Source organism: Polypterus senegalus, chromosome 2 (genome assembly GCF_016835505.1).
Source record: "Polypterus senegalus isolate Bchr_013 chromosome 2, ASM1683550v1, whole genome shotgun sequence".
NCBI classification, from domain to species: Eukaryota; Metazoa; Chordata; class Cladistia; order Polypteriformes; family Polypteridae; genus Polypterus; species Polypterus senegalus.
In genome coordinates this window covers 57,623,587-57,695,675 of record NC_053155.1, presented here as the reverse complement: position 1 = coordinate 57,695,675, position 72,089 = coordinate 57,623,587, and the positions used below count along the sequence as shown (strand labels likewise).

Genomic DNA, 72,089 nt, shown 5'->3' with positions numbered 1-72,089 from the left:
TGCACCTTGTGCTAGACTTGCACACCTTGTAGAGTTGATTTCTGACTCTCACACACTGCTGCCAAGATAGGCAAAGCCTTTCTGTGACCCTCAAATGGAACTAATTTTGATTGGTAAGCCGCTTTTCACTGAATAAAATGCTCTCAACAAAGAAATGTTATTCTGTAGGTTATTTTGTTCTTTTTAATTTCAACCATAACTTAAATAATTCATATGGGTTTACCTAAAAATGAGAGACCTTATTGTTAAGTAAAGAAGACATTGATTGCAATGTAGTCGAGCATGACCATGCTAATAAATTGAGTTACACAAGATAAGACCATCTTCTATTGTTTAACTTGATCATGATCTGCTGTACTGCTCACTGTGTTGCATACATTCATTGCCAGCTGGCAGAGTCCTTTTCTTTTTACTTTGCCCTCCTTTTCCCCCAGCTTTCATTGTAGACCCCACTGTCTTATAGTTAAAAGGCATGTTGAGTGCTCATCATGTGCAACTTCGGTCCCACAGGGTGCTAATGAGCCTCATTGCTTCTCTGCACATTGAAATCATTACCATATGCTGTCAAAAGCTATCTATACATTCAGCTCAAGATGAAAATGAATTGTTCTTTTAACTTTTCCAGTGCTGACACTGATACATTGTTGCTACTCTTTCCATGTTTTCCCCTGAACAGAAATGTCATAAACTTTGCCAGTGCATTCAGGAAGATTCTGCTGATCAGATATTTCATCTAAGCTTTGTGCAATTACAGATGTGGCAATACCCAAAAGCAATTGCAGGATGTCATTAAAAGAAAATCTGTCAATGCTGTTGTCAAATGAATGCGCTACATAAAAAATAAGACTTTAATTGTATCCCTAGGTTTCTTGCGACAGGATGAATGATAAGACTTGTTTATGATGCTTGCATTTTGGGGCTACAGCTACAAAAAATTGAAGCAGAAACTAAAGATAAATGATCTTCAACTTTATATTTCTGTGCTTTTATACCTGGAGATGCTATACGTTATCACATCAACTTAAATTAAAATGTAATTTTAGGGTTCCACACTTGGATAATTACATCCATAGAGCAATTTCAGATAACTTTTTCTTCATTTGAAAACTGTCAGAATGATTAAAGGAAAATGTATGACATGGTATTTCTCTGATTATCTAAAGAACGCTTTTTGAAATAGAGAAACAACTCAAGGACTTCTTCTGGTTGTACAGGAATAGTTGGCATTCGCAGTAGAGTGTCCATAAAAACACTTGGAAGGTAGATTTCAAATCCAAACCTTTAATTTGCAGATATAGCTGTACATATGATAGTGTGGGTGTGTGGTCTACAATTAAAAACAAAGTAGATCTATTCTTAGTTCTCAAATTACACATAAAGGAAAATCACGTTGCAGATCTTACACAAATATTAATCTTAAAGTTGCAATACTGAAGTTGAAAGTAAAGGCACTATTGAGAATGTTTTAGTGTTAATGAAATTGCAAGCGTAACTATTATAATACAAACAAAAAACAAATGAACAGAACTTACGTTGCTCCGTTTGACACACACTATTTCTAAGTAACTCTCTAACTTTGTGAAGTGCAAATACTTAAACAGACAATGAAAACAACTATGCTTTCTCTTTCTTCCTGCTACCCACAGTACTTCGCTCAGCGGAAGGCAGCATCTAAGTCCGTCCCCCTGCTGACTGAACTCCGCCTCTCAGACACTTTTACATTGCCTTTCCTGTTTTTTTGGCTAAGTTTACATCATTTCAGCTCTCTGGGCACATTTAGAATACTAAGATTTATATTTGAGATTATGTCATTTTCATGATAAAATGCATTATATCATTTAAAGGAAAACTGTTAAGTTCATTTAAATAATTTATGCTGTTATTAATTACAAATTTATAACTTGATATTTCTATATTCTTCAAAAGTTGTGAAGTCTCAGTGTTTTCTGTGTTGCAATTGGTTATGCGGAGAAGTGAGAAGAAAGAAAAGGGAAGAACGACAACTGGGAATGTGAAGCCTTTTGATAGTGAGAGTACGACTGCAATAATGAAATCCTAACCCAACACTTAAACATTATTTAGATTAAATTATTGGACTTTAGCTGATACCCATTCATACATCCAACCTATTGGAGCCTCGTTACACCTGCCAGAAAGGTTCTCTGCATTAACACTAGAATTCCTGAAGCCTACGAAAAAAGTCGTAATCCCAGGCCACATTAAGTTCCTTATCATTGCTCCATCATCGTCTTTTGTTTTGTAAATGTGTCAATCAGCATAAGCAGCAACAGACTGCTATCCCATTCCCCCCACTGCCACTGCTCAAGTTGGACAAGAAGCTCAAGTCTGTTTATCTGGGTGTGAGGTGTCTGGAGTTGTGTAGGGTAAATAATATATCATTATTTGAAACAAATGCATTTCATGTGTGTTCCATGTCTACAACAATCTGAGTAAATGTAGGATGACAGGAAATATGAGGCAAGAAATGTTGAACACATAGCTTAAGCAGAAACATTTTTCTTATTATAGTTCTAATGACAACATTTTGACATGAAGTGTATAATGTATGAAGACTGATGTAAACTTGATTTTGCATGGATGCTATACAGGACATTTTATGGATACTATGGGAAAGTAGTCTGGGCGTACCCATGATGCCTTCATCTGAGTCAGGTCAACAATGTGTTTATTAAAAAAAGAAATGACAAGAGTGTTGTTGGACAGCTACTGGGTGTTAGTGGGTATCCCCTTCCTCCACCTGTAACTAATCCTCAGGTAGCGGCCAAATAGTAATACAATACAACATAGCACGTCATTAGGTGGAATACAGGGCCTAGGCAAAGCTACTATATGTGGAAATTGCACTGCTCATGTTTTCACAAGCAGTAATTTTTTTTTGTGTTACATCATACTTGAGTCATTACCTATATGTTGGAGAAATGAGCACACTGTGCAACATACAAAGGAGTGTGGGAATTTTGAATGAATAATTGAATTTACTTACTTCACTTAATGACTGTGGAAACAAAAACAAATTATAGAAATTAAATACCTATACTTCTATCACATCTCCTCTTAGTCTTCTTTTGTTTACACTGAAATGGCTTCGCTCTTTTTATCTTTTTTTCCTAATTCATCCCCTGTAGCACTTGAATCAGCCTAGTCGCTCTTCTCTGTCTTTTTGTAGCCTGAAGACTAAAACTGCACACAGTACTCCACATGAGGCCTCAGCAGTGTGTTATAAAACTTGAGTATAATCTCCTTGAACTTGTGCTCTACACATAATGCTAACATTCTGTTAGTCTTCTTAAGACTTAAGGCTTCTGAACACTGTCTAGAACAGGGGTGGGCAAAGTCATTCTTGGAGGGCCGCAGTGGCTGCAGGTTTTTGTTCCAACCCAATTTCTTAATAAGAAGCACTTATTGCTCAAGTAACACTTCTGCTTCATTTTAGTTGTCTCCCTCATTAAGATTTTGAACCCTTATTGCTTATTTAATTCTTAAACAGCTGCATTCTCGGTTTTTAATTGCTCCTTATTAGCAATAAGATGCAAATGACAAAAGAAACCAGCAGTTATCCATTTTGCTTGTTACCCTTTACACCTGCATGTATTTACCGTGCACTATTTGGTTTAATTAAATACTTGGAAGGAAAGAGAAGAGAAAAAAGTGAAGGATTTATCCATCGGTTTTACACTTCAAAGTATTTGGATGATATCCTTAGAATGGAAAAAAAATCTAGGATATGAGAATGACTTGACATAGCAGAGTTAAAGCATTAACAAGTCATGAAATGTAATTATTGGCAAGGATTGTTTTCTAATTAAGCAACTGGGTTGGAACAAAAACTCGCAGCTACTACACCCTCCAGGAATGACTTTGCCCATCCCTGGTCTAGCACATGATAGTGTAGAGTCCACTACGACTCCTAAATCCTTCACATAAGGTATACTTTTGTTTTTCAGACCTCCTACTGTGTATTCAAACCTAACATTTTACAACATGTAATACTTTACATTTTCTGACATTAAATTTCATCTGCCACAAATCATTCCAAGGCTATATACTGTCCAAGTCCATCTGTAATAATTCACCGAATTCCAGATTATTTGCCAATCAACTGCTATCATCTGAAAACTTAACCAGCTTGTTACTTATATTCCTGTCCAAATCATTTATATATATTAAAAATGACAGCGGCCTTAGCCTTGGCTCATGTGGAAAAACACTCTTAACATCAGTCGATTCTGATAAGGTTTCTCACACCATCATCCTCTGCTTCCTGTGTCTGAGCTAATTTATGGCAATTTGAAGTCTTAATCTTACAGTAACACCTCTAGTATATGCCACAACTGCAAACTGGCCACAGTTTCCCTGTTTCTGTGCCACATTTTAAGATGTAATCTGCTGAGATCAAGAAGCAAGAACCTTAAGGAGATATAAACAAGGATAATCTACAGTATATTTATATCACAGATCCCTCTTATCACATCAAATTACGGCTTCCAGTCCAAACAGCTGCAGGTCCCTCTGAGTTTATATTTCGCAGTCAGAAATCTCAAACTGCTTCTCTCATGGTCAGGTGCATGTCACTTGCTCAGATGAGTATAAAGTAAAATTTACTGTGACATTTTGAAATAATACCCGGTCAACAGAGCATAGCTAGTGTATAAGAATATACACATATATATAAGAATATATCTAGAATTCACTGAATCATTACAGATGGACTTAGTCAGATGTCATACTTTGGCAAATTTATAATAGATGATATTTAACAGAAGTAAAAGTGAAATATTACAGATATGAAGTGTGGATTCACCTTGGAAAGTCATCGCCAAGCTCCATTACTGATAATATTAAATGTTTATGTCCAAATATTCTGTAGTGTTGAGGCGGCCTTCTGCTGCTATGCACCTAAAATCTGGAATAGCCTGCCAATAGGAATTTGCCGGGCTGATACGGTGGAGCACTTTAAAAAACTGCTGAAAACACATTATTTTAACATGGCTTTCTTATAATTTCACTGTAATCAAAATCCTGATACTCTATATCTCCAACTCATTATAATAACTATTCATGGTGGCTCTAAAATCTGTACTAACCCCTACTCTCTCTTCTGTTTCCTTTTTCGGTATGCTTTTGGTGGCATCTACTCAAAGCACCGTGATGTTCCAACAATGATGGATAGATTAAAAGCCAGAAGCCTGTATGACCATCAACATCAAGTGACTTCGTGAGAACCCTAACTACAAAAAGGACTATTTCATTTATGTTAGGTACAATGCCCAGAGGGGACTGGGCGGTCCCGTGGCCTGGAACCCCTGCAGATTTTTTTTTTTTTCTCCAGCCGTCTGGAGTTTTTTTTTCTGTTTTTTCTGTCCACCTTGGCCATTGGACCTTACTACTTTTCTATAAGTTAACTAATGTCTTATCTTAATTTCTTATTTTGTCTTTTATTATTCTTTTCTTCAGTATGTAAAGCACTTTGAGCTACTTTTTGCATGAAAATGTGCTATATAAATAAATGTTGTTGTTGTAGCAACACGTGATCCCAAATATTTTGTCCTTTTTCCAACTCAGATGAGCTGCTCTGCTCTTCTGAGGTCAGACACAGTCCATATGCCCTCTTGAACTGACCTAAAGCCAGGGCCACACCTGAGGCTCACTGGTGGCCAATGGCAGCTGGGAAATGCGTCCAAAGTGCTCTTTATGTCCCCCAATACATCCCCACCACCTCCATTATCTGAGTTTGTTTTATGTTGACTTTCCCACTAGCACAGAGCTGTTATTTCTGCCTTACAGCATCAGGGTCTGCATGAGTTTTACATATCCTCAGCAGAAGTGACTCAGTGTGTTTTTAAAAGAAGTCAATAATAGTCTTTTTAATATTTTCAGTTTTTTTTTGTTGAGCATGCACTGTTCAAAAATCTAAGGCTTTCATTAAAAACTAGCAGAATACCCGCGCTTCACAGCGGAGAAGTAGTGTGTTAAAGAAGTTATGAAAAAGAAAAGGAAAAATTTTTAAAATAAAGTAACATGATTGTTAATGTAATTGTTTTGTCATTTATATGAGTGTTGTTCTCATATCTATATATATATATATATATATATATATATACTGTATATATATATATATATATCTATATATATACATATTGTCCCGCATGCGCGAGTAGGAGACTGCGGATGGATCTTAAACCACATCGGAAGGCGTTAAGCGCAGGGAGTGGCGGGGTACTAACCTTTCTCCTTTGTTTTCCAGGACCAAAGACGCTCCGCCATAACTCTTTCCCGCAGTACGTCTACTTCCGCCCTTCCTCCGCCATCTTTAATGATGTCAACAGTCCCATCATCCCTCACGCCTCCTTCCCAGCATTCCTCCACTTCCGGCTCCTCCCTTCTAAAATGGCCACTGACGGCCAATATGGCGTCGCGCATATGAACTGTTTAGTTTATATTTTTTGACCTGCATATTTTTTTTGCTATTGTGGATTGTCTACAATATACGGGGCGGAAAACCCGAACACTTTATGATGCTTGTTGTTGCATCTTTTACATTGGCGTAGCCGGCAGGATACTAGTCCGAGGGAAGTGACGGAAGGACAGGATCTGAACACAGTGTTACAGGGGATGAATGCCCAAATCGTTGCTCTACAGCAAGCTCAAGCCGCTACCAACAGGGAGTTGGAGCAAACGAAGGCCCAGTTGGCAGAAGCCCGGAGGGTAAGACCTGATCCACCTCATCCTATGCCCCCACCTCTGGTGCCTATGACCGAGGCCGATGACATAGAGTCCTACCTTGGCATCTTTGGATGGACGGCCACCCGGAACGAGTGGCAGCGGTCCCTGTGGGTGTCCATTCTCGCGCCCTACCTGAAGGGACCCGCGCAGCGCGCTTATTATGACCTTCCCAAGGAGGAGGCCACAAAGTATGACCTCCTGAAACAGGAGATTCTCGCACGCTACGGCATTACACCGGGCCAGCAGGCGGCCGAATGGAGAACCTGGCAGTTTGACCCAGAAAAGCTGGCCCGAGCGCAGGCTTTCGACTTTTGGGGAAAGATGGGGCGATGGCTACGGCCCGAGGCTCCCCAAGCCAGGAAGGTAGTGGAGCAAGTGGCCTGTGAGGGCCTGGTTAACGCCCTACCTAGCTCCCTCGCCCAGCAGATCCGGCGCCACCCCTATAAAGATATGTCCGGACTCCTGGAGGTCCTGGAGCGTCAGCTAGCAGCCTACCAAGCCAGGGGGTCAGAAAGGCAAGCGCGTGGGAACCGACAGGGACGGGTGGCCCACCCCGAGCCCTCTCGACGCGCTGCAGAAGCGCCGCTGAAAACCAAAGAGAAGCCGGCCTCTCTGCGCTGTTACAAGTGCGGGGAGACCGGTCACCTACTACCGACCTGTCCCCTCAACACTACAACGGAGCCGATGGACTGCACCTGGGCCTCCACGGAAAGGTACTGTACTCCGTCGCACTAGCTGGCAAGTCCAAACAAGGAAGTGGTGTTGTTGAATGGGCACTCGGTGGTGGCTTTGTTTGAATACCATTGTTGCTCGCTGTTACATATTATCGCGACAGTGGCTTACGCAGCATTTGCAAGTCACCTGTGTGCATGGCGAGACCAAGTCTTACTGTTCCACCCGGTGCTACATTACCTGGAGGGGGCAGGTTTCCAATTTGATGGTTGCGGTATTGCCCGAACCTCCCTATCTGGTAATCTTGGGCCAAGACAAAACAAATTGCGGTAAGATGAACGCGTCTCCCGGAGCCTCCCTAGGTCTAGCTATGAGGGGACGAGGCACCCTTCCCGCGGTCTCCACGCCATGCTCGGGGCAAGCCAAAATGCCACAGGCACGACGAGGAAAGGTTCTCGGCGGCGGACTCTGACCTGGAAGTATCTGCGGGGAAGGGACAAGCCACGGAACACTTCCGCCAAGCCGCTCACCAGACCCACTGAGCCAGTTGGACCATCAATTTGGTCCACACCTGCCTCGTTTAAAGGGAGCAGTGGAATGACGATTCCCTGCGGTTTGCCCGGAATGCGATTGTTCTTCCAGGCAGCTCACAAGCTGACGGTTCCATGCCACGCGAGCCCTTCTTTGTCCTGGAGAATGATCTGTTGTATCGGGTAGCAACTCACGAGGGTGAGGTGCGGAAATTGCTGCTAGTGCCGCGTACCTTTCGGCGGGAGGTATGTGAACTAGCACACGCTCACCTCCTAGGCACCCACCTCGGGGCCGAGAAAACATTGGAGAGAGTCAAGCTCTGTTTTTACTGGCCCGGAATCAGCGAGGAGGTCCGGTGCTTCTGTCAGTCCTGCCAGTGTCAGATTCGCCAGATTCAAGGAGGGACCGCGCTCCTCTCGTCCCTATTCCCCTAATAGACATTCCATTTGACCGAATAGGGATCGACCTAGTAGGACCCCTGGAACCCTCAAACCGTGGTTACAAGTATATATTAGTCATGTTAGATTATGCAACCCGATACCCAGAGGCGGTTCCCCTGCGCTCCGCTAACACAAAAAATATCACACGGGAATTAGTCAATTTATTTTCCAGAGTGGGTATCCCCAAAGAAGTCCTTACGAACCAGGGTACTCCCTTCACCTCGGATACGTTCAGGAAGTTGCCAGATTACTCGGATAAAGCACCTGAAGGCGTCTGTCTACCACCCCAAACAGATGGGCTGGTAGAATGTTTTAATCAGGCGCTCTTAACATGCACACGCACGGTCCCGGTACATAACTATGATTGGGCGATGTCACAGCCATGTCACAGCCATGTGTGCATGACCCTCTGTCATGCACCTCGCCATACTACACATCAAATGAAAATTCAGAGTCTCGTCTTTCCGATGATATAAACCATTTTGACACACAACCACAGCACTGACACTAAATCCTTTTTACAGAGAAGTAAATACTTTTAAGAGTTGACTTTTCCTACCTTTGACTACCTTTGACTCTGCAAGTCAAACATCAATATTCGAGCAATATTGATCTCATTCTATCCGTAAGGCTCCAGGGAATATAATCCAGTAAAGCGATTAGGTCCAAAACACACGATAGATCCTCAAAGGGACAAAAACTCCAGAAAAAGTTTCTTAACTTGAGACTAGCTCCAACATTTTTTCACTTCTATTGGTCATATCAGGCGTAATTTGTTTCTGTCGGCAATAACCATGCTAAAGCATGTTACGGAAGTGTTAGCTTCTGATTTACACCTAAGTTGGCCAATTACGAGGGTCTGGGGGTGACTGGCCTCGTATAGCCAACGAGTGTCACAGACAGCTGAGCGATGACGCACAACTCCAAACCCTGGTAGAATCTACCAGTTTGATTGGGCGCTGTGAGTGACACTCCAAACTTACAGCCAATTAGCAGCTGAGCACGCCGATATGTAACTTGCCATGCCAACTTGTAAACAAAACCGATCGGAGCTGCTAGGAATTGCTACAATTAGTGGCACATGGAAAAACGCTGAGCTGTGTTGTAACAGTTTGTAAAAATGTATATAGTTTGTGTGCATTTTATTAAAAAAGTAAAAATAAAATATATATTTTTTTGGCCCATAAGACTTGTTTTGACTATTTTTATATTGAAATGTGTATTTTTATTGTTTTATTATGGAATATGAATTTCCATAACTAATAGAGTGACACTGTGTGTAGATATAGATTCCTTTAGGTGTAAGCTTTCAGTAGAGCCCTCATTGATATATGTGGGTTGGAAGCATTCAAAAGTTATTGCACTTTTTCCATACGTTCCAAAATGTGGATAATGGATAAACCATAGGTCCCTCTAAAAGCACCTGGACAAGCCCACATAAAAACTGGTGTAAAAATGTCATTTTACAGGTATTCTTTTCAAATTTGAAATGTGAGTAGTCAACAAGTTATTCTGTTGGTACATAGTGTGTTTCTGTCCCCACCTACCTACTGCAGCTATAGAGGCCTTTATTTTCACAAAAAACTTAGGCGAGAAGAAAAAATTCATTTTTTCTGTGAGTTCTAATGTGCATAACTTTGATCAGTCACACCTACAGTGATTCTGACTACTAAGGGTGAAACTAGAGAATGTTACCTTTACAAAGAGACCAAACATGTTTATACTCCAGATAGTTCAATAACAGCAATAATTCTAATTTGGAGAGGTCAAATTACAAGCGATTTAGCAAAAATTACCCTGCTTGATAAATTAAACAGATGCTCTGCAAGGTAGTCAGCGCCAATGGCAGGAATTGGGACCAGCTCCTAATGTTAGTGCTTTTCGCCTACCGGAAGGTACCCCAGGCCTCTACAGGTTTCTCCCCCTTTGAATTATTGTATGGGCGACAACCCAGGGGACTTTTAGACATACTAAAAGAGGGCTGGGAGGCTGAGGCCCTTCCCTCCTCCAATATATTGGAATATGTCGCGCAACTGCGCGACAGGCTCGCTAAAATCAGGCCTATCCTAAAAGACCACGTGACTCGTGCGCAGGCAGCGCAGGCTCGGTGTTACAACCGCAACTCCGTCCTCCGAGAGTTCCGCCCGGGGGATCAAGTGATGGTGCTTGTTCCTACCTCCCACTCTAAGCTGCTAGCTCATTGGCAGGGGCCATACGAGGTTAAGGAGAGAAAGGGGCTCGTCGACTATTTGGTTCTCCAACCTAATCATCGACCGAGCGAGAGGATCTACCACGTCAACTTGTTAAAACCTTGGAAGGACAGGGAAGAGTCTCCCGACACCAGTAGATCCCTCTCCCTATTCGCCGGCACATCTGCCCTTAACCTTGGAGACGAGCTGACACCCTTACAGCAGCGTGAGATAACCAAGGCTATTCACGCCATCCCTGAAGTAGTGAGCGAGTCACCGGGCCGGACCTCCCTGATTGCGCATGATATAGTCACGGACCCGGGGTGATCGTCCGGGAGAGGCCCTATAGACTCCCGGAGGCGAAACGCACCGAAGTGGAACTGGAGGTGCAACGAATGTTGGATATGGACATCATTGAGGAAAGCCATAGTCCCTGGTCCAGTCCTATCGTCCTCGTTTGCTAAGCCGGACAGCTCCTGGAGATTTTGTAATGACTTCAGGCGTCTAAACCAGGTCTCTAAGTTTGGCGCCTACCCGATGCCCGCATTGACGAGCTACTCGAGCGGCTGGGTGCAGCCCGATAATTGACTACCCTTGACATGACTAAAGGGTATTGGCAAATTCCTTTAACGGCATCTGCAAAAGAGAAAACGGCCTTTAGCACCCTAGTGGACATTGGCAGTACAAGGTCCTCCCATTTGGGCTGCACAGGGTCCCAGCGACCTTTCAGCGTCTGGTGGATATAGTGCTGAAGCTCCACCAGTCCTATAGTGCCGCCTACCTGGATGACGTCGTCATCTATTCCGGCACCTGGGAGGAGCATCTACTGCAGGTATCTGCTGTCCTCGCGACACTGGCTAAAGCCAGCATCCGTATTAACCCCTGTAAATGTTTCTTTGGCTTGAAGGAGGCCAAATATTTAGTCTACCTTGTGGGGCGAGGACAGGTGAGACCCCAATGTTCCAAAGTTAAAGACATCCTGGAATGGCTCCGTCCAGTACCAAAGAGACAGGTGCAGGCTTTCTTGGGGTTTCTCGAAGGGCAGCACCCTTGACTAACTTAACAAAGAAGGGCGCTACCCTACAAGTGGTATGGACGACAAGGTGGAACACGCATTCAGTGACTTGAAAAAGGCCCTAACGTCGGCACCGGTACTAAGGACCCCTGATTTTGGGTTACCTTTTGTCCTCCAGACCGATGCTTCGGACACAGGCCTGGGAGCCTTGTTGAGTCAAAGCATCGATGGTGTCGAGCACCCGTGATGTACCTGAGCGGAAACTGCTGGACGGAGACCAGTGGGCGGTGAAGAAGGAAGCCCTGGCCATTATGTGGGCCGTGACTTATCTCCTCTACTACCTGTTGGGCCGCGAATTCACTCTGGTGACAGATCACGCTGCGTTTCAGTTGATCTCCCTACATAAAGAGTCGAATCCGCGGGTCACCAGGTGGTTTCTGGATTTACAACCCTATAAGTTCACGGTCACTTATCACTGCGGCGGCCTTCAGGCCAACGCCGATGCCCTCTCCCATATCCACGACCTCTCCACGACCACGTCCTGACGGCTTCGGGCTAAGGGTGGGGTCGTGTCATGCATGCGCGAATAGGAGACCGCGGATGGATCTTAAACCACATCGGAAGACATTCGCCGGCAGGGAGTGGCGGGGTACTAACCTTTCTCCTTGTTTTTCCAGTATCAAAGACGCTCCGCCATAACTCTTTCCCGCAGTACGTCTACTTCCACCCTTCCTCCGCCATCTTCAATGACGTCAGCAGTCCCATCATCCCTCACGCCTCCTTCCCAGCATTCCTCCACTTCCGGCTCCTCCCTTCAAAAATGGCCGCCGATGCCCAATATGGCGTCGCGCATATGAACTGTTTAGTTTATATTTTTTGACCTGCATATTTTTTTGCTATTGTGGATCGTCTACAATATATGGGGCCGGAAAACCCCAAACCTTTATGCTGCTTGTTGTTGCATCTTTTACAATATATGTATCTATATATATATATATAAATATATATATATATATATATATATATATATATATATATATATATATATATATATACTGTATATCTATCTATATCTATATATATATATATATATATAACAAAATACCGTGGAAAAGTAAAAGAAAATGAAACATTTTAATAATAACGTAACATGATTGACAATGTAATTGTTTTGTCATTGTCATGAGTGTTGCTGGCATATATATATATATATATATATATATATATATATATATATATATATATATATATATATATATATATATATGTACATATATACACACACACATATACTATGGGGTGCCAAACAGGCAAATAAATTGATTTTGTGAATATATAAAGTCAAAACTTGAATATATAAAGTGAAAACTTGAATATATAAAGTCATCGCTGGAATATATAAAGTGAAAACTTGAATATAGAAATAGCGTCAGAATATATAAAGTCAGTGCTGGAATATATAAAGTCAAAACCTGAATATATAAAGTCAGCGTCGAATTTATAAAGTCATTCCTGATTATATAAAGTCAACATCGGAGTATATAAACTCATTCCTGAATATATAAAGTCAAAGTCAAAATCTATTGATTGAAACGACTCTGAACTGAATTAAGTGAACAAAAACGTATTCTTGAAAATAAATTAAAAAAACACTGTTCGGTTAATGTTTTGAAAATGATGCATGTGCCCTGCCCAGGATTGGTTCCTGCCTTGCGCCCAGTGTTGGCTGGGATTGCCTCCAGCAGACCCCGTGACCCTGTGGTCGGATTCAATGTGTTGGGAAATGGATGGATATTCCAGCTGACTGACTTTGTATATTCCGCGCTGACTTTATATATTCAAGATTTGACTTTATATATTCCAGCTAATATATTCTTTATATATTCCAACGCTGACTTTATATATTCAAGTTTTGACTTTATATATTCTAGCACTGACTTTATATATTCAAGTTCTGAATATATTCTTTATATATTTTGCATGCTGACTTTATATAATCAAGTTTTGACTTTATATAGTTAAATGTAGTCATCATTGCATAACTTTTCTTTACCATAGAAATTTAAAGACTAAATTCAACTTCCATTCCTAACAAAGATATTTCTGGCGACTAAATAGAACCTACTTATATCCAAATTCGAGCTATTGAGCTGTTGCCTGCCTGCCTGAATAAGTCACCCTCGCTTCGCTCTTACTTTTTTACCGTTCATTTAATCATGGCTAGTGGCGGAAAAATTATAAAATGGAAGGAGGATTACACTGAGTATGGCTTTACCAAAACAATTATTGATGGCGAATCGATTATTCATAAAGCTTCAATTGGTGATCTGTTTTTCTGTGTTAACCTCATATTTTTTCATACTTCTTCTCAAACCAAGGGGGTGCGAGGGTAAAATGAATCGGGAAGCGCTGATCAATGTAATCGGTGTACCAGGAAATCATGCATTGAGAGAAGTTCCCCTTTGCTTGGAATGCAAAGTGTGATTAAATGCGTGATTTTTTAACGCGTTATGGAGCACATGCATCGAAGCTTCTCAGCTGTGCTTGTGCTAAGAAAAGGAAACATTTTAAAAATAATGTAACACGATTGTCAATGTAACCTTTTGTAAGTAGTGCCTGGAGGATTCAGTGTGGAGAAACTGTAGAGACAGCGTGTGTATTAACTTGTGGATTTTTCTGTGAGTATTTGGTGGCAGCATCACAAAGTTGCTTCCGTAACACTGCGTCGTTAGCTGGGAGCTCAGCTCAGAGCGAAATGAGGTGAATGGGAGGGAGATGATGGCGTGACTCCCCACCCGCCTTAACTGTCAATCCCCCACAAACACAGTCTCTCGGAATTTGCATAAGCACAGCCCTTCACCTGCAATTTTAACTTAGTTACAAAGTGATCAAAACTCTCGTTTATATCCTCGTCCTCTCATTAAACTTGTTTGGGCATGACAAATGCCAGCGGCAGCCTGTCTATGAACTTAATTTAAACTTTAGGTTTACACCGTGCTTTGTTTCCGAAGTAGCAGCACTCATGAATATGGTTGTATATGTCATTTGCTCGCTTCTTATTGTTTCGCTGCCTTCTCAATTATATAATGCATGTTTTCTTCAGCGCTTTTTGGAGCTCTTCCTGGTTTTCTACACACTGCGTTGACAGTCACTTCACGTGATTACGTGGGAGGCGTGATGATGTCACATGAAACTCCGCCTCCCACGGCTTTCGAGCTCAACTCCATTACAGTAAATGGAGAAAAATAGCTTCCAGTTATGACCATTACGCACAGAATTTCAAAATGAAACCTGCACAATTTTTGTAAGGAAGCTGTAAGGAATGAGCCTGCCAAATTTCAGCCTTCTACCTACACGGGAACTTGGAGAATTAGTGATGAGTCAGTGAGTGATTGAGCCAGTCAGTCAGTCAGTCAGTGAGGGCTTTGCCTTTTATTAGTATAGATATAATGAAAAGTAATTGTTTAGCTCAGATTTATTGTTATATGTACAAAAGACAATGAAGCTATTGTGGTCTTTTCACTACACTACCACTTGGTGTGAATCTAACTCTGTATGCTATTTAAAATAACAACTCTTTATAAAAAGCAGAGCTCTTGTGGAAGTTAAAATAAAATGAGCATTACATACTTTAAAATGTCAAATGTGCAAGACCCCAAGGCAATGGGTTAGGATATTTTGCAAGTCCCTCACAAATCATTCTCAGTCTCTCCAGCAATCCCCAGTGGGTCCGCCCAGGTTCTGGAAACTCCGGCAGCTGTGGCCAACTTCTCCCGACTGCCGTCCTACCTGCCCACATCCTCATTGGCTGGGACACACCTAGCTGGCCCTCCATCTTCCCATGAGCTCTCATAGTACTCCATGAATACTTGAAAGGGTCCATCCAAATCCCCACTAAAACCCAACAAGTCATCGGGGACACCCCTCAGAGTGCTGTCAGCTATGCTCCCTACAAGGACCTTACCGCACGGCCTCCTCTTCTCTTCCATTCACCCTAGCTCTACCAATTTTGCCTTGGCATTACACTTCCAATACTTGTCCTTCCAATCAATCGTATTCTCCTCTGATCTACCACTCTCCTCTTTAAATTATCAGGGGACATAGGCACCTAATAACACACACCGGGGCACACGAGGTAATCCGCTGGACTGTGAGGATTCATACACAAAGGCACAATCAGCCGATCATGTCATCAAACTTTGGAGGCATTCCACTACAATGCCACTCAATGTGCTCTGAGCTTAAATGCACTGTCTGTCTTTTTTTTCTACTAAAATATGCACTGCCAAGGACCTCACTTTGTGGCACAAACAGAAAATGTATTCTTAACTCAAGAAAAATAGTTCCAACAAACTGTGATGAAGTAATTACACCTATTTTCCTTACGTTATCTCTAGGATGCCCCATAAACTCAAAAGACATGTTTACTTAAATCAGAACCCTTGCTGCTTCAAAGTGGGCCTATTGTGGTAATCTTTAAAGATTTTTCTTTCACCTATGGAACTTTCATTCCCATTGTAAGCTGTGGAATATTTTTACAATTTTTAAAAAAATGGCAAACTTTAAAATACAATTTTCAGTGACAAATTAACATATGCAATGATTGCGAAGAAATAGCTATGAGTTATAACTTACCCTTTAAAAGTATTTACTCGAGGGACATAGGAGTTGTAGTGGACTGGTCATTATCTACTTTTGTTCTTATGAGATATGCCAGTCATATAGTCTGAAGTGTGCCATTCCAAAATCTGCACCATAAATATTACATTAAATTAATGAATAAGGTTTTCATCAATTCACCCGGTCAAGGATTTGTTCCCGATTTGTGCTTGATGCTATTGCAACATTATTCAGCCCATATTAAGCAGCATGATAATGGATGAAATTATATTTCTTAGCTGGATTTTGCTTTCACCTATTATAATGACTTACAAATCACACAGTTACAACTTCCCCTTTATACCTAAGATACTGAAAGCAAATGTGACTTTCTCGGGACCATACCATGAAACAGAAATTGCGAATGAACCACTAGATTTAGCCAATAGGTCATTCTGCCTTTACATTTTCATCCAGAAGAAATTCAGAAAAAAAATATTTTGGATGTCAGAAAGAATTTAAGCAAAGCTACAAATTTCCTTTTTTTACATCCTAGTCTGGAGCCAGTATCATATATTGATTTTCTTTCATCTTTTCATGGAAAAAAGTGGTAAATGAGCGTGAATGAATGATTTGTGAAGCTCCTGCTATTACCCTTCTTTACTCAGCAGGTTCACTAAGTAAAGCATGACAAGCCATTGGAACGCTTAGAATTAAATTCAGAAATCATTTTCTTATCCCATTTCCTCCACCGTGCTGTGAGGAAAAAATATATTTCAAGGACATTATAAGTTGTTGTTTTCTTGAAAACATTGAGGTTTTGGGAGTTGGGTGACTGCTTGTCCCTGCTTAATTTTGTCAGTGCTTTAGAAATTTAAGTAATTGATAAGTGATTTACTCAAAACTGGGCCCTCTGTTAACTCAGTACCTGCGCTGAGAAGTCTGGCCTTTCTATTTCTAGGGTCATCAAACTGCCATTATGGATGCATGAATGGCTTTTAAAGATACATAAACATGAAGTAAGCAGAAAGTGGGCACAGCTCTGCTAGCTAACTGCAACAAAAACAAACAGGAACCACAAAATATATGATGTAGAGTTGCAGGAGCTGTAGCTGTGTGTGTTGAAAAGCAAGTGGTGGGAAGAAGCAGCATATATTAGTTACATGAGTTATGATGTACAGGCATTTGCATTTTTTCCTATTTTTCTGCTAGGTTTTGAATGTATTTTTTCTTCCTTTTGTTGGTATTTTAATTTAATGATGAACTAATTTCTTGAGCTATGATGTGTATCTTATATAGTATGTTTTTTGTGTTGATCTTTTTCTATGCCAGCTTGATGTTCTGTGGGTGCTGCCGAGTTATGTATGGTTGATCTATCTATTACTATGCTTGGATGGCTGGAGACGTGCAACCTGTAATATCATCGATCCTATGGGATAAAGGGTGTCATAATCTGGCTTATGAATTTTTTTTTAAATGTTTCTTGAGCTCTAAAAAATAATATGGCATTTTTGGGTTTCTGTGACCAAGGAATTTAATGTTTATATAAATTTTTTGGTTCCTCGTGTTTCTAATGTTGTTAAAAATGATTCTCATTCTTCTGCAGCACTTATGCACTTAGCACTTGATTTCTTAATTCTGGTCACGTGTCTGGACTGTCAAGAACATAAAGCACAGGCTTTTAAAATGTCATCACGCATGACATTCACATCCCAAAAACAGGGCACTGTGACGATGAGGGTTGGCTCCACTCCCCTGTTGCACCCAGAGGCCTCTAGAACCCGCCACCATCGATAGTCATGAAATCGAGATGAGCCGGGCAGATGAAGAGACTTGCATCCAGACAAGGGGTAGGTTCAAAAGTGAACAAGTGCTTTTATTAAAATCAATCAAATAAATAGTGCTCTATGGTACAGTACTCAAAAGTCTTCCATAAATAAATAAATAAGCCTTAAAAGTCAGCGAACATGTGGAGGTTAAAAACAGTCAAATAAATAAATCCATAAAAAGGAGCTGAAAACAAGCAGGAAACTATCCTTTTAAAAATCACCAAACTCTGATGCATCCCTTTAATCCTGCCGTCTCCCCCCATTAACCTGTCTGGACTTTGCAGAAGGAGGAGATGCCCAAACGGCAGTCACAGTCAACCATCATCTACAGGTCTGGGTCCCTGCTGTTCCACAGCTCCCAGCAGGACTTCCAACCTCATCCCTGCCATCAGTGACCCCCACTAGGCTCCCAATCTGAGCCTCCCTGAATCCCGCTAGCTTCCCAGACTTAAGCAGGAGTAATTGCGAACCATGGAAAGCCAATGGAGCAATCAAGACAGACCACACCTGTCCACAGACCGTGCTCCATCTCAATCATCCCACCAACCATCCGCAGCCATGCAAGCACACCCACCTAAAGGAGACCGAGTCGGCTATTCAATTATTTATTTATTTCAAAATTGACCTTGTGCTGCTTAGCTGCGGAGCCACTATTCCACAAGCACTGCCACCTAGGAACCAGTCTATAACATAAGGAAAATAAGATGACACTTCAGAAGAACATTCATCATTTCTAACAATTAAAAACAGTTAAATCCTGAGCGCAACAACAGTGTCTGACAAAAGCATTCACATGGAGAGGTGAGAGGACCGTAGGCATGGGCCATTAACCAGAAATGGTTGAGAGGAGGACGGGACTTGATAAAATCTCTTGGCAATAGTCTCGTCTTGTCTCAAGATTTTCTTTTTTAATAGAGAGATATCTGAAATAGTAGACATTATCATAAAATATCTGATATGAATTGTATGACATTTACTTTTTAACACACATACAGATGTGACTGAAAATATTGGCATCTTTGAATTTTATTCAACAAATGCAACATTCTTCCTGAAATTCAGTAAAATAAAAGATCTGTTTTCTTGCATACATGCCTTTATTTATTCTACTAAAACATTTCAAAATGGCCTCAACAAAATTTTTGAAAACCTTTAGAAGTTAAATAAATAATTGTATTGTTGTGATACCTAATTTAGACTAAGATCTTTTAATGATTATCGCAAGTTTCTTCAGTCGCAATCACTCATTTAACCGATTTAAAAAGAGAAAAGACTGTTTTGTGTCATAATAAACATGGGAAAGAAAAGGAAAAGAAAGAAAGTTGTCTAAGAAGTCAAAACAGACATTAACAGGCAAGGGTGGTTGACATAAAGGTGACAACACCATCTGCAATGAGCTTAATGTTCCCATGGCTACTGTTGCCAATAATATCAAGACATTTAAGGCCCATGCCAGATGGGGATGGGGCCACAAGAAGAAAACTAACCCAACTAACTAACTAACTAACTAACTAACTAACTAACTAACTAACTAACTAACTAACTAATCCAAGATCGTTCAAATCTTGCTGGAGAAAGAACCAAGCTGACCTTCAAGCTGAAGGTGCAACAGATTCAAATTGTGTCGTCCTTCAATGTGTGAGTGAAAATGGGCTTCTGGGTAGATGAACCATAAAGAACCCTTTTCCAAATCAGGAACACAAAAATGCCTTACTGGAGTTTGCCAAAATGCAAACTGACAAGCTACAGCCCTTCTGGGAGAATGTCCTTTGGATAGACTAAACAAAATAGGAGATTTTTTGGTAAATATTACCAACTTTGAGAAAATAAAGTGTTTAAAGTAAATAACACCTGGGGTTGCTGTGCTGTCTTAAGGCACTGGGTGCCCTGACTCTGTGAGGGGCACAAATAAATCCAAAGATTATCAAAGCATTATGGGGTGACACAAGTCCCAGTGTCAGAAAGCTGTGTCTCAGTTCAAGGTCATAGGTCAAGATAATGACCCAAGACATACCCCAAACAGCAACCAAAAAATGAATGAAAAGAAAATATTGAACTATTCTAAAGCACCTACTGTGTGTCATGATCCAAATCCTATTGCACAACTGTGGAAAGAGCTGAAACATTCAGTAGAGGGAAGGCACCCACCAAACTTAATAAAAATGGAGCAGTTTACCAAAGAAGAGTGGGACTGACTACCAGCTGGGGAGATCAGAAATCAATCTCAAAACTACAGAAAGAGCCTTATGACAGTTATTGTCTCCAAAGGCCATGGTTCAAAATATAAACTTAACGGAACTAAAAGGCACTATATAAGTAAAATGTGTTATTATTATTATTATTAGACATTAAGCCCGTTACAATAATGGGCGCTAGAACAGTAGTGCATAAACATTAGTAGGAACAGTCTATATTAAATGGCAAGGGACCTTGTATGTGGCTGTAATATGCATCACTGTATTGTGTGCGTTTAATTTTCTCTCGCAGTAATACTGGTTTGTATTTCCATAAAATGCCTGTAATTTTCTCTGACAGTAATACGGTGGAACCTCGGTTCACGACCATAAGTCGTTCCAAAACTCTGAACTGAAGTAATTTCCCCCATAGGATTGTATGTAAATACAATTAATCCATTCCAGACCGTACAAACTGTATGTAAATATATATATTTTTAAGTTTTTAAGCACAAATATAGTTAATTACACCATAGAATGCACAGCGTAATAGTAAACTAAATGTAAAAACATTGAATAACACTAAGAAAACCTTGAACAACAGAGAAAACTAACACTGCAAGAGTTTGCGCTATAGTGGTACGAACTGCTCGCTAAAAACAGTTTTTTTTAATGAGTTTTAGGCACAGGGAAAAAAATGAACATTTGAAAAATCCGTAATTTAATAAACAACCAAGAAAAGTAACATTGCAACAATGCACGCGCGCGCCTGTGTGTGTGTCTCTCTCTCTCTCGGGCCTGTGTGTGTGTGTGTGTGTGCGTCTCTTGCGTGTGCATGTGTGTGTGTGTGTGTGTGTGTGTATGTGCGTCTCTCTCTCTCTCTCTGCATAGGGAATGCACAGGGAGAGATTGAACACGTGCAGCCCCGCGCATGCGCACTTCACCTGAAGACCACACACACAGACACCTGGATGCACACTTGGGTTTTATTAAAGAGGATTATATAGTAGCTTAGTTAGTACTATTAGTAGTAGTAGTAGTAGTAGTGTTTGTCCATGCCATTTTCATTTTTTTTATTATTTAAAATGTGTTAAATCATAAATCAAAAACTTTCTGTTCTGTTAAATGTGAAATTAAGCAACTGTGCCTTTGTCAGTTTCAACTAAGAGAAACTTGAGCTGTTTTATAAGTGTGGAAGGGTACATGTATATAATTAGTGCTAAATCAGGATACCTGATTTGCCCAGAGTTACATAGTCAAGGTTTCTAATCCATCTCTTCCACCACTAAGTCTCACTTCCTACATAGGTTCCACACCTTGTTTTGAAATCAGTCTTAAACTTCTTCTGCACAATTTACTGGTACAGCTGCAGCCCATAGAAAGAATACCAGTCATATAACAAGAGCCTCAAGTCCGTTTTTTAATTGCTAATTAGCTCACCCTCACAGCTCTGAAAGATTGTAGGTAAACATTTATCTCCAGAAGAAACTTTTGAACGTTGTTCTACAACGCTGCTCACCGTCTCTGAGTTTCCTACCAACGGTATCACCCTCTGTGATATCATAGTGCCTTGTAAGTCAGAAGGATTAATTCAAGTTTGCCTCTAAAGGTACTTAAAAAGTTAACTGTGAAAAAGAATTTGATTTTTCCTTTTTTCTAAATGCTCAAGGGTGCACACATTTAAATCCCTGAGTAGCTTCTAATATATTCTGTCTGAGATCAAAGATACTTAATGGGATTCGTGGTTACAGTAATCACACAGGTTTGGGTATGTTACAGGAATTTAATACACTGTACATCTGAGAATAAAAACATCAAAAATAAAGTTTAAAGCTACTGTCACAGTTGACTCACATTACCTGCAGGACTATTAAAAGTAGATAAGATGAACGATGTGTTAGGCTTTAGTACAGTACTTGGTTAATGTTTGTCTGAGGTGTCAGAGAGATAGAAGGGTGCATATCTCCTGGCAATAAAGGTGACATTTTCTTCTATAAAACCATAGAATTCCATTATCAGTCAGAGCTTTCTTCTTCCTTTAATATTTTTGAAGTAGAAGTATTGAAACCACTTGATTTATTTGTAAAATTAATATTTTAGGTATTCAACTGCATCTGCAAGAAGCTAACCTACCCATCCATTACCTATAGCCTGTTAATCCAGTTCACAGTTACAGGGAACCAGTGCCCAGCATCCACACTTGCTCATAAGGGCCAAGTTAAGAGATGCCAGTTAACGTAACATGCATTTCTTTAGGTCTTGAAGGGGGTTACAGTTCTTAGACGTAGAGACAATGTCTAAAGTTCACACTGGCAAGTGACAGGACTAAAATTTGAATCCAGAATCTTAGAGCTGTCAGGCTCATTTATACACTTTCATGTTTAAAATATTATATAAAACAGCATCTAAATGCATCTGTCCATAAACATAAAGATTTCTACATATTATATGCATATTAGTGTTCTCTGTTTTATTACTGTTAATTTTAAGGATTTAATTACAATGAATACATTACAAATCAGAAAGACATACGATATCTGTTCGTCAACTCAAGCTGAAGCGATCTTGGTGCTGCAACAGATGACCCAAAACACACCAGCAAATCCACCTCTGATAGATAGATACCTGAATCCAATTGATAGATAGATAGAAAACCCTCAAATAAAGATAGATAGTGGGCCAAAATTCCTCCAGATAGATAGATAGATTGATTGCAGTTATTGCTGCTAAGGGTAGCCCAACCAGTTATTAGGTTCAGGGGCAATTACTTTTCACACAGGGCCATGTAGGTTTGGATTTTTTTCTCCCTAAATAATAAAAACATCATTTAAAACTGCATTTTGTGTTTACTTGTGTTATATTTGATAGATAGATGTAAAGGATGTCATTGACCACATGGAAGGAACACATTTAGCTAAGAAAAAAAGAGTATGCTCTGCCCTTTGTTATATAGCTAACTTGTGTTATGAAACCATTCTAGCCTATTGTTAATGTGGACCCCCAGGTACTTGTAGAAGTGGACCACCTCCTTCTCCACTCCATGTATAGTGACTGGACAAAATTCAGTAAGCAGTTCCTTGGTTTTACTGATGTTAAGTTATATACAATTCTCTCTTTGCACCAAAAACAAAGTTCTCTTGAGCATGATAAGTGCAGATTCATCTGAGAATTTCTGCAATTGACATGACCTGGTGTTAAATTTATAGTTAGAGGTGTAGAGAGAGAAGAGAAAAGGAGACAGGGCTGTTTCATGTGGTGCTCCAGTGTTGCTCACATACACATCAGAGACACAGTCTTTGAGTTTCACAAACAGTGGTCTGCCTGACAGATAGTCCATTATCCAGGACACCATAGACTCATCCACCTGCATATCCTTGAGATGAAATCTTAATAGGGATGCCTGGATGATACTAAGGTACTGGAGAAATCAAAAAACATAATCTTCCCATTAGAGTTATTCCACTTAGGAGAAACAGTTTAATGAGACAGATCAGGGTAAGCGATGAAGATAAAATGTAGCAAAAGTCAAAACTGGGAGAGCAGAATGCCTAGATGTGAAATCTAAGTCAAAAATTCAGAGCAAAGGTCAATACCAAAAGAATACTTGAAAAAAGATTACTGTAACTAGTAGCAAAAGTAGCATGTAAAAAGTTTTATTTTTCTTATCTACAAACTCACATGAGGAACATTCTGATTGTTGATCTTTTAAGCCTTTAAGTGATTAACTTTGGTGTCCTGACTCCCATAATCCTACCTCTAACAAAAACCATAAACACCTAGCAATGAATGGACAAAATGGCTCTGACCATTGTAGACAAAATGGTGTTGGAAACAATTCATAATAAATGTTCATAAACTAAATGATACAATAAATCCAAATTTTGATACTAGAAATAGATTAGAATATAAATAGAATTGAATTTGAATATAAAAACCCCAACTGGGAGTTTTCACTCTGAGTGAAAGACACAAAAAATATAGAGAAAATGAATGAGCAGGCATTTCACCATAGCTACAATAAGCCTTGTGGAGAAGATATACAGAAACAAAGACCTACAAAGAAATAACAGCAGTGGAGCAGCCCCTCTAAAAGTAAAAGTGGGAGCATAAGGACTACAGTGGAGTTGAACTGAAGAATAAAGAATGAATGTAACATATATAATGTAACGGAGAATGTACTTACACTGCAAAAAATGCATATGCAAAAACTAGACAAAAGTTTTTTTAAATGAGAGTTGTTTTGCTTTTATTTAGCAAAAAAATCTGCCAATGGGGTAAGCAAAATTTACTTGACAAGATTTCTCAAAAAATGCTAAATAATTGTAAATACAAGTTTTTTGACAAGTCAATAATTCTTACAATAAGAAAAAAAAGATTTAACATCATGAAGTAAGCACTTTTCACTTGCTTAGATTTCATTTTTTGCAGTGTAAAACTGCATGCTTGTTCAACTTCACTCTTAAAAAGAAAGGTGCCGTAGTGGTTCTTTAGAGCAATGCCATAGGGGAACCATTTTGGGTCCAGGTGTTCTTTCACTAGTAGACTCAAGGTCAAGGACCATCCTCTCAAAGATCTTCATGATGTGGGACATAAGTGTAACATGTAGTCATAGGGTTAAGAGGCAGTAGCTTTCTTTGGAACTTGGAACATCACATGGTGTTTTCCACAACATCACCAAAGACTGAACAAGTAACTGAGGATACCAAAAAGTTGGTAAGTACAGGCCTTAAAAACTTGAGGACTGACTGTCCTGTGGCTTTTCTTGTGTATAGCCTCCTCTGTTGTATCCTCAATTGATCATCTGTTATAGACAGCCCACATTGATGGTCAGAGGTGAACTCATCACTGATCATACCAGTTGAAATGGCAGGAGTTTCTGATGATGTAGAGATGATGCAAAATTACAATATTGGTTTAGGATGTTAGCTTTCACCAATGTACCTTCTAGCCTTAGATTGCCCCTGTAATTATTCCCAGAATATTCTAAACAACTTATCCAAATCAAATTAGAAAGAAAACCCCCACCACCACCAATTTAATGAGAAAGAAATACATGTTTTATGAAGTAATCATTCAAAGATACTAAAATATCCAAAACATTAGCAACGGTTAAGCCAGCCTAATTAATTAAGGTCAACATGCCTGCCAGATTCCAAAATATCTCATCATAAAGTGAATGAATTATTTTCTAATGTTGAGCAGAAAAGGACACACTTTTCCCATTCTGTTATAGTAGATGGGTATGAATTTTTCCAGTTGAGAAGAATAAAACGGTGTGTCAGAAGCTTACTATAAGATGTCACAATAGATTGTTCACTGAACAATAATGTCCCTTCAGGTGTCACCTGAAATAGAACTCTTAGGGGATTCAGGATTATTGTGATCCCAAGACTGTATCAAAAAATAAGCTAAGATTTTATTTCAAGAAAGTTTGTGAGATCTTCATCATGAGACATTCCCAACACAACATCTGTTACATTTTAAACGGCACAATTTTAAGCTAAAGCAGAGATTGCCACATAAAAATCATTATACAGTATGTAAAAATTCTATGTGTTAAAAAGGTACATTCAATTATTGGACGCACTCTGGACCCCTTGCAGGTAGTAGCTGTGATGGAACCAGAGACATCAGCGAGCCCCAACCCCCCCAAACACGAACACACAGTGAGTCCCGGGTTCAACTAATGAAACGTTTATTAAACCACTTCTTCCAAAAAGGTGAAAAAGGCACAAAGACACAAGTTTTCTCTCTCCACAATACCTTTCTCTCAATGACACTTCTACCACACTGCCCTCCTACACCCAAGTGTTGCTCCATGCCCTCTTTTTAGCTCCGATTCGTCTGGAAAAGGGAGTGTGGTCCCTTTTATTATAAACCTGAGAGTACTTTCAGTGCCAGGGCGATTACACAATGGAAGCACTTCCGGGTCATGTGAAAGTCCATTATAACAGGGAGCTTGACCCCATGCAACACCCTCTTGTAGCACCCAGTGACCCTGGCAGGGTTGCTCTACTGGACTACATCTCTGGCATGCCCTGCTGGTTTCCCACTGGGCACTGATATCCAGGGCCGCTGCCATCTAGCATGCTAGGGGAGTGAAAAATCCCCAGCGACATCTTCTCTTTTCAGTGGGCTGTCCTTCCAGGTCTGATCCCTTTCTCCACCCTGGCCGGGATGCCTATCTGCCTGTCAGGAACCTCCAGTACGGGTAAGGAACCATCCTCTCTTCTGGCCGGGATGCCCGTCCAGCCCATGTGGCATCTACATAGCAAAGGAGAGAATTAAAACAAAAACTGAGTGTCATTATGGATAATGCTGCAGAAATAAGTCAAGAAACACTGCTTGGGGCTCCTTTATACCAACAGCAATATGTCTGCATAATGCCTGACTGTGACAGTGACTGTTCAGCTCACTGTTAATAACAGCAGACGTGCTGAAGTTACCAACACCTACAGGATTTTCTAAGAGGCCAGTTTCATACTCCCTAATTTCCAGCATGCTATCTTAAACATCCATTTTGTTTTATTTCATTGTTTTCTATTTCTGTGATTGCATGGTACACAACGGTAGTGTACTTGTCAGATATAGATCTGAATTCCTATGCACCCAATAAGGAAGATTAAAAAAAATGCCTGGGGGGAGCCCAACTTGAGGCAAGTGGTAGCTATGCACTGAATTTTGGAAGCTGCCACTGGTGTTTTCCTCTACGCCAATCAAGCACTAATGGTTATAATCAGTAAGCTGCTGCTGTATATGGGAATGTGAATGTCTAAAACCCATTCAAGGGCCGTGACCTGCCCCTACCCTAATGACAGACGAACTCGTAGGACACTCACCCTATTCTTATTAAGTAGAAAAGGAGGATTTTAATGTACAGTAAGTATTAAATGGAGCCTTCAATATAGAACAGTGTCTGGCGTGATATTTTGCATGCTAAAGAATATGTTGAACCTATTATAATGATGACTTTGTGGATTACAGGGGATTTAAAATACCGTATCATCCCTCGGCTGACAAAAGTATTTTGGCGCTCATTATTTTTAATATTACGTTTTAAATATACCATATTAGGATGCACTCCAAGCTCATACTGCTTTCATCTGAGCCCACTGTACACAATACCAATTTTTTTTTTATAAAATATAATTAAAATGACCTGTAGTACAGAAACACCACTTGTTTCATAAAAAAAACTGGAAATTAATAAAACAAGACAATGCATAATAGAAATTTATGTAAGAAAAGGTCAGATGCAGGACAGCAGTGGATTTTTCATTATGAAAATCAGCTCTTTCTTTGGCCTCAAGCCTTCAATCGAAATAATAATAATTATAATAATAATAAAAAAACAAGAAAGGCTGCTGCCGTACTACACAGATAATTAAGCTTTCTAATCTAAAATGTGAGGATGAAACCAAACACTAAATATTCAAAAACAGTCACTGTAGCTACAGCCCCTGCCTAATTCCCAGAAAAATAATGATGCATTTGGGCCACTGCCATTTCCTCAGAAACAAAGACCTACAAAGAAATAACAGCAGTGGAGCAGCCCCTCTAAAAGTAAAAGTGGGAGCATAAGGACTACAGTGGAGATGAACTGAGAATAAAGAATGAATGTAACATATATAATGTAACGGAGAATGTACTTAAAACTGCATGCAAGTTCAACTTCACTCTACAAAGGAAAGGTGCTGTAGTGATTCTTTATAGCAATGCCATAGGGGAACCATTTTTGGTTCCCAAATACCCATCCACATCAAGGTTCCAGAACCTTAATTTATTTAGATCTGTGGCAGGCTCTATACAATAAATAACCATTCATAGGTAGTAACAAATTTACGAAATAATAATGGCTCATGCTTTTAAAAGAACCCCCACTGCATATAATATCACAGGTTAAGTCCATGGTTTTCTTGATCTTCTAGTGTCCTGCTAGGCAGCCTACTATACATTAACTTTTTCTCTACATATTAAGAAGGTTTACAAAGCACAAAGAACCAACTTCATATGCAAAGAGCCCTTCCCAGAATTAAATGGTGCTTTGTCAAGCAGTAGTTGTACAAGGAACTACACAACTCAGTAAAGATCCATAGAATGCCATTATTTATTGAAAGTGCAGGACATTTGCACCGGCACGTTCATATCAGAAAATGAGATGATATATATAACATTTTACTATTGTAAACTGTACAAATGTAAAAATTTAAAGTTAGTCTTATTTCTTTGAACCAGATATCTACCCAAGACTTTTAACATGTTTAACTAATTTGAGACATTAGATAATACTTACTGCGGTGGGCTGGTGCCCTGCCTGGGGTTTGTTTCCTGCCTTGTGCCCTGTGTTGGCTGGGATTGGCTCCAGCAGACCCCCGTGACCCTGTAGTTAGGATATAGTGGGTTGGATAATGGATGAATGGATGGATAATACTTAAGTCTGGCTATTAAATGTAAATGAACCCCCATCAATAGCTGGCTGTTGGCCCACGGTGGAATTTTTTGTTAAATGAAAAAAAATAACACTTTTTACAATATTTCACATATGGAGGATCCAAGACGCAAACTCATGATCTCCCTATCGGTCAGACATCTGCACTGCCATTGTCGACTGCTAACACACTAACTAAACTAAACCAAACCACTACTGTTCCTAGCAGAGCAGAGGTGTATAATGTATTCCCGTTACAATGGTTGTATTGATATGAGAGTTTCATTGTTGTATTTTCCTATTACAGATGAAAAAAATTATATATGACATACGGTTTTGAAGAAAAATGAGCATTGCATGAAAACGTTGCACAATTTAGCTAACCTTTTTATATATATATATAATAGATATAGTAAGAAGTCTGTAAGAAAACAAATCCTTCTCTGACCTCCAAGAACAAAAACAAAAGCCCACAAGGGCTGAAATGAGGTTACTGATAAAATAGCTTTGAAAAAGGAATAATGAAAGAAAATAAAAGTTCAAAGTAAAGGTGAATTTTGCACACTTCTATAACATCCTGCACCTTACATACAATCACTGAGGAAAAATTTAGGAAACTCATGGACACCTGCTTTCTCATGCAATTATTGAATCAGCCAATCATGTGGCAGCACCACAATACACAAAATCACACATGTCAAGAGTTTCAGTTAAAGTTCACATCAAACACCAGAATGAGAAGAAAATGTGATCTCAATAATTTTGACCATGGTGTGATTGTTGGTGCCACATTGGCTGGTTTGAGAATTTCTGTATCTGCAGATCTCCTGGGATTTTCATGGACAACAGTCTGAAAAGTTTACTCAGAATTTTGCACAAAAAATCCAGTGAGCATCAAGTTAGCTCACAGGTGGGATTCATGAGTTTTGAGGATTGTCAGACACCTCTGTAGTGATGGAGTACAAATGAATTCATATACTTTCTGAACATGGAGGAACCTGCTCAAGCAAATGTATAACTGTTGCAACCGCCTGTTCTCGGAGGAAGATGAAAAGGGATATACATGAGTGGCAGTGGTATGAGGGCAAAACAGCAAAAAAGAAGAGGCAGAAGAGTGCAGTGAGCTCTTTCAGATGAAATACAGGCCACACTTGTGGACCATATCATTAACCATTGCCATGCATTTATAGTTTGCTTCAGCAGCAGTCTGAACAGTAAAACCTGCTATTGTTGAAATTGGTATTGAGATAATAATTTAATTTTGAAGCATGAGTTAAGAGTTTTGGGTGGAAAAAACTTCTTTGTCTGGCAGACTATGCTGTTCTGCCATAATATATACACTGTTTTCAGAATTGCGCCTGGAGCTAAGAGAATCATTCATGTTTCAATAAATGAGTCCAAGCAACTGAGAAAAACTGTAAATTTCATAATGTGTGAGTCTGATGAATGGTACAGGAAAATTATTTCATTTGAGAGATCTGATAACATTTGCATTTCCTCCTTGGTGACTTTCACTTTAAAGTGGACATTAAATTTTGCATTTAAGATAGTAGTGCTAGCATGAATAAGAGGGGTTCTTCCTATAAAATATGCACAACCACCATAATAGCGTTTGCTTGGGGATTCTACACCACGCTTAGCACCCCTCTTAACGTTCTCTTTCATGACCACAAACTCTCCTTTAGATTTCCATTTAATGAAGACAAACTGGGGACTTTGTGAGTCCATGAAGGTTCCCTAGACCATGATAATGCTACCATATTGCTTGCCAGTGTATATCACTAGACATAATACAGCTAAAGTAGTACAAAATTTTCCACTATTTGATTAGTCTTTGAATAGAAAATGTTTCTAAATATAAAAAAAAATCCAGTTTCATTGACCTGAGTTTGATTCCCCACCCTGTCACTCTTAATATAAAGTTTATACTTTCATGTCTGTGTGTGAGATTTCACTGCATGCTCTATTTTGATCTTAAAGATCTGAAATTTAGATTGTTTAGTTTATATGCATGTGCCATATATAGATATGTGTAGGAGTGTGCAATGTGATGGACTGGCATCCAGTTTAGGTTAGGCATCTGTTTACTTGCCTTTTTCTAAATTCATAGTCTCTGACTCACTGCAATACTGAACTGGAAAAAGAAGAAAGATAGATAGATAGATAGATAGATAGATAGATAGATAGATAGATAGATAGATAGATAGATAGATAGATAGATAGATAGATAGATAGATGTCTCAAATTTCACTTATTTTAATAATATAATAAACCTCCTTCATAGTATTATAATTATGTCAAAATATGTCTAGTTCTTTTTCTTTACCTTTAAGACACTTCAACAATTATCACTGGAAGGAGGTTGGAGGAATAGTTGGGAGGCTTGGCAAGAACGAGGGGTACTCTTAGTAAGATTTATGCACACAATTTTTATATTATTCATATTTTTAAATCTTCTCCTATAATGTATTATTATATTATATATTAGTACACAAACAAATCTTTCATTTACATTAGCACTACTCCCACACCTCATCTCCACAGAAATATAAGGAGGTCTCATTCGGTCATTCCTATTATATAAGCTATGCTAAGAGTGCATATTCATCAGACATAGGAGATGTTATGAATATCAAACCAACAATGAGAAGTAAAAAAAAAACAAGAAATAAAGCACTTTATAGAACAAACATTTCTAACCAAAACCTCATGCATATATCACTAACAGCTGTTCTATAATTTACAAAAAAAGAAATGAAGTATGATTTTTCTTAATATAGAGGTGATATGAGAAATGCACTAGTATTTACTCTTCATATTTTTCATTTTACTAGGATGTGTTATTCTTTTTTATCTTGTCTTTGTGATTAAATATCTTTGTTTTTTTAATGTTCATTACTATTTAGTGACCCCTGAAATAGCACATTGCTGGACACAGGAATGTTGAGCAAAACATGCAAAATTGTCACACACCAAGGAAAATCCCCATGAGAGCCTAATACTTGCACAAGCAATACAGGAAAGGTTTCTGGTTTTGATCTAGTTCTGTCTGACTTCCATTTTGGTTTTGTCTTTAAAAAGGCTAATAATAGTGTCATGACTTGGGTATTTTGGCAGTTGCTTATGACAATAATAATGCCCTGTTTACCCCAAAAATACAGACTCACCAAGACAAGATTTAGTAGCATCGCCTAGGACATAAGAGAAGAATCATAGCAAGAATGTCAGAAATCAAAGATAATGAAGTCAGCCAAAGCCAAAATATTAGCTGTAAATCTTACCTTTTTGGCAGAATTTTTTTTAACCTCCTTTGCATTAATTTCTGATCGTAACATGGGCATAGAATTCTATGTAATTATGGTTAAGCACGAGTCAGACTCAGGAGAAAGTGTAATTGTACAGTGTTAAGCATGAGTTAACATTTCGGGACCGTATTCTGCTGTCATCTAGCAGATAAAACAATATCATGCTACGAAAATCATGGAAATGTCTATGCGTTTTTGCCATTCCAAGGTAAGCATTAATATTCATGAGTGGAGTGGTGCCTTCAACCAAAACATAATGGTGTGTAAACAAGAAGCTGTAAAGCCAGCTTTAGAACAAACTGAAACTGAAACATTAGTTGAATCAAGCAACAGTAATGACAATGTGAATTGAACATCAGACCTTGACATGGATAGCGCAACTGATGCATACAGCACTGTATGACCAAACTGCTGTGATATGACTGGTGAATTTGGTCGTCTGAAGGTTCACTGTGGTGCAAGTAGGTTTATGGCAAAATGAATTCAATCATGTCGAAAGACAAAAAAAGACTTTAGTCCTCTAAGCACTGTTCATAATATAGTAGCTGTTGTTCATGTCAGGGGACATGTGGAAGTCACTAAGCCTTAGACAACAATAACACAACATGTGGATCAGGCAGTGACATTCTACCCACTTATGTGCAAGTAACAGAAAAAATATTATAAGAAAAGTGCGTAAAGAAATACACTTCTACTGTCCTGAGTGTGAAGTCAGTCTGTGCGTTGGTGACTGTTTCAAAACATATCACGTGAAGGATGTGTACTAAATCTGCAGACACTAGACATACCTTTCCTACTGGATTTATGTTGACGTTTTGATATTTTCTGTTTTCTTGTTGAGAAAACTGTTAAACGCTCAAAGAAAAACCACTAGCTATTAGGTTGTATCCACAAATTTGGACAATGAATGCTCCATGCTGACTGATGATTTCACTCAGTATGACTTCTGGGTTTCATTGCAGCAACCATTAAACACATCCCTAACTTTGCGTAATCAGGAAATCGGTGCCTATAACAAAAATAAGATGGTGCCATGGAAGGATGTATTTACTTTTTAAATACCATTAGAAATATGTATGTGTATGTCAGAGCATACACTGGTTTTACAGTGTGTTGCCACACCCACCACATGACAAACCTCCGCAGGATCATCGGATTAATAAAAAGCAATGTGATGACCAAATTCCTTGGCCTCTAAAACACCCGCAAAGAAGTGGAAATTAACTTTATATACCATTATTACAGACCAAAACTTTTTAAAAATCCAAGGTTATGACACTTGGAAGAAACTCACATGAGGAAAACATGCAAAATCCATAAAAATGGTAACTCATTCACGATTCCAAAAAATGCTCAAGGTCTTGCATCTTTGCCGGCTGCATTACTTAAAAAAATAAATTAGAATTTTGCTTGGTTAATTTCAAATATACAGTTCCAAATACACAATACATGTTTCATTTTGATAGACTTAAATCTGTTCTTAACTCAGTTATTATAATTTAAAGTAATTTAATTAAGTAAGCATATTGCAGCCATCTACATAAAATGCTGCTCTCTGCTTATCTATTGCTTCATTTTTCATTGAAGAAGAAAATGTCGCCTGCTGAATTAATTGTGCTTTAATTTTGACTGTAAAAAACTGCTTGGATGAAGATTTATCACCTGGTGGTTAAATACAGCAATAGATCTCCCTGCCTATGATTTAGACAGCTCCACGGGAAATAAATGTATCTTTAAAGTGGAAAAAGAGAGGCATAATTTGAGTTTAATCCTACTACTGTTAATTGACCAGATTATTTCTGAACTCTAATTATTTAAATGATTCCCATATCCAGACCATTGGTTTTGCTAATGAACTTATTTTGCAAAAGCTTTCATTAAAACATAGTAATTTACAAAATGTATCAACAGAAAACACAGTTCACTGCCTTAATTATACTCTTATTGTACTAACACAATAAAAACTGGCAATGAAAAACTGCAGAAAATAAGTGCATTTCAATTTACTTTATAGAAGACAGGCATCACTGCAGCCATCATATGCAGTACTTCTTCTCAATTCAGGTCACGCAAACTCAGCCAATGTGGCTTTTTGTTGCAGTTAAATATTTAGTGCAGACACACAGTTTTTCTGCAGGATTATGGGACCTAATGTCCATTCAAGGGAGACTGGCTGCTCCCCACCCACATGAGAACTGGTTGATCATAAATAGTACTGAACTAACTGCTGTAGGAAAAGCTACACTCTGTCAGTGTTTCTTAATATGATAATCCACAATATTGGAAATATTTTCCACTATAAAAATATAATAACATGTAAAAGTTGATCCCATGTGGTCTGAACATTCAGCTAGTAGGTATCTGGCTTTCAATTTGATATACTGCTAAACTCAACTTTGTGTTTATAAAGGCAATTATTGTTGCTTTTATTGCTACTATAGATAGTGTTGCTTCAGTTAGGTTAGAGGATTTTTCTTTCATAATTTCCTTTATAATGTTAGTTTCTGTCTACTTTGCTGTTATCCTTTTCTAGGGTTATTCCAGTGCATGGTCAAGTGGAGCCGGAAATAAAAATCCCAAAACACAACATGTTAATATAAAAAGGCAAGTAAACTAACTGGTGAATCTTTAGAATGTGTGCAAAATAATTAGAATAGTCAAACAGACACATGGATGATGTCTAAGCTCCATACTGGCATTCTCATGGAGCTGTGAGGCAACAGTACTAAGCAAAGTGCCTCCATAAGAAACATTAGAAATCAACAGACAAGAGGAAACCATTTAGTCCATCAAGCCCATTTGTTGAGCTAATAGCTAAGCTATCCTGGTATCTCATCCAGATTCTTTTTTAATCTGTCAGGGCTTCTGCTTCAGCTCCATGACTCGGTAGTTTATTCCAGAGTCCCACAACTCTTTGTGTAAAGAAGTTCTTCCTGGCTTCAATCTTAAATGCCCTTCCTCTTAATTTCCACTGAAGTCCTCAAATACTTAAAGTCTTCTCTTGCATGCACAGTAGCTATGACAGGTTACGCACTGTAGGTATGGGTTCCTATTGATTTATTTCGTGCATGCTATTTTATTTTACCATGGAACAAGTGAAGATCCTGACATAAGATTAAAAAAATATAATCAATGACTCAAGACCCCAAAGCTGCAAGGCATAATGGCTGATTATAAAGTAAGTAAGTAAGTAGATAAATTTCTCCTTACACTCTTACGCTGTCAGAACCCTGATGTAGAGGGTATTTTTCTGGATCATCATTGTTGGAAAGAGAAACAAGCTTTGCATGAAAAATCTCAAAATATTTGAAACTTATTTCTGATGATTTGAATGCAAAAAATGTTTTGAAAGAAGAAGAGCTTTGTGCGTCAAGTGTACGTTTTAATGAATAATTATAGAGATAGATTTTTGAAGGGCTGTATGATAAACCTGAAGTAGTATGAATCTTATCTTTAGGTTTAATTACTGTACCAGTAAAGATGGCCAGTGTACTATGAGTTAATATTTTTCTTTCTCTAGAAGCAGTCCCATTAACGGTAGGTTCAAAGCAGGCAACAATCCTGGGTGAAGTACACCTCAGAAGTTCTTGTATCTGCACATACTTACTTTATTTAGGCCACAGACTAAACAAATGAAAAGAAAGTCTTTACTTTTTGTCAGCTACTTTTTATCAGATAGCATTTTTCTACAATTATGTATATTTTAAGACCTTTTAGAGTAACTCAATATACAATTCTGTTATGTAATGCTCAATGTAAGCTCATTCTGTGTGATCTTGGTGGCTATTTCCCTTTCCTTCTCTAATCCATTTGACACTAATTACTGGCACAATTCTCCACATATCCTGAGGATTGCTTCTGCTTATCCTGTGACTATTACATTTCTTATTTGCTCTTCCATAACATTCTCTGCTTATCCTCAGCAACTATATATTCTAGGTAGTGTAATTTTTCAGAACTACAGTATAATAAGCTCTTCCCTTGATGTTTCACTGACTTTGTTAAAAAGATCAATATTTAAATTTTAACCAAAACTATACTATTAACTTAAAACAAAAGAGATGTGTTATTATTTGGATATCCAGAATCAAACCCTTATTTAACCATGTTTGTTATTCCAATCCCTTCCTTGACCATCATTAAAATAATCATAGGCAGTTGTCTAAAAGTTGAAATGCTCAATGCAACCTCTATCTTTGTAGTTTACAGTTTTAAGACAGCTCTGGATGCAAGCAGTAAGCCCAAAAGTATTTTATGGAATGGTACATAACCTTTATTTGTTGTGCCCAGTGTTCAGTCACCCACACATGCTTAATAAGGTTGAAAAAAACATGCATAGTGCATTTTCTAAGCAAAACTATAGGTTTAACAAATAAGAAATTAGCCATAGTCTTTACTGTGTTTGTATGGCACCGATAGGTTAAAGAAAATGTATCTTATATCTGGATTGTTGACAAATGATTAAGTTTAGCCCCAGATGAATCATCCATCCATCCATTGTCCAACCCGCTGTAGGTTAAGTGCCATATTAAATTCAGCCAGGCATTGTTATTAATTCATATTTTGAGATTCCCCAGCTCTGTTTGTAGTATTTATTTGGATTTTTTTGTATGCTTATTTCCTTATAGGATGGAGTGGTGGCTCTGAAGCCTAGGATTCTGTATCAGCAATCGGAAAGTTGCCTGATCAAACCCCGTAAAGGCCAGAAACGACTCTGCTCCATTGAGCCCTTGAGCAAGGCCTTTAATCTACAATTGCTTCATCTTGGGAAAGACGTTAATCTGCATCCAGCCCTGCAAGCAAGTCCTCCAACTTGCACGGAAAACTTGGGGAATGGTGGCAGAATTGGCACTCCAGCCACCACAAAAAAAACCTTACACTGCTCCAGTGTGGTGCTGAGGTGCCACCCGTTGCACAGCTGCACTAATTGCCCAATCTGGGTGGTTCGTTTTGTGGTATCAGCGCATGCACCCGACCTTATTCCCTACTTGACTCCACCCATTGTTATGTCTGTTTGGAGATGCTTTATCGGCAATTGACAGCAGGTCTGTTCCTTTCTGTCTTTATGTAAGTTCTGAGTGCTTCATTTTCTAGTATTAAGTGGTATTCATACAGGTTTTTGTGTGTATTTTATGGTGTTTCGAAATAAGAATTCTGTTTCTTGAGGTTTATGTTTCATTTGGACCTAAGTTGTCAAAGTTTAGTTTTATTCTTGTCGTGATTTTCTTTATTTACATCACACCATCAGAAAGTGTCATGTTACCACAAACATCACATTGATCTTGTCACAGAAGTGACACTATAAATATGAAACAGTTTTATTCCTCAGTGGATCCTCCATATTTTGAATCACTTTAGTATAGTTACTGACTCTATATTTTTTGCTGCCCTGGCAAAAGTGAAAAACTATGAAATCTTGAATGCAACTGCTATACATGTTGTTGCAAATCAAACAACAGGTTGGGTCCACCTTGGAGATTCACACGTTATTAAATGGAGGATTGAGGGTGGAGGGGCGGTTGAAGGTTCATACAAGTCATTAAAGAGTTTTGTGCGGAAGAATGGATGGCAAAATTCAGCGGATGCCTCCCATTCCCAATGCTGATGGGAAAGTCTAATATAGTTGACAAAATGCTGCCCTAGGCAATCACTTAGTTTGCCTATATCGGGGTTGCCAATTCCAGTCCTGGAGGGCCCCAGTGGCTGCAGGTTTTCATTCTAACCCTTTTCTTAATTAGTGATCTGTTTTTGCTATTAAAGGATACATTTGGCATTGTTCAAGACAAAGTTATTTATTGACAATCATATGTATTTGTATAGTTTGTATAGTTCTAAAGTTAAGCGTTTTCTATAAATTTAAAAAAATACATAGCCAGTCCATGCATGTTTTCCCATGGCACCCTACGCCCTACTCCGTAGGCTCCATTAAAAAAAGCTGTGATAGGTTATTATTTTTTCAAATTTATAGAAAATGCTTAAGTTTCAAACACAATTGCAAATGCATATATACCATGTTTATGAAGAAATAACATCAGCCTGAAAAACACCAAATTTATCCTTTAATCTTCTAAATAAGCTTTACTTTAATAAATGGATTGTTGAAGGTAATGTGACATGGAAGTCATGTGATAAGTTACATTATCTTACTCTACCTGTGTAAGATGGTGGGACCCAGAAGTTTGTTACCCAAGTATTAGATCAAAGACAAAAAGAACTAATGGAAAAAGTTAGTGTTAGGAATCTTGCTGTAATTCTGTTGGCTATGAATTTGGTTGTAGGTTTTGGTTTTAATGTTTGGGTCACTGGTTGTGACTTTGGCTAACTCCACAACTCTGTTTGTCTCTTTCACCTCCATGTATCTGCTGATTTTCCAATGAGCAACTGCTACTCTACAGGTCAGCATTACAGTTAGCAAGGGTGGACATGTGAACAAGTGTGTGGTTCCTGTTTTGCCCCGATCTTTGATTTCACAAGCAACTTAAGAAACCAATGAATGCTTATATTTAGTTTCCTACATGTTTTTTTTTTTATTATTTGACTTCATTCAGTATGTGTTCGTGAGGGAGAATTTGGACTTTCATTAAAATTTAGAGCACCTGGGCCAAAATGCTGTCTCCACAATTATGGCACACAGTCTTCTTTTGGCCATCTGAAATATTGTGAGGAAGCTTCCTTTTTAGTTATCTTTTGACATTATCATTTATTTAATCATAATCTTTTACTTTGTTTGTACTTTCTGTGTGCTGGGGTTCAGCAGTTAATGTCTTCCTTTTGATATTATTGTTTGTGAATGTGTTTGTTGTTTTCTTATCACTGCCACTATTTTACTGCTGTGTTGCTGTGTGCTGCTAGGCTTATGTAGTCGGCTATTGAAACATCAACCATGTGATAAGTGGTGTCTGAACCTTACATAAATTAAGGAAAGACCTTCAAAGAAAATTCAAGTGTCAAGTGACTTGAATTTAAAGTAACTAAATAAGAAAGTAACACAAAAATGCATCTATGAATTATATACTGTTATGTAACAGAACCTTAAACAAAGCCTTTTTTGCTCTTAAAACACACAAAGCAGCAGTAAAGTGGTGATTCATCTTTGTGCAGTGGAACATATTAAGAGCCTTTGATATGCTTGTAAAATGACTTGGGAATATACTGTATGAAGGATTCTTAGGTTTTATACTTAAATATGTAATATCAGGTCTCACTTAAGCTACCTGTGATCACACCAAAGTGAATTTATTTAAGTAGACCAAATCCTGAGTGGGCATCCTTGGTTAACACATTTCCCTATGCCTAAGAGACATGATATCTCAATTGTCAAATGTTTGTGATCATCATGAGACCTGCAATGGCAGTACCCTTTCTAGGTTCTGCTTTAAACCTTTTCATACCTCAACTAAGATTTTACCTAAATAGACTCCAACACTCTGTAGAAAACAAATGAATAAATATTTTTGTGTGCTACTTATAATTTTAAGCAACGGTCAAACTGAAATTTGTAGGTTTCTATTTGTAGTTGGAGTACAAGAAAAACAAGAAGAAGGGTTGGGGCACCAGAGAGTAGCCACGTTTAATAGCCAGAATGATTGGAAGGGTCTGAAAGAAAATTAAGAATACATCTCCTCTTGAAGGCTTGGTCCAGAGTGATGAGGATGCAGAAGGGGTGGAAGGATTGTTACCTCTGACATTGTGGCTCCTCCAGGTCATACTTCTACATTCTGTCACAAATGGAACCCAGGCTCATCACAGCCACCCCAAATTCTTCCCCATAATATTACATAACCTGAGACAGAGCCCCAACCTCTTGTGCTTGACACATTACAATGTTGTTACATTTGGCATATTATATACTGTAGTAGTGTCACAGAGAGTAGGACTTTAGGGACCTTCAAAAATCAAATTGGTGTTATTTCGGAGAAATTAGGTGAATAGGATTGGATGGCTTTATTGGGCTGAATGGCCTGTTCTCATCAACATTTTTTCAATGTTTTATTATGTCTAGCTAATTAGAATGTATTGCAATGAACAAAGAGATCAGAGAAATATAGTGTCAGAAGTTTAGCTCCATTGTGATGGGTTATATGTTGTTTAATCAAGGCAGGCACATATGCAGTATTAAAGAACAGCTCCAGAACAACAAATATTCACAACATTCCTGTCTCCTGTCCTTTTCATTAGTGCAGGATGATTGCAGCACGTTGCACCATACCAGTTTTATCATTTACTACCTGAGGTCCCCTCTACGATACGCAGTCTCTCATTTCGCAATGCTGACTCTTCCTTCCTCTGTGTCTTGACTCCTTAAAATCTCCCACGGTTGCTGACATATCCCCATAACGAACTCCCAGAGGCTGTGGAGAATAAGAAGAGGACATTTATATAGTGTTTTTCACACTACCCAAGGTGCTTTACATACAGTAGAGAAGGGAGAGTCACTTCAACAACCACCAATGTGCAGCATGCACTTGGATGAAGTGAAGACAGCCATTTTGCACCGGTACGCTCAGCTGACATCATTGAAAGAGACAGTTAACCAGTTAGGGACCACTGGATGGCCAGAATTAGCAGGTCATGGTGCACAACTTAGCCAGGACATCAGGAAACACTCCTTACAAAGGATGCCCAGGGATCTTTTATGACCACAGAGAGTCAGGACCTCTGTGTTACATCTCATCCAAAGGATGGAGCCATTTTTACAGTACAGTGTCTCTGTCACTGCATTGGGATCCATACACAGAGCCATAGAGTAAGTGTCCCTGTTTTGCCTCACCAGCAGCAGCCCATGCTTTTTGTAGACGGTCTCCCATTCAAGTACTGGCAGGGCCTAAACATGCTTAGCTTCACGTGAATTACCTGTTCTGAAGTACATGTGGTATTTCTTTTGGCATAACAGGCACAGTCTAGAATGTATGAGGTCACTCCAGGTAACTGGCTCCATCTCAGTACTCAGTCTGCCAAAAGCCACAGTATTAATAATTTAAAATACATTAGCTGGCACTTATGTACCTTTCCTTAAAATATGTCTGAATATGTCTTATTTTTAAATAAAATATTTTTCCTGCAGCTCCTATAGAACAAAGTTACCAAGATGAAACTGTCTGAAGAACAACTTTACAAAATTAGTTTTTTAGGCTTTCCGATTTCCTGAAGTCTTAGGGTTTGCTTTATTGAATAATCACAATAAATATTCTGCTCACAGCCCACATCTTTCTTAAGGGATTATATTAATGTTTTAATCATTACAGGCATTCCAATTCCCAAATTAATTTATTTTCTCATGCAAAAAATGACATTTCTAAAATAGTCACACTTTATCAAGGATAAACCCTTGATTAGCTTCAATCAAAACTGAACAACTCATTCTAATTTAAATTTCTGAAAAATGTTTATAAATTAAAATATAAAAACTGGGAAATGTTATCTAATGAGATAAAATGAATGAATGGTTTTGGATTAGTTAACAAGACAGTTTCATATAGAGCCATGTGTAAAAATACCATGCATTACACAGCAGTGCTTTTTGTAAAGATATTTTCTCTTGTAGTCCTCAGTCATCTCTTAAATTTTTGTTCAGATCCATTTTTTAGAAACAATAAAAAATTGCCATAATGACGTGCTAATTTAATAGTTAAAATTAATGTTCTTCCTAAAAACATACACGGTATTCATTACCCTCTGTCCATTGCTGACTTATTTATGTCCATATGTAAATTCCATGCATTCAAAACATCTCTTACATATATTTCTCTTCTGGTTCGTCCTGCTTCCTCTTCAAACCCGGTCCCACCCACAGGCAGCCCACACGGCATTTCTCAATTCCTATTCGTCCTCTTCCAAATCCTTCTCTACGCTGCCTGTGACCTCCCATACACCCCCACGCTGCTTTTCTCGAGTCCTATTCCTCCTTCAGACTACCGCGTTCCCCGCTTCTCTCTCATGACCCCATTGTTGTCATGTCACTGCCCGATATCTAGTCTGACTACGTGACCTTTCACTTTGACCATATCTGCGCCTGGGAGTCTTTTCTATAGCCTGCTACAGGAAGGTACTCTCTCGACCATTGCCATTGGTTTCACTCCTTGCTATTTCCGTTATACTGCAACGGTTGTTTCCTAAGCCTTTGTTATAAAATGAATGACAGTATCTTCTCTGTCGATGGGTTTTTGTACAATGTCATCTGTGTTCCAAGATCCGGCAACTGACTGTTCCTATCAGTGGGTTATTTCTTGACACAAACGGTTGTCGAAGGCAATGCTCTCTCACTATGACATAGGACAGTAGATTTCGTTGCATCAAATTGGGACAGATTTGGAGATGTTCTTCCTGTTATTCTTTCCAATGCAAGTCGAAATATCACAACAAGTCATGAGTACTGACAATACATGGCAACATCTACAGTTTATGGTGGTGAAGCTGAAATTCAAGCTCTTTCCGAGATTAGATCTTTTGACTCATTATCTGTTGTCTCCAGCAAAACACCTATTCACAACTATGTCTTTCAAGAAGCATTTCTTTCTTCTTGATATCTGAATTCCTTTCTCACCGTTTTCCGTTCCTATTCTTACACTGCCATATGCTACAGCGGGTGTCCACTAGTTTAATAGTATTACACTTAATGCCCACTTCCTTCTAGTTTGAATTTCTACATTTCTCTGATTTGTCTTAACTGATGAGAATTGTGAAAATGGAAAAAAAAAACATTACAATAGGGGACCATGGTAAGTACAGTATGTGATATTTCCAAATTCGTATATAGGATCAGAGGCAAGGGTAGAAAGAACTGTGTAGGGAAACATAAAAGATGGAAGCAGCCAAAAGAATTTAGTTAATGAAAAACCAGAGATTCCTGAAAAAGCCTGACTAGGGACTGAAAAAGCTTTCAGTGAAGCTTTTTTACAATTGTGAGCTCAATGTGCTGTTTAAAATCCCACAGAATGTCAGGAACATGGAGAGAACCTTAGGATAAAGTCCCAAAATCAGTAACCAAAAGCCCCACAAGGAGAAGGATCTGTCAGACTTTGGTTAATGAATATAAAAGGACAGATGAAGATTCATTATAAATTAAAATATTCATTGCAAAAAAATACACTTTTTTAAAAAACCTCTAGAGGTCTATAGAGAGCACAAAAGGCAAACCAAGAGGTGCCTGAAATAGGCAACCCCTAAGCAAACAAATCCCAAAACACAAATCCAGGAGAAAGGTTTGGAAACACCAAGGGTTCTATATCCACTTAATCCACACAAAAAAATCAATAATTCTTAAAACTCACCAAAACTGCCAAATACATTCAAATGAACCGCAAGGGACTACTTGTTTTGCCAGGGTTGAGAGCAGTCACTTGACCATGATAGGCAGGAGGGACCAACCACAAGAAACATGGAACTTAGCAGAAGATACGTAGGCACATAGAAAATAAATGATCAACAATAATAACAAAAGAGTCAAAAATGAACAATAAAGGACAGAAAAAAGAAGCCCTGGCTGAAACATAACATGAACCTATTTCAAAGGTAAAAATAGCATTGAATATATCTGACTACCGCTTCTGCACCAACAGTAGCAACCAGAACCGTAAACTGGGACAAGTCTGGCAACCTTCTTTCAGGAATTTCTCCATTATCAGTAGGAACTTTATAATAGGCATTGACATTGAGGATATGGAGAAATGAGTATGGTTCTATTTTTTCTTTAATTGATTTATTTTTATTTTGTTCAACATGTATTCACTCTTTTATGCTCTGTATGGTGCCTCTTTCAGCTACACCATATAATATTTAGTATTTTGAAGCTGAAATATTCAAGTCAGGTAGAACACAATAGAAAGAGATTGCTAATTCAAATGTTTTGAGAATGACTGAAGTGCATGGTCCATGTCAAGGCTTTTACACTGCATTTCAGTAAAATAATTTAATCATTGTTATGGCCAAGCTTAACCTCTACTTTGCAGTGCCGGTTATGAGTGATATTACTGTAATGGTGTGAAAAAAACATTTCTGATGGAGTTTTGTGTAAAATGATTAGGAGAATTTTGAAATGTTCATAATGATTAAATGCAAAAGGAACCGAGACAAGGACCAGAAAATTTGCATTCGTGCACTAGAAGCATTTCAGTGATGGCAGTACAAGAGTAAGGGATGGCATTTGATCTGATGAAGAGGTTAAAAAAGCTACAGTTGATGCCATAATGCTATCAATGAATCCATCACTGTCCGTCTTTGAGAAGCTTTTGCAGTGTTGCAAAACATTTATAGCATGTGGAGGAAGGTACTTTGAAAAAGAAATGCTCCACAAAACAGATAAATCTTCAGATCTGGAATGTCAGGTACAGTCTCAGAACTTTTCCAATAAATCCTGAAGGACAGTTGCAAGCAGTGCACACAGTACTGGCACCTCTTCCAATTTCCAGCTACAGTACCAGCAACCTTTCTTATTAATGCTATACCTGCAGTGCTTGAAGCTTCACTGAGAACACTCTCTCTCAATCTTCAATCCAATGTTACTGTATTTCACCACTCAAAGTTTCACGGGGACATCCCAGACACTCTTTGATTGAATATAATTGTATCCCAGAGTTAGAATTTACACGAGTACTCTACCTAGAGTAAACGTACCAGTGTATTACTGTGCTTGAAATTTCATGGGGGCACACCCCCTCCTCCCTTGCTCATTGATCAAATACTAGTGGTTCAAGGTTATCAGAGTGCCTCCAGTAATTTGGTTCCACTTGAAGCACTGAATTCAGATGTTTAAAAACAGCATGAAGCTCAGTAGTGTTATTTTGCTGCTGTCATGAAGTACATCTACAAAGGGCAATGTGTATAGAATTTGAATAGTATACAAAGCAATTCTTAGATTTTCAAACTTTCTGATGCCGGCCTAATGCAGGTACAATGAGGCCAAGGCAGGCACTTCCTAAACGAGCATGTCAATTCCTTTCAAGCTCTTTAAAGTCACAGGCACACAAAAACTGAAGGCAGTTTTTCAGAAATGAGACTTTGTCTGATTTGGAGTGTGACATTGTCATTAATGACCTTTCTGAGAGCCCCAGAATCCAGAGGTTTATTTTCCAAGGTTACTGTTAGCTAGAATGTTCCCTCATTCGTTGTCATACGGGTGCATCTCATTTTTAATCGACTTTATACTGTCATTATTTCCTTACATCAATCAAATTGAAGCTGTGCAGATATTTTGAGTGTTCATGTATGTCAGGTTTGTAAGTTTTAGCAACTGAATCTTATAGAATTGCATAATTGTATGGCCTTTCTGAGCCTGTACTTTGTGAAGAGCACTATATAAAAAACAAATCAGACTAATTAAATTAAAACACAAAACAATGGATAATGACCAAAATTGCAAAAAAATACTAAATATGAATGATGACCTGCCAGAGTGGAGTTGCTTTTCACACAATAATAAAGAAGGACTAATGTTGTCAGAGCAACAGGGTTTTACAGCTCAGTCCTAAGTCACCCGTGAGACTTTGATTTTCACTTGGATGGATTTGGGTCCAGTGCCTTATGTAATTGTCTGGATTTTTGATCCTCTTAGTGAGTAGTGTAGTGTAGTAGTAGTATTGAAAAACACAGCAGGTGTAAATGGGTTATACAGAGGACCCAGTCAGTTGTCCTGAAATTGTTTATCTTGGTATTATGTTATGTTAACTCAGAAACTAAATCTAAAGTATGGCTGCAGGTAAAAATTTCCTGGAGAATCATGTTTATGGAGTCAAGAAATCTGCAAAACAAGAATATCTGTCATGTATCGGCCATGGTTTTATGTCTTTTTTGTTTGCCTTAGATTATTTTATGTAAATTATGCACATATTCTTTATTGTTGACTTTGTCTATGGATATCAGTTGCCTTTGCTATGTTCCATGTGTTTTGTGGGTGGTCCCCCAAGAGGCAGGGCCACCTGCCAATCACTGCTGGGGACTGCCCTCTGCAGGGTCTTCCACAGTTCATGGCAGTGGTGAGTTTCATTGGTTTTTGTGTTGTGCTTGTGTTTTTAGAATTTTGACCTTCATCCTCAATGTTTAATTACATTTCTTAATTACTATGTTGTAGCTTGTTTGTGCGGGATTGCCTTAGTGTTTTTTGGACAATTCCTTTGATACTTGTGCTCCACAGAGCTTCATTGCTACTGAAGAGCATTTTGAGGATAATTTTTATTTTATAAAGATTTGGTGTTTACCATTATTACTAGCCAGGGTTTGATTGTGATATTTGGGCATTTTTTGGAAGTGGTTTTGCAACTTATTGGGACTTGTGTACTTTGGGAGTCCTCAACGAGTGATATGAATAAGGTCCCAAGGATTATTGTGAGCACCTAAACTGGGAGACACTAATGTGAGATTGCCTTAAACAGAAATCAATGGAACAAAAGTCAAAAACCCAAAGCATAACTCTAACTGCCTGGTGTTCACCCGAATTTCACCACTATAATAAGAAGAGAAAGAATCTTTTACTTGGCCTCCAAGAAATGCAGGACTTCAGCAGTGCGGCTATAGTTAAACCAGAGGTAATTGGACTGACTACCAGATTGACCCGTGAAGCCGAGGAACCTGACTAATCAGAAAACACAGTGCATTAAGATTCTGCTGATGCCATTGATCATATAACAGCTTGACCACAGATGACAGCCCTCATGATCATGTGACGAATAACACAACAACAAAAAAAAAACTAAAATCTACAATATACAACAAAGACAATACCTACATGCATTTTCACGTATTCCTGCACATTTATTGTATACCTATCTAATGGAGGTATTGCTCTTTTTTGTCTTTACCGTTTTGTAGCCTATTACTTTTTTCTGATCTGAGACGTGTAGATCTCATAATTATGGCAAAGTTTACTCTTCAGGGATAATCTATTTTAAAACTGACCAGCAATTTAACTCTACACCCAAATCACTTCTGGAATTAGGTGCAAAGGAACCATAATATCCAAGTACCCTATCACCGAGAGTCCCAGAGCTCTCAACACACCCTGAACTGAACAATGTCCCTTGACCTCCACTCTTTTGGAAACTGTTTAACAAAACTAAAGCGTCCACAATTAGCAATCAATGAATATTTCTTGTCTCACTTGCAACACCTTTGCAACTCTCCATCATTCTGGCCAGATGCTGTGGCCTCTGTTCCCTGTCCACACCTTTGTCTCTCACACTTCATGTTGGAATTTTTCTGATCACACCTATTTAGTGGGTCACCCTTGGATAATAAGGCACTTTTAGTAGTATTGAATATGTGGTTCTTATTTTCACTCTTTATCAACTATTTCAAATAAAAAAACAAAATACTGAAAATAAGAATATGGCAGTGTTCAACTATCTCCGAAATCTCATCTTTAAAAATTCCTTGGAAGAGTAGTACTTGTGATTCCATTGTTAAAATGTAAAGATTTATATTTGATTTTTTTTAGTAGCTACTGGTAATTGTCATAGCTGGAACTAAGAATCTCCGAAGTTTACGTAAGCCATATGCCTTAAAATAAATAGGCTGTGGATTTTTAAATTCATATTTTGATATATGTTTTGACATGAAAGCAAAAGTGATAGCCTTGAATATGTTAAAACATAAACACAGGCTTACTGTCAAGCGGATCACAAAAATTGTTGTTTTCAGCTGACAAGGAAGGCCAAGTGATGGCTTTTTCATAAATTCCTGACAATAACTGTCTGCATTCTGTTTTATTACTTCTTTCCATCTGCTTCAGACAAATTTAAATTAGAATTCTAGGCATATTAGCTTTACTTACAGTATACTTTTATTGATTTTTTATGATTTGGAAAGCAATTGTACTCACCTTTATTTTTACGCTAATCTCATTTGAGTATTGAACAAAAATAATAATGAAGTATAATTAAGTCATGGTATTTATTTATATAAAAATTACACTTTTTAAATTACAAAATACACAAAATATTTCAATATGTTGCAAAAATGACTACATGGCTAGATTCTGCAAATAGATGTGATAAAATGTTAGAAGCCATTCACAGTGTTTCTGCTGCACTTAAAACTTAAAACATTTGGAAAATAAACGCAGAGTTCCAAGTCATGGAACAAGACATTTACATTTTTTTACTCCAGCTCAGCAAAACTATTTCTTTCTTAATGGGTCAGTCGAAGGTATTTATATAAATCTTTATTTTAAAAAATTCAATCTATGATACAAAACGCTGTGGAGAGAATACACTGCACAGATCAATCACTAAATAATTTGATTCTTTAATTAATAATTATTTCCCATTTGAAACAAATTACTGTGATCCACTATTTGAGTAAGCTGTTGTGAACTATTTGATCTTTCATAAGAGAGGAACCAAAAAGTCAATATAGTTCCTAAAGCAAAGCAGAGGAATTTAATATGGAAAAGCATGAACAGTCTATACTGTATAGAGTGGTGTTTGATTCACCAAGTCTTCAAATCATTAAGTCGAAAACATCCTTAAGAACAATTTGCTAGAGAACCTAAACAAAAGGTATTTCCTTTCAAAATAACATTTAGGCATGTGGCTTTATCTTAATGCCTACAGTCAGTCAAACATGGAGTCATAACAACGGAGATTCACAAAAGCAGGAGCAATTAAGTAATCAACACACACAACAAGAATGAGAAAAATGAACAAACACAAAATGAAAATTAAGCAATAAGATTAGTGACTAAATTTCAACTTAAGAAAATTAAAACAAACCCAGCCCTAGAAACCTTATATTCCCAGACTAATTACACCTGAAATGGTACTTAAATAATTAAGGTCTGTTAAAAGAAAATGGCAAACCAAGAAGCAAAAGAAAAAAATGCAAGAAAACTAAAGAAAGAATCATAATGAAATGGTATATTTACAAAGAAAATCTCAAAATCTAATTAATCCTTAACTACTCACGCTTATGTATTTTGTACACTAATCTGTTATTTTTGTCCAGCATCATTTTACTTGAACCTATTGCCAGTATCCCCAATATATTGTCAGCTTGACTCACTACAAGTACAGTGTAGCAATGGTTTCCCTCCAATGTCTCTCCAGCCGTTTTTATGAGTGGATGCACAATGACGAGTTCTACCCCACGTGAGTACTTCCGTATGTATGACAACGGCGAGATGTTCTTCTTGCAATGACTTTGTCTGTGAAGAACATTCAACAGCTGAAGTGAAATGTGATCCATGTGCAAATCCTTCAGTGGATGAAAGTGTGACCGATGACGAATGAACACAGAAGAAGAGGACCAGATTTATTTTCAGATAGTCCTTGACTGTGTCATACTATTCAATAATATAGTATTACATTATTTTAAAAACATGTACAATTTAAAATTGTTGCAGTATTTTATATTACAGTCTCACAGTGTGTATATAAATAGCCATTTTAACACTGGTGCATAAAGTACCCTACGTGAGTACTTATGAAATGAGAAATAGTGCAAGTAGTTAAGGGTTAAAAAATCAATAAAAGGGAAAAACTAAACATTGAATATTGGAAATGAACTAAATGCTAATTAAATGATGTAGGGCTAAGATCCCAAAGAACTATGAAAAGTATGAAAGAAAACCAAAAGCCAATGACAGGAAAATGAAAAGCAAACCAGAAGATAAAGAAAAATACTCAAGAAAGGACTCCTCTTTTATGTATCCTCAGATGACTGTGCTAAATTAGCAGCCGCATTTTAGAATGAGTCAAACTTAGAAATCTGTTCTCTCTGGCTCTGATTTTATTTGAAAAGGCGTGGGGAAAGGGAGTAATAACCAGCTGTGAAAAATATAATGATTAAATTAAAAGGGAAAAAACAAAAGGAAGAAAAGATGGAGCTCCTGCAAAATAATGGCACCAGCACCGTATCGTTTTTTGTGTTCCTTGGATTATTGCTTGCCAATTTATGCACAGACTCAGGCCTGAAAATGTAGGGTTTGATGAGCAAAGTAGGTCCTCACAGGCTCCACAGCAATGGATTATTTTCTTTTTCAGGCTAGCAGTTGGGTTCTTTAGTGCTGCAGTATACTCCATGTGTTGCCCTGCATCAGTCAAAGCAACTCAATTTCACCATCTCTTTGTTATGAGTGATTCTGATTATTTTTCGAGTCCTTGCAATGTATTGTTTGGAGGCCTGTTAGTTATGAAGACTATATTTATGGACTTCATCACAAAAGAAAGTCAAAATGGGAGGAAAGTCCTTAAATAACCCTGGCCACAAATAAAACTTTTAGTTATTTAATTTATTGAATTAACTAAGAAGAAACAGACTGAAAAATAATAAAATCAAGAAAATAAAAAATACAAAGTACAAATGCTACATTTGGAAACATGCAAAACTATATTCAAAAGTAACAAAACACATGCAAAAAGACAAATTTTCAAACATTCAAAAAACACAAAAATACAAGAAGATGATATACCAAGTCTCAAATCCAAAATTCTACAGCACAAAGCAAAAGATCAAAACCCAGAGAGTGCCAAAACAAAACAAAAACTGAGGCCAGAAGTGAAGGAAACTAAGAAAACATTTGGGAACAAGAGGATTAGTAGACCATAACGCAAGATTAATGTCACTGCATTAAAAGGTGGCTGAAAATTCCATATGTTTTGCCCAGGAGATATGCAACAACAAATCTGAAGCAACTGGGGTCTTTTAACTAATGACGGATCCCTCCCTATCATAATCAAAAACACTTTAACAATTAGAAAATTAATAAGCAAGGAAATATCATACTAGATATACTTAAATAAAATGATTAACAATAAAGGAGAATTAAAGTAGGACTAAAACAGAACACTACAGAAAAGAAGGCAAAAATAAAACACAAAAGATGCAAAAAAATACAATCCCCACGAGGAATCCACAAAAATAACACAACAATACTATAATTTAATGCTACTTTGTATTGTTTTCTAATGGCCATAGCCATCTTGCAGGTGCCAACCATCTTGAGTGGCAAATCTATTATTATGCAGATGTGTTTGTGCCATTGGCATCTCAGAATGTGTAAAGTTGGCAATGATCAGTCATAGGTGTTCTCTCTTTGGATCTAAAAATGACTTTAAAACTCCATCCATCCATTATCCAACCCACTATATCCTAACTACAGGGTCACGGGGGTCTGCTGGAGCCATTCCCAGCCAACACAGGGCGCAAGGCAGGAAACAAACCCCGGGCAGGGCGCCAGCCCACCGCAGTACTTTAAAACTGTTTGTCTTTAACATTAGTGATAACTAAAAGGCACGTCCAAGGACTTTCAGCTTTATTTTCTAAATGTTGTCCTGTTTCATTTAATGAGCAATTCTTTCTGCTCCTTAAATTTCCTTAACAGTGGTGGCTACATTTTGAGCCAGCTGGCACCTCTAGTTACATGGCGCTCGGTGGTTGTGAGTGCAGAAGTAGTCTTTTTGGTCCATTAGAAGCTGATGTTGATTGTTTCAGTTGCTCACAAAACCCCAATTACGATTTTGATTTCTTTAAAGACAGAACAGACTGCTGGATTAGAGTGTTGGCAAAATAAAATAGAATGAGGATCAAACAACATTTGCTGGTTTCTTTTAATGTGTTACCATTGGACACAAGTGAAAGGGGAAAAAATGCAAGAATATCAACTGGAAGGCATGCAGTTTTTATTATTTCACTTATCTTTTGTCTTTAGAGCTTATCATTAACACTTATTTATAGTTCTTTTATTCAGGTTACATAAACAAATTATGTTTTTTGGTCAAGACAAACATGCATTGACTTATAACCTGATTTTTGTATGAAAAAAGTCCCTATTTTCAATTTATCTGACTTATTTTTATAGTCTCTAGCACATGATCAATTGCTTTATTCTATAATCTTTTTAAACTAGATTTAGAGTATAAAACAATATATTCCCTATAATGAAATTTACCAGACACTTGCATTAGCTGCAGGCCATTCATTTACACTATATTATCATTATTTATCAGTGCTGTGCAACCTGCAAATGAGGTGGCAACAGAGCATTGCAGAGTTTATAAATGATCATTCTAAAGCAGATCCACTGTGCCAGGTTTAGATACACTAGCACATACAAAAGTAAAATTAAACTGTGGTTAGGATTAATGGTTTTTATGAATAAGGTAGTTAACTGGTTGATGTGCCTGGGACTAAGGATTTCTTTACTAAATTCTAGTTTTTTTCAGACAGAGGAATGTAAAACTTTTCATTTATAGCTAGGATTCATCCAGCCAATGGATATGTTGGTAAATGTATGAAGAAGAAAAAAAAAGAATCGTAGAATTGTTAAAGCAAGGCTCGCTTAAACAAGAACACCTCCCGTTGACACCATGAAAGACTCTACGTCCTTTATCCTGTATCACAAAGATGCCATTCTGGTCTTCTAAACTAAATTAAACATACAGAAAATGATAACAGTGATAAGCCTTATAGACGAATGAGCATGTTTGGTATGTCTTGCTTTATGGTGAGCTTTGTTTCTCCAGCTGACAATTACACTTTAGTGAATTTTTCCAGAATTTAGATGTTTTTGTTCACACTGATCTATAATCCGGTCCTCATGTTAACTGCACTGCCTGAAGCTGGCTTATTTATATTAGAATTATTTCATTTCATTGTGTTGGCTGGGATTGGCTCCAGCAGACCCCTGTGACCCTGTAGTTAGGATATAGTAGGGTTGGATAATGGATGGATATTAAGATAATTTCACAGTATGCAGGAGAGAGAAAAGTTACTTCCATAATTTGCTTCAAGTAGAATGACTACACTAACCCATTATTCTCTGACTTTTTAAACTCATCTTCTTCCATTCTAAAATGATCTCAAAATGATACTTCAGGGAATTATGACCACTCCAAGCCATAAGTTATTACATTGGTCACCAGATAAATATATGAAGCCTCAAATGATTTTGGCTGTCATACTTACACTCCAGAGCATAATTTATACCAACAAAAATAAATAAAATGTCAGCGCTAAAGCTCTGGGATGATATACAGTATCTGTACCATTGGTCTCAGCATTCAGATCAAGGCTGGAAGCACCCTGCACATTTCCATTAGGTATTTGTATAGAATCAAAGTTACTAACCCCTTTTTCCTTTTTCTTTTCTTTTGGTATCCTGCTATGGCATGTATTGCCTGTGCTACCTTGACCAGTTTATTCCTATGATCCTAGTAATAGAACGTCAGGGTGGGTGGAACCCAATGGTTTTACCATCTGCTTCTAACACTGACAGAATTCCCTGAAGATGATGGGTTCGGTGTAAGTGTAAAAGCGGAGAGAGGATGCTGACGTGAGTAGCACGGAGTATGTGGCACTTTCACAAAGACTCTAAGCTCAGAGAGCATTATACAAGGCACAACAATTACCAGCAATCATTTTGAGGTCCTAGAAAGTCCTGAGATATTTAAGCTACACACTCTTTAGCAGTCCCTAAGCAAAGTCCATCTAAAAACAGGGTATGCATTTTTGACACACACTCATAGGTTTATAGGGTTTTATTCTCATGTGTGTTGAGTGCAGTGAAACTGTTACTTGCATGTGCTTATAAACAACTTACTGAGTATAAGTGATGAACAACTTTACCTTGGAATCTTTTGTCCTTCCTTCTTCCAGTTTATAAGACTATCAGTCTAAAGTACTTTCCTAATGAAGAGGGATGCTAGCCTAATTTCATCTTTTGATCTCTGCTGTTCTTAATGATCTCCTATCTTGTTTCCAGAGTCTTTCAGTGCCTGAGAGCCATCATTTTGTTCTAAAGAGGATGGCCATGTAAATCATATACGTTCCTAAATCCTACCTGAACTGTGGAGGCTATATTGGATTAAAGAGAACCAAAAAATTGTCAAGTAAACGAATCCCATCCTTTATTTGTTCATTCCTATTCCTATGAAAAGAGGTAAGACTGCCTTTAAATTGTTCTATAAATAAACCTTTGCTTGTATACCCAAAAATAGAATATTTCCTGCTTTATGGCCATTTTCAGTGTGATGTTTCTAACAATAATGAAAGCAGCTTCTTACCTTAATCCTCGTTCACTTCATTTAATTTTCTCTTCTTCACACACCTCCTTCATCTCTCTCCCTCTGTCTCACATATGCATGCATCTCATTTAGCGTTCTGAGCTCTTCTGCCTTGTCAGCAGGGCACAGTCTGTGACTCCCTGCAGTGTAAGATCTGTATGCAGAGAAACAGATCAACACAAGAGACAGAGAGAGATGTGGGTATGTGCACAACGTGTGATCAAGGACTCCTCAACCTCTGACTTACTCTGCTTGCTGCCTACAACTAGCTCTCTATGAAGCTAGACCTATTTTTTCACAGTCTTCAACTACAAATAGTGGTTTGAGGATTTTGTGACTTCAGCTTTTTAGAAAAAAATACAGTACAATGTTTGAAAATAGGAATATGTTTCTTCTTTAGGGAAAATTACAACTTTCTCATCTAATCCTAATGCAGCTCTAACCTTAACTACTGGTGCAAAAACTACATAATTAATAAAATGAAGATCCTCAGTAAACACAATGTTTAATTTATTTGATTTTCATAAAACATTAACATTACTGGCCATTTACTCTTTACTCAGCATTTTAGATCAGATTAAATTATATTAGATTAAGTTAAATAAACTTTATTAATTCCAATGGGAAATTTGGGTGCATACAGCAGCAGAAACATAAAAAAACAAGGATAAAGACTCACAGGACAAATAATACTGCCAATCAATCAATCAACTGATAAATAAATGAATACATGGATATTGTGCTGCTATTTCAAAATGAACTTAACAAGTACTTCAGGAGGAAGCATTGAATTTGCCTGATAGCAGCGGGCAGAAAAGACCCCCAGAGGTCCTTCTTAGCACACCGTGGAGGAATGAGCCCGTTGTTAAAAGTGCTCCAAGTGAGTGCCTCCTGGAGTGGACTTCCACCTTCCACTTTTCCACAACAGCTTCCAGTGTCTCCAGATATTGCCCTGCGATAGAGCAGGCTTTCCTGATTAGTTTATTCAGGCATTGTGCTTCTTTTGAGCTCAAGATTGCTTCCCCAGGAGAGCACATCTTAGAACACCACATGGGCTACTATGGACTGACAGAGAATTTCCAGCCGTTTGATGCACACATCAAGAGACCTGAGTCTCCTTAGCAAGTACAGTCTGCTCTGGCCCTTCTTGTACTGTATATCGCCACTGTGTTCTCAGACCAGTCCAGTTTGTTGTTCATGTGCACCCCCTTTGCACCACTTCCACATCCTCTCCCTGAATGGTGACAGGTCTCAGATACTCATCGGCATGCTGGAGGTCCACCATCAGCTCTTTTCTCTTTCTGATGTTGAGCTTCAGGTTGCTGTCCCTGCACCACAAGACAAAGTCCTTCACAACCTTCCTGTACTCTGACTCATCACTAATGTAGGCTATGATGGAGGAGTCATCTGTGTAGATGGCAGGCACTGCTATTGCGCTGGAAGTCTGTTGTGTAAAAGAAGACATGACAGTTCCTTCAGATGCTCCAATATTACACACCATCATTTCTGACCCATCAGCCTCACAAACTGCTGTTGGTCAGGTAGTCCATGATCCAGGAGACTGTGGGGGCATCAAGATGATTCAAAACCTTGAGCTTTTTCCCTTGTCAATGAAGCAGAATGGTGTTAAAGGCACTGTTAAAAGGAAAAAAACTTTAAAAACTGAACAAGAGTACAATTTAGATTTGACATCCAAAAGTGTTGCTTTTGCCACCTATTATTTTCTTTAGTGTTACTCTTATTTAGGATACATTATCACCCTAGATTCTGCCATATTTTATTCATGCTGTCTGCATAAATTTTAATTGAAATAAAATGACTAAAGTCTCACATGCTTAAACAAACATATTATATATTTAACCACTGACTTTACCTTAGACAACTTAATACTCTACAGTTCATAGATACATCTTTTTCAGTGGAGCCCCGACTCATTTGTCATATACTAATATAGTTTTAAAGTCCAACATCTCAGCCAACAGTTTTATGAATTAATTAATGTATGGTATGGTTGCGCAGAATGTAGTGCTGCTGCCTCCCAGCTCCAGGCCACTGAGTTTAGACCCTGCCTGGTGTCTCTTTGTGTTGGGTTTGCAGTTATTATCTAGTGAGGCAGAGCTGGGTGTCATCAGCATAACAGTGGAAGCTAATGTTATATTTCCAAAAGATCTACATCTATGTGGGATTTTCACCTGCTACTCCAGGTTTCCTCCTTTTGATTTTAAAGAGTGTGGATGTGAAGGTGTGTGATCTCTAAAATGAATGGGTGCACTGTTAATTAGTTCCTGTCTTGTATCCAGCGCTACTACAATAGACAGTGTCACCCATTGCTTTACTTACTTAATTTTGTAAATTTTGTACAAGAATAATACATTTTTAGCCAGTCCAGCATGCTGAATTTCTTAGTCATTACTATCATAACATCACTACATAGCAATTTCATTTCATAACCTGCTTATATAAATAAAGTCTTGTTGGGGGTCTGGCGAATATACAGTATTTATTATAATATTAACTGATGAACACAACACTGAACAAGATACACCAGATGAACGAGACATCTCATATGTAAAGTAGATTGGAGATTAAGGATGTCTTGGACTTATAATTAGAGTATGATGTTTGCTTTAGTACCTGATGACTGATAGATATCAGTGACTTCATTGTTGTCTGTGTTGGTTAAACCCCTAAAATTGGTATTACTGCCTGAGGTCAGAACTGAGGATAACACAGTGAAGGTGAAGATGTAGGAAACCAGGCCAAGTGGTGCCAGAGTTAGAAAGCTGCGTTAGAACTTTTCATTCAACAGATCCACATAAGCTACAATATTCCTTTCATATTTTTCACTTGTGTGTTTCTTCCATTTTCATTTGCATGAGAAATAAAAAATACTTTTGTAAGTTGGCTTAATTCGTTTTCCAGGGTGGAAGCACGTTTCACTACATTCAACCAGTTGTGGTGAATTATGTGTGCTTTAACCCAGTCACTACTTGGCTGCAGCTTTGGATTTGATAAGTAATGTTAGGGAGACAGCTTACTTTAGTAACAGTCTGTAATGACTAATTCTTCCCCTTATCTCTATGGGAAAGTAACCCTTGGCAGATGCTGATAATCGGAGTCCTGGATTGGAAACTCAAGACATTTTTCTCTGTTATTCGCTTGTGCTCAAAATCATAATCACAGCCTCTCTGGGTCTGGAATTCACCCATCCACTTTCAAAATTCACTTATCTCATTTATACAATCTCTTCCAATGTCTGGAATCTTTGAATATTAAACATTCTTCTTCACAAAAGTAATAAGATGAGCGTCTACCATCTGTACAAAGCCAAATGCAGCCTTTTATAACAAACCTTAAACATTATGTTCCAACACTTACTGTACATTAGCATAGGTACTTTTCATGACAAATTGTAAATGGACACTGTACACTGTATTGTACACTGTAATCATTTTAGGATTAATGTTACATAGGTTTATTGTAAATAGGTGGCACATTCAAAATGGACTCATTATGTTATTTGTAAATGAAGATTTCAGCACCAGCTATTTCATAAAATGGAATGTTTTTATTAGAAAGATTCATTTGACATTTTGAAAAATTCAGTATGTCTGTCTTTTGTAGTCCATAATAAGAACACATTTTAGTCTTTCAAGATCTCTTAATCAAGTTTTAAGTTCACATGAGCTTTGAAAAAAACAACTGTACCAAGTGGAGGACTGTCTGTACAAATTCTGAACAGAAAAGTCTAGATCCTAAGGCTATTTGAAACTGGCTTTAATGAAGTAGATTTTTCTAAACTACCCAGAACGAGTATCATATGCTTGGCGTCCTTTTTTAGCTTCTTCCTGGGTTAATTGGGTTAATTCATGTGTCTCTTCTTTGGTTTTTAAATTAAAGGAATCTAATTTTGATTGTCCTGATTTTCTGACATTTGTATTACTGGCTGACATGGTTACTTTCCAAGAATTCTTTAGGGGCGTGCAACGTTGTAATCAGGAAATTTCCAAAGTTTGGACAGTGTGAGTAGTGTGCCTTTATATCATGGCTACCCTGATGTCATTTATGACATAACAACATGGAGGTATCCACGACAAAATTCCACATAATGGGCAATGACATTAGAAATAAAATCATATTACATAAAAAGGCAAACATAATAAAAATTGTATAATATTAAATATAACAATAATTGTATAAAATTCACAGAAATGCAAAATTAAAGTGTTTGTAACACTTTCTGTACACCCAGAAGAATGGTAAAGAGGTCAAAAGAGTTATTAAGTAAGAAAGGGGAAGGGTTACACAAACCTTAGAACTAAAGGTAGTAGTAGTGGTAGTAATAATAGCAGTAGTAGTTGTAGTAGCAGTTGTATTGTCATATGTACAGAATACAGTTAAATTCTTACTTACACATCCAAAGCAAGAAGTCGCGCATTTGAACTCCCCAGCATCATAAGCCAGAATATATTAAAATTCATACCTTCATTTTATTTTTCAAAAATACTGGATTAATACAAAGTAAAACAAAATGAAGACAAGCTCTGCAGCTCTCTGGGTCTTCCTATGCAGGTTCTGCACCCCTAGCTGCATTTCTTGTCCACTTGCCATCCAAGCAATACCATTCTCATCTCTCATCTCTATTATGGTTTCATTAATATCCCAAGGAAACATTAGTTGATTCCCTCCGTGTTATACTCATGTCTTACTTTTAAGCACTTGCACTTCCTGTTATATACTACCCAGTGTGCATTTTCAAACTCACTCCACAATCTTTATTTTATAAGACATCTTTCTATAGTAATCATCTTGGTGATCACACTACTATAGCAGGCTTTCCCTTTTTCATAGGATCCCTTTCAGCTGACACTAAATCTACACATTTGAATGATGGAATGCCAGTTCATACTCTTGGCGGCTCATCAAAGATGTCATCCCCTTTCTAATTCAACTTGTCAGTGTTGTTACAACATACAGTAAAACCTTGATTATCCATCAGGGGTCAGGACTGAGGCTGTAACGGATAAGAGAAAAGATGGATAACAGAGCAGCTACTTGAAAAATGATACTGTATATAGTAGATTAGTTTAGCGAATTATAGTATTTATTTATAAAAAAAAAAACTATACAGTGATCCCTCGCTATATTGTGCCTCGACTTTCGCTGCTTCACTCCATCGCGGATTTTAAATGTAAGCATATCTAAATATATACTGTATTATGGATTTTTCACTTGTTCGCGGATTTCTGCTGACAATGGGTCTTTTAATTTATGGTACATGCTTCCTCAGTTGGTTTGTCCAGTTGATTTCATACAAGGGATTGTATTGTATTGGCGGATGACTGAGAAGCTACCCAATCAGAACACGTATTACGTATTAAATAAAACTCCTCAATGATATATGATATGCTTCCCGCGCAGTGCTTCGCATACTTGAAAGCCCGAACAGCACATATTGATTTTTGATTGTTTGCTTTTCTCTGTCTCTTTCATTCTCTCTGACATTCTCTGCTCCTGACGGAGGGGGTATGAGCAGAGGGGCTGTTCACACACTGGCCTAGAGTAGACGGATGCTCCTCTAAAAAATGCTGAAAGACTACCGTCAAATTGCTCCCTTCCTTGAAGCTGCTTTGTCCGGCGGTGCTTTGCATACTTAAAAACCCGAACAGCCCTATTGATTTCTGATTGTTTGCTTATCTTTTGCTCTGTCTCTCTCTCTATCTGACATACTCTGCTCCTGACGTGCACTCCTTTGAAGAGAAGATATGTTTGCATTCTTTTAATTGTGAGATGGAACTGTCATTTCTGTCTTGTCATGGAGCACAGTTTAAACATTTGACTAAAGGGTGTTATTTCATGTCTAGAGGGCTCTAATAATGTTAAAAAATGTATTTAGAAGGTCGTAAACAGGTTTTCTATGTTCTAACTGCGAAAATATTCGATTTATAAATAAAGAATCCTACTTCGTGGAAATTCATTTATCACGGTAGAGTCTGGAACAGATTAAACGCAATAAACGAGGGTTTACTGTATTAGCAAAATATAGTATTAGCAAATTTAATTTATATAATATTGTAATGACAAGTGTAATAAGCAAATACAACTCAGAGGTACTGGAGTTTTCTGCATTTTACTTGGAGTTTTCGTTCTGTAACAAATAGTGCCCTGTTTTACACTCCAATAACCGGTGTACAGAGCATATCTCCAACACAATAAAACAAAGCTTTACCTACAAATAATTATCTCCTACCACTCATCTCTCTTTTTCTATACTGCAAACACTCCTGCTTATTGTCTCCTGACTCCCTACTCAAAACTTCCTTCTGCTGCACCTTCCTTTTCCTCCTAACTTCTCCTGTCACTCATCTCCTAAGAGGCATGTTCACCCTGTACAGAATAGAAACCCTTCACCCAGCCCTATCACTTACACAGCATTCATTCCACCCTTTCTGCTCCTCCGAAACACATCACAAACTGCATGCACATCACAATATATGAACAAAACATAATATAATAGAATTAAATTAAATTACAATGCATAAGAACATTAACATTAATACAGAATAAATGGTTTCCATTTTCAACAAATTTTTCAATTTTGTCGGCATTATGTTTTATATTGTTCTTCCTACTCCATAAATTGAAGCAATACTTGAAGTACTTTTGCAGTTCTATATAGGCTTAATAATTTCAATTTTTGACAATTCCAACACCCCACACATATGTACTGAATAGTAGTTTAATTATAAAAAAAGAAAAAAGCTACAAAACACTATTAAAGTTGAAGGTATGAAACTGACACTGATTTTAAAATGCAGCATGTCATGTGGTGCTGGGGAAGAGCAGTACACGCCATCAAAAGAAAGAGTGCCTCGCTCGCAGCATATCTTGTGGTAGTAGTAATAGGTAGACACTGAAGTGCGCAATGTTTTGGGTTTTTTTTTTTCCCCAGATGGTTAATGGACACTGATGGTTAATCGAGTGACAGATAATCAAGGTTTTCCTGTACTGTACAACTTGCCTTTAACACAACATAAGTACATTTGGTCATGTACTCACAAAGGTATCAAAAGTGTAGCACTGTTATGCTAGCTTATGTAAAGTTTAATGTGACCCTTTGTTTTAAATCAGCTGCTGGTGAAGCTCTACAGTATACCAAGCAGTGCATTTAATTACAATTTAATTACTACAAAGGTGTAACTGATACTATGTGACTAGTTAATCGTTTACCAAAATCACTGTTTTTTTTTTAAACTGTTCCAGGTGATTCTGAGCTTCACATTACAGTTTGTTATTAAGCTGAAAAATGTTTATATTTTTACACTATGACCAGCATCTTCTATGTTGACACCTGGAAAAACATTGCATAAACCTATGGGATTTTCATCAAAATCTTCTTCTATCTTTAGTGTGAAAGTTAGCCAAGGTTCATCAGACCAGAGTATGTTTTTTTTCCAGTTTCCCAGCTTCTATCACTTATGATCTTTAGGCCATAGTGGAAGCAACCTCTTGTTTTTCAGTAACAGAAGTTAGTTCTTAGTCTGATTTATTCTCCTTTAATCACACGTCCACAATCTTTTGTTACTAACCTACTTTTTAAAAATTTGCACATGTAATACTTTTAGCGGCGGATAACTCAATCAGGTTTATTGTAAATGTAGCCGCCGATGTACAGCATAAGGCGAAGTCAGGCACGGGTAAGACGCGTGTCAAAGAAATCTCACAGTCCAAAAGTTTGTTTTAAAATATTTAGTGAAAGTTAAAAGCAAATAATCCACACAAGAATAAAAGGGAAAATAGTTACACACATAGAATAAAGGCAAAAAAAAGAAAAAATGTATCTTCTATAAACTTAGCTTTTCTTAAGAAGCTTTGGTTATTTCTGTACTTAAAGGTTCTTAATTTCTTCTTTGGCTCCGAATGGGGTGATACCACAACATGCCTTTATGACCTTAAGCCCGAATAGCTGGATAGAAAGTGGAAGGTTGCAGATTCATAGAATTCTGCTGACACATATGGAAACCCGCCGCAAATCATTTTTGAGATGTTTGATGCTCCAATTACACTATGTAAGAACTTCTCTTTTTAAGCAGTGGATTATGCTACATTATTAAATATTTTGGGATAGTGTCAAAAATATATTTTTATTCGTTTTGCAGTTTATGCATTAAATGAGTTGTTGACCACTGCCATAAGATTGAATTGAATTTGTCTGTTACTTGGTTTTCTATGTATTGTTTGTTTTATGTTTCTAAATATGCTTTTGCTTTCTTTCTTTTTGTGTTTTATTATACTTTGATATGTGTTTACATGCTTATTAAGAATTTCTGTTTAATTTGTTTTTTGTCTTATGTTCTTATTTCTTGTCTATTGAGGCTAAAGGGGCCAAGCATTCTGATGCTACAGCTGAGGGGCATTAATATACTACTACCCATCCATTTTCCAACGCATTGAATCTGAGCACAGGGAGCCAATCCCAGCCAACACAGGGTACAAGGCAGGAACCAATCCTGTGCAGGGTGCCAACCCAATGCAGGACACACACAAACACACCCACTCCAAGCATACACTAGGGCCAATTTAGGATCGCCAATCCACCTACCCTGCATGTCTTTGGACTGTGGGAGGAAACCAGAACGCCCGGAGGAAACCCACACAGACACAGGGAGAACATGAAAACTCCACGCAGGGAGGACCCGGGAAGCGAACGCGGGTCTCCTAACTGCGAGGCAGCAGCTCTACCACCGCACCACCATGCCACCCTTAATATACTACTATTCATCTTATTAAAGAAATCTGCTGCAGTGTAAACAAGAATTACTAAAAACTGCAGAGAATATTTAAAACAGTAATAGAAACATATTTTTCACAAATCCAACAAAACAAACAATACATTGGAGCTATACAGCTTCCAATATTAAGCCCTCAGGCTTCTCATTGTGTTTTGTGGTCATAACAGTGCAAGATGTTATTTCAAATATATTAATTTAAATGTTGAGAGGAAACTCAATTTGAAAAAGTGTCCAGTGATTAACATTCAATCAGGTCTTCTCTGGCCAAATCTTTTCAGAATATGCTTCCCTTCTACAAAGCCAAGTAGCCAATCATCATTAAAAGACAATAAAGAATGTAACCACCTTATCGACACTACTATATATACACTGATACTATACACATTTCATTTTAGATCATTTAAATATTTTAAAGGAATTTGAGAAAATATTTGCCAATCAAGGTCATAGTATCACAATCTGAACTATAATAAAACATCCTGTGACAACTCCGAATAAGGATATTATGTCCAGATAATGCTATCAGCTCTAAATAAACTTTAATATGAAAAACAAATATTATATAATGATGGAAACAGCTAAAGATGCTGAAAAACATTAATATACTACTGTTCCTCTCATTTAATAAATCTGCTGCAGCATTAAAATCAAATACCAAAAAGAGTAGAGTATATTTAAAACAAGTATCTGAAACACATATGTCACAAAACCAATTAGGGGCTAAGGGATCACTCTTGACTCAATATAATTCCCTGAGTGTATTATCTCAAAGGTGAAAGTAAGAGGTTTGAATGGAATGTGTAGCACAAAAAACATGGTCAACGGGAGCAAACCAGCAGAAAGGAATCAGTTGGCAAAACCCATAATGCAAAACCAAAACTCAAAGTCTTCATTCAAGCAGGGATCTAATAACAGAATTTCAAAGAGAGAATTGCAAATAATAGCCTGTAAGATTTTCCAATCTTGAATAGTTTGGGGGCTTATGAGGAGTGACCATTATATTGTCGTTCTTGATGATGTTGTCAACTCACACACGCAGTGCATAATGGGAGGGCTACTGAAGCAATGGGCAACTCAAGGTTCTCAAATCATTGGTGCCAAATAACAAAACAAAATGATGTCGAAAGTGAAATTATCATATGAACAACTATAAAATAAAGTCCCTAAACAAAAATTAAACAGCAAAAATGAGTAAGAAAACACAAAAATTACTTTTTTGCTTTTGATTTGTTTTTTTAAATCTTTGCTTTAATAAACTCTTTAATCATTAATGATTGATGTTTTGTCATGTTTGAACCAGAGCTTTCCCTTTCCCTTTTTTAGCTTTATAACCATGATCCCTTCTTTGGCTGGGCTGGGCTGTGCAGGCCATAAAGCCTGCTTCTTGAGTTCTGACATTAACGCTTACCTTGTAAGGCCTTCCCTTGGGCCGTCTTTGAGTTTGACATCCTCCTCCAAGTTTTGTGAGCCCAGGAAAGCATAACAATTAAATAACAATCTAATGTTGAGAAAATATTTTGGAAAATACTGGTCAGTTCCTGTATGACATGGACTGGCCCGCACATTCCCCAGACTTTCATATTTATTATATTCAAATAGAAAGATTTTAGAAATTTTTACTACAATCAGAATTTTTTTTAGTTTAATAGGCACTTAAACAGTGATTGACGGATGGATGTACATTCTGCAAGAGAAAAATGGCATTACAAGGCAATAGCATAATCAGCAAAGTTAAAATGGTAGTACATTAGAGAGAACAAGGTGAGAGCAATAAAATCATCTATTGATGTTCAAGCACTGCCTCCTGTATAACACACATAATACAAGCAAGGTATGTCACATCTTTGTATTGGAGCATTAATTGGGATTTGTACACAATATTGTATCTATTATTCATTATGAAACAAACAATGTGATCAATGTGAGGCCTTTCTAATTAAAACAATCACAACACTCAGTGATTGAGAGAGCAGCTGGTGTGTTTTCTCCCACGTCTCCCCATGGCTCTCTTTCTCTCTATCCCACATTCACCCACATTTATGTGCAAACAGTTGCTGCCCATTGCTATTATTTTGTTTCCATTTGGGAATTGTATTATAGCTGCACATAAGGTACTTGAATATGGTTTATTATTTATTAATTCCACTCTAGTATTTCATGTCATACAACCAAAGAGGCTAAGAATGGCAGCAAAATAAAAAAAATGGGTATTCATAAAAAATTACATCAGGGACTCAGGACTTTGAGGATCTGTCAAGTTGTTTGCAATAACAACTTCTTTATTTGCCTCTGAGGAAGATCATGTAGCTCTCATCTTTCAGCCTGATTTTTCACAAAGGTTATATTAAAAATGGTAAGAGATCCAGATTGAGTAGGCGGCACTTTAAAGTCGAGGTGGGATTAGTATTGTGGTGGTCAAAACAATGAAGGACATAAAGAGCAGGAACCAAAACAGAGGAACAAACATTGGTTAAAAAGTCTATTTTTTAAATAGCGGTGTCAGATAGAAACATTTTGTTGTCAGAAAGGGGAAAGTTTGGGTAGTTTTCTTTTTTCTCTTAGACAAAGAAACATGTAAAAGCCAGTAGATTAAGCGGCAATAGGCACCAAATATTAGGACCAGGGTGATAAGTGAAAAGGCAAATTTCCTAAGTAACTGTGTTATTGGTTATTGTTACTGGCTGCCTACAGGACGTAGATAATTGCCTGCTTTAATTCTGTTGTTTAAACAATGAAAATAAGTTTACACTACTGCTGATCAAAGCAAACTGGTATGTACCATTGTTTGATAAATTGTCATGTTAATCTAGACAGGGACTGAAGCAGATGTGTACTTCTGGGCAGTGGATAATACAGTGAGGGATGGTACACTGAAAATGCTGCCAAGACCACTCATACAGAGAGCACAGGGGCTTGCAGGCAGACGAGGATACGTGGCTGGCAAGACGTGAGGTGCATGGATAGCGACACCTACTAATCCCACCAGAGAGACGCCGGTGTGTAGGTCGAGCAGGAGAGGGGAGACTCACGAAAGAACCAAACAAACTTAGCAGGTAAGAAGCAAGGGGTTCCTTGGTCATTGCAGCAACACAAGTTGCCCAGAAGTGAAAAATGAACACTCACTACACAAGGATGAGACGCTGACAGGGATTCAACAATTCAGCAAAACTTCTGATTAGAGATGGGTATCAAAAACCGGTTCTTGTTGAGAACCGGTTCCAACTGTTTCAATTTTTTGGAATTGTTTGCCATTTTTGCAAACGATTCCCCTATCGATTCCAGTCGCCTCGAATGACGTCACCACGTTGCCTAGCGTCATTTACCCAGCAGGAAACATGGCGCCTAAGTGGCACAAACGCTGAAAAGTTTGGTTATACTTTACGAGAAAGGATGACAACAGGGCAACTTGCAACACTTGCAAAGTAGATATTTCATCAAAGGGAGGAAACACTACGAATATGCAAAAGCATTTGCTCACAAAACATGCAATAAACTTAAATGAATGTCGTGTTTTTGATCCGCTCCGGACTAGTAAATCTCAACTCAGCAGCAGCGGTAACGTTTGCACGTCCTCTCCCGTTAATACGGCAGGTAACTAATCAACTAACATTGCATATTATGTTAGCGCGATTTGCCTTATTGCAAAACCTGCTATTACTGTGCATTGCATTTAGATGACCATGACGAGAGAGACAGACAGAGTCTGGCTGGCTCAGATGCTGGCAGTTCTCGGTGCAGTTTACCTGTAGCTTCTCCTTTCACAGAGGCGGGGAAAAGTAAAATGACACAGGCCAGGTTATACAAATGTCACCGAGCAGTGACTAAATTTGTGGTTAAAGGCTTGCACCCATTTGCCACAGTAGATGCCCCCGATTTTCGGTAAGTGAATGTGTTTAATTGTAGGCTAAGTCAGGGAATGTCCTCTTACCAGATGTTTCATCCGTTTTCCATTTATATATCTTTTAGAGAAATTACAAAGACTCTGAACCCTAAGTACAAAGCCCCAAACAGAGACAGTTTAACCAACCACTTGATCCCTGCTTGGTATGAGGTCAAAAAGGCAAATCTAATTTCTGAGCTGAAACATGTATTGAAGGCAGCCATCACTGCAGATGGATGGACAAGTTTTAGTCAAGATCATTACCTCACAGTAATGCTGCATTATGTCAGGAATGGCCAGGCTCAAGAAAAAGTCCTCAAAACCAAACCAGTGTACCAGGCAGGGACAGCTATAGCAGAGGAGATTGATGAGATCTTGGAGGAGTATGGTATCAAAGACAAGGTTGTGGCAGCCACTGTTGATAATGCGGCCAACATGGATGTAGCTGTCAAAAAGCTACAAATTCTCAAGTTTCCATGCTTTGCACACACCCTGAACCTTGGAGCTCAGAAGCTCTACAACTGTCCTGCCATTTCCAACTGGGCGGCAAGAATTCGCTCTGTGATTGTATGGATGAAGAGGTCCCACATGGCAAAAGTGGTCCTGAAGGAGAAGCAAGAATTGCTCAGTAAGCATAGTAAATAGTTTTTTAAGATTGTGTACATATAAATCATTAGATCATGATCAAATTAAATTCGTAAACTAAGGAAAAGAATATTACATTAGCATTAAAGTTGTGGATGTGTTACCCCTCAGAGCTGCCCAAGCATATTCTCCTCCTAGATGTAAAGACCAGATGGAACTCTCTGTATTTGATGATGGAGAGATTATGCAAGCAGTTTCCTGCCATCCAGGCTGCAGCCATCGATCCACGTATAAGAAAGTCCATGGAAAAGGAAGAGTGAGGTGAGATGACTGTTTCATTTATGTTAGGCAGAATGCCCAGAGGGGACTGGTTGGTCTCATGGTCTGGAATCCCTACAGATTTTATTTTTTCTCCTGCCGTCTGGAGTTTTTTTGTTTTTTCTGTCCTCCCTGGCCATTGAACCGTACTCTTATTCGATGTTAATTAATGTTGATTTATTTTGTTTTCTTATTGTGTCTTTTATTTTTCTATTCTTTATTATGTAAAGCACTTTGAGCTACTGTTTGTATGAAAATGTGCTATATAAATAAATGTTGTTGTTGTTGTTGTGAGTAGTATTGTAAAATAATGATAATATGGCTTAACTTGGACTCAGGTTTTATTTTTGTTTTTTTTTTATGCAACATATCTGTTGTATTTTTGTTTTGTTGATATTGCAGACTGGCTAAAATGGGCAATGATGACTTAAGAAAAGCAGAGGAGTTTGTGCTGCTCATGCGGAAGCACTACACCTCCACACTAGCAGTCTCCAGCGACAAAAGTCCGACCTGTGGTGAGATTTTGGCCATACTGCAAAAGCTACAGCAACACTACACTGTACAAGAAGATGACTCTGCCTTCACAAGGAGCATAAAGGACAACATTTGGAAAGATCTTTCTAAATGATGCCAGGTACAATTGATGATTTATTTATCATAAATAAAATGACAGTTATAAATACTTAAGGATAGTCATGATGTCACATTTTCCTCCCTTTTAAAAATTTAAGGACGCTGATATCCAGAGATTCCTGGAGGAGGCCACCATCTTGGACCCCCGATTTAAATCCAAAGTGGATAAGGATGACGTCTGGGACAGAATCAGGGAAGCAGCAATTGCAGCAAACACAAAGGCAGGAGCAGATGAGATATTTCAATATGACAGTGTCTTTCATTGTAGCACATTTCCATTCTGAGAGTGAGACCTTTCTTCTATGGATCTGGGGTATTTAGTTTGATTTATTTGTTTATTTGTCACTTTCTACTCAAGCACCTGAAGCAAGCAGACACACAGGGAGAGTTGTTCGAGGATGAAGATGAGGATGAAGAAGACTATGTAAGTTTAGCTCATTATGATGATAATTTAGATGTCATGGATTGTTCATTTTTTGCTTAATTTTTTATTATGTCCATTTCATTTCAGGCGCCACCAGTAAAGCAAAAAAACCAGCCTGTTTGAAGAGGAGGACAATGAGCTGAGTCATTCAAACAACGGCAGCCCGTTCTTTCCCTGGCCCAGAGAGTGGATCAGGAGATTCAGCTGTATAGAAGCCTAACCCCCATCCCCTGCAAGGATAACGCCACCCTATGGTGGTGGAGCAAGAGAGAGACTCTGCCCCTGCTGTCAGGACTGGCTGAAAGCTTTCTGTGTGTGCAGGCATCCTCCACCACGTCTGAGAGGGTGTTCTCCACAGCTGGAGAGACCATAAGTCCAGAAAGATCACGTATCCTTCCTGAAAAAGCAGATATGCTTATATTTCTGCAAAAGAATTGTTAATTCTCCATAGTTGATGGTTGCAGAATTGCACAGTGCACAGTTCCATTGGACTTGAGTTGATTGTATTTGTTGCTGACTGATGTAGTTTTATTTTTGAGTGCTCAGCTCATATATACTTTTAAAAAGAAGAGTGTAAATGTTACTGGACATTCTTATGTAATTGCCACAGAATAATTTATGTTATACTTTGTTATTGCTACAGAAGAATATTTATTTTATTATTAATTTACATTTACAAATTTTTTTCTGGGTTCCCCGTGGCACCCCATCGAGGAGCCGTAGGCTGTGGATCTCTTAAGATCTCACTGTTGGGTTTGTAAGGTCATGCTACTCCTAAACTTCTATCTTGTTCAAAGATAAGATATAAAACAAAGTTCTAAGCTAATCGACCTGTGTGTTCTCCTTTTTAAAAAATAAGAATCAATAGGAGAATCGATAAAGATTGTTAAACAGAATCGAAAATGGAATCGGAATCGTGAAAATCTTATCAATTCCCATCCCTACTTCTGATGGGAAATAAGCGTCCAGCAAACAGAGTGTTTCTGTGGACAGATGGTACACAGTGTGCAAACTGAATTTCACACCATTTCAGATTGTATCCTCCACTGGTATGTTTTTAACAGACTTTTAGAGTGGAAAATGTATTTTTTAAGGGTTTTCACTCCTGATATTTGTAAATTCTTATCTATTTTTTTTTTCTTGGTTTATCTTATATTGCCTGGTGTAATATAGGTTACTATTGCTTTTCCTGAAATTGTTACCATGTCTTTCATTCTGTGTTTACTCATCACCCAATTTAAAAAAAACTGTGTGCTATTATCTGTAAATTAGAAGGGTCTTAAACTGGGTGGCGTAGTCAGATATTTTAACAGTATCTAGTTTCGCTTTTTTATGAGTGTGACCAGACACCTGTCCCAGCATTTTACCACAAGATCCTCCTGCTGTTCACAAAGCAAAGCTAAAATATAATTCCAATCAATGCATAATAAATAAGTTGTCACAATGTTCAGGTGAAGGTTACAAAGTAAAGTGTTTATTTACAATCAACACTCTTGCAGGGTAACTAGCTACACTTCAGCACTCAGGTGTAGATGGTGAAAATAGTTTAGGGATGAAAGACAATACACAAAACTGAATTTTGTTCCTGTGCCTTTTTCACAGTGTTCATCAGGAAAAAAAGCACACAATATCTCAATATACATGGAAATGCCAGAAAATATATAAATTGTTCCTTTCCCCATAACACCCAGCAGTTCTCATAGTTTAAATCTAACCACATATGTATATACAGAAATACCACAAACTGCAGTTTTGCAAAATCATAGAATCTAAACTTGGGAATAGCTGCATTTTAATTGTATGAGTTAAGCTAGCAAAAATAGATGAGAAGTTAGCAGAAATGAAAGAAGGTTGAATAGAATTGTATCAGACAAGAGACAAAAACAGTTCACCTTCACTGGCTTGACACTGAACTCCCAATTCTAGCCTTAGATGGGATAAATGTATGCATCTCTGCCTTCAGTCACTCTTACAAAGCATCAGCTATTGGGATAGCAGTTTTTGAAGTGGCCATCTCTCTTGGTAGATACATTTCTCAACCAGTGATCAACAAGGTTTGAAGTTGGTCTCCAGATGTCTTCATGCTGCTTCTCTCTTCACCTCAAATTTGCTTTAGGTAGGTGAACAGAAAATAAAAGTTTCTTTTTGTTCCTAGTTCTATGACATCCAGTAAAAAAAAATCTCTTCCAGCCCAAAAGCAATATCACTGAAGGGCCATCATTAGGCATCACATCCTTTCCTTGGAGCTCCAAAGACATCAGGGAGGTAAGATGGAATAAAAATACTACATGCTGGAGATACATAGTATCATTTTTCTCTCCACTTTTCCTGGCTTCGGTCTCATTGATAGTAAATAGGAATTCAGTAGCTCTTGAGAACAAAAAAAATACACAGGGAGGAACTTGTAGACCCAAGACACCTCACCTCAGCAGACATCCCAAGTCTTCCCGAAGTTTCAGGAGTCTCACGGAAATCAACGTCTTCTCCTGGACTCCTGAAAACGATTCTCAATCTTGCAGATGAACTCCACCCCCCTTAGAATGGCCATCGGATCCCAAGGGGGATATTGACCCTGGTACCAGCAATTCCTTGAAACACTCCTGTGCATGACCCCCTGATCACTTTACTGCATGCATTACTCTCACCCAAACCACAATGAAATAAGTTTTGTCAAGGGTGAGATGTCTGCCTTCAGGTCCCAAACACTGAAGCGATTGTAACACTCAAGATAACGAAAAATTATTAATATTTGTATTTTACTAAGAAAGAAAAACAGTTCATAGCACTAATAATATGCATTCATTGTATAGGCAAATTATTTTAAATATGTGTATAATTTATAAAATTATATTTAATGAATGTTCTATTAGTACTTAAATTCTTGTAATTCTAAATTGTAAATGACTGTGCATTGGTTTGCACTACTGCCTCACAGCTCCAGAATGCTGGGTTCAAATTCTAGTCTGTACATTGTCATTCCCCCTGCAGCCACAGTGTTGATAAATGAGAGAATATATTTCAAATGCATCCTAAATACAAACATACATCAAAAGGATATGAGAAGCTTCCTGAATGCAGACAAATTATACAATTAATACAAAAAATCAGAATATCTGTGAGAATATCTCACAGAAAATCTTTGAGGGAGAACAATTTTCGTTAACAACCATTAAAGTTTATTCAATTAACGTAAAGTGTGGAGTCAGATTCAGTTGTGGATTTAAGGATGTAAACTTGTTAGAGGATGGCACAGTAGGACAGCAGTTAGCACTGATGTCTCAGAGCTCTGGTGCGGGTCTGGACTACACATTGTCTGTATGACATTTGCACATTCTGCTTCTGCCTGCATGGAACGTTTCAGTTTTCCTTCCACAGTTCAAAAATATGTGATTGCAAATCTACCTGTATGCAGGATTATGGATTTGGCCATGAGTGTGCTATTGCCCCATCCATGGTTGATCATAGCCTAACAAACATAGGATATGTTTCCCAAAAACCCTGAACTAGATTAAAGAAAATGGATTGATGGTAAAATGCTG

The 72,089-nt window shown here is 38.0% G+C and overlaps 1 long non-coding RNA gene across 1 annotated transcript; it reads right to left on the bottom strand.

The window, feature by feature from the left end:
* Window positions 1–25,849: 25,849 nt before the first annotated feature.
* On the bottom strand, window positions 25,850–54,082 carry LOC120522946. Its single transcript, XR_005632537.1, has 3 exons — window positions 53,919–54,082; window positions 40,155–40,277; window positions 25,850–26,457 (listed from the first exon to the last, which is right to left on the bottom strand). It is a non-coding gene; the product is annotated as an uncharacterized LOC120522946 (long non-coding RNA).
* Window positions 54,083–72,089: the final 18,007 nt, after the last annotated feature.